General features: G+C 37.6%; 5 protein-coding genes and 1 long non-coding RNA gene across 9 annotated transcripts; 3 read left to right on the top strand and 3 right to left on the bottom strand.

The window, feature by feature from the left end:
• Nucleotides 1-16,379: 16,379 nt before the first annotated feature.
• On the bottom strand, nt 16,380-19,423 carry LOC131332524 (scarecrow-like protein 6). Its single transcript, XM_058366821.1, has one exon. It carries the CDS (start codon nt 18,849-18,851, stop codon nt 16,740-16,742), a length of 2,112 nt encoding a protein of 703 aa, XP_058222804.1. The 5' UTR covers nt 18,852-19,423; the 3' UTR covers nt 16,380-16,739.
• Nucleotides 19,424-31,223: 11,800 nt separating this feature from the next.
• LOC131334392 (autophagy-related protein 8f) lies at nt 31,224-37,675 on the top strand. 2 transcript variants are annotated; one of them, XM_058369375.1, is made up of 6 exons: nt 31,224-31,434; nt 31,835-31,874; nt 31,971-32,026; nt 35,591-35,643; nt 36,366-36,484; nt 37,292-37,675. In XM_058369375.1, exons 2-6 carry the CDS (start codon nt 31,838-31,840, stop codon nt 37,393-37,395), a joined length of 369 nt encoding a protein of 122 aa, XP_058225358.1. In that variant the 5' UTR covers nt 31,224-31,434; nt 31,835-31,837; the 3' UTR covers nt 37,396-37,675. The 2 variants fall into 2 exon arrangements, with proteins under 2 accessions (XP_058225358.1, XP_058225359.1); XM_058369376.1 differs by having other exon boundaries at nt 31,259-31,434; nt 31,812-31,874.
• A 5,116-nt stretch (nt 37,676-42,791) lies between these two features.
• LOC131331958 (root meristem growth factor 10) lies at nt 42,792-43,686 on the top strand. Its single transcript, XM_058365939.1, has 2 exons — nt 42,792-42,911; nt 43,393-43,686. Exons 1-2 carry the CDS (start codon nt 42,792-42,794, stop codon nt 43,684-43,686), a joined length of 414 nt encoding a protein of 137 aa, XP_058221922.1.
• A 1,960-nt stretch (nt 43,687-45,646) lies between these two features.
• On the bottom strand, nt 45,647-46,510 carry LOC131334390 (putative lipid-binding protein At4g00165). The gene has a single exon (XM_058369374.1). The coding sequence runs from the start codon at nt 46,225-46,227 to the stop codon at nt 45,847-45,849; it is 381 nt and encodes a 126-aa protein (XP_058225357.1). The 5' UTR covers nt 46,228-46,510; the 3' UTR covers nt 45,647-45,846.
• A 1,727-nt stretch (nt 46,511-48,237) lies between these two features.
• On the top strand, nt 48,238-55,335 carry LOC131334389 (flavin-containing monooxygenase FMO GS-OX2-like). Of its 3 annotated transcripts, XR_009202155.1 has the most exons (8): nt 48,246-48,853; nt 50,523-50,593; nt 50,665-50,805; nt 51,137-51,219; nt 51,316-51,451; nt 51,555-51,728; nt 52,122-52,391; nt 55,319-55,335. XR_009202155.1 is itself a non-coding variant. In XM_058369371.1 (7 exons), the coding sequence occupies exons 1-7, from the start codon at nt 48,328-48,330 to the stop codon at nt 52,272-52,274; spliced, it is 1,284 nt and encodes a 427-aa protein (XP_058225354.1). In that variant the 5' UTR covers nt 48,238-48,327; the 3' UTR covers nt 52,275-53,857. The 3 variants fall into 3 exon arrangements, 2 of the variants coding, with proteins under 2 accessions (XP_058225354.1, XP_058225356.1); XM_058369371.1 differs by lacking the exon at nt 55,319-55,335 and having other exon boundaries at nt 48,238-48,853; nt 52,122-53,857; XM_058369373.1 differs by lacking the exons at nt 51,137-51,219; nt 51,316-51,451; nt 55,319-55,335 and having other exon boundaries at nt 48,244-48,853; nt 52,122-53,857.
• On the bottom strand, nt 48,294-50,246 carry LOC131334391 (uncharacterized). The gene is made up of 2 exons (XR_009202156.1): nt 50,104-50,246; nt 48,294-49,880 (listed from the first exon to the last, which is right to left on the bottom strand). It is a non-coding gene; the product is annotated as an uncharacterized LOC131334391 (long non-coding RNA).
• Nucleotides 55,336-65,500: the final 10,165 nt, after the last annotated feature.

Here is a 65,500-nt window from a genome sequence, read left to right as displayed (position 1 = left end):
TTATAGTAATTATTAGTATACAAAATTCAAGAACCAATTATTATTAGTATGGAAGTTTTTTTTTTTAAAAAAGAAAACATATTATTAAAATTCTTGGGGAGTAGCTTGGATGGTTTATCGCATAAAATGTCAACCGAATCTATTTGGTGTCCATTCATTCATTTTTTTTTTTTTCATTTGACTTCCATTCATTCATTTTTTACTTGAGATTTTGCTTCGAATTATTCTTTTCTTGTTTCTTTTTCCGAGTCCAAACTTTAAGAGTAAAAGGAGAGAAATAATATATAGGATAAAAGTCTATCGATTGATCACTTTCATACTACCTAGCTATCACTTTCATTCAACGGTGGTTATTCAAAGTGAATTCACAACGTAAAGTTACAATTTTCAAGTTCTTCTAGCGGTCTAGATTATAGGCATTCCCTCTCAGTTTTTTTGTTTTTCTTGAAGATTATTATAGTATGGGATTTTTTTTAAAAAATAAAGAACTTCCGTTCGCATTCTTAACGAAGTTTTTGTATTTTTTGAAAGTTCTCAATTAGAATGGTTCAATTTAATTGGCAAAATAAATTTTAAATTACGCCTGAGAGTGCTTTGGAATTTTTATTTGAATCATGACACGATTTTTTTACATCAGCGAACGTGAGGGAGTAGATTATACTACTAACTTGGTATACATTATTGAAGAGAGAGAGACCATGAAGATCAATTTGGGTGTTTGGTGGTTACGCTCTTCATCCAATTGTGTTTGATTTTTGGAGTGATATTGTTAAAAAATAATTTCTCATAAATTTTCTAATTCTTGCGTAAAGGTTTATTTTTTATTGAACCGAAGAGGAGAGTCGAGAAGCGCGTAGTGGCCTGGCCGGTACACACATGAGGAGAGAGAGAGAGAGAGAGAGAGAGAGAGAGAGAGAGAGAGAGAGGGTGTTCTGCACAATGTTTGCTTTGTCTACTCGTCTATAGTAAAGGCAATGGACCAGACAAGACAGCTTCAAAAGTGAGGTCACAAAAACTCCCAAATATCACGTGGATTTGTTTCTTTAACCTCCTCTTGTCACCCTCACACTTCCTCCTGTATGTTACAGTACCCATGTTCATGTCTCCTAGCAGATCTGTATCTCCTAGGGCTACGTGATTTACGTACGGTCCTCTAGTTTCAAGATTTTTATATAAAGGTAAGAGACGAAAATACTATTCAGACATAATATGTTTGTTCGGTTTACGTTAATTTAATTTTGAGAGAGATTTTAAAATGTAATAAATGAAAAAAAATAGTTAGAAAAAATTTATTAAAAACTGTGTGCAAAAATTTTGAGTATTTCAAACGAACAAGCTCGAGCCTTACTTGCTATTATGCTTACACTTGTCAATTCCTTAAGACTTACTAGCCATGCGTGCGTGTTTTGCACCCCTTAAAAATCACACTTTGTTAATTGTGCCGCGCCCGTCACGAGTTGATTGTAATAATGATTTTTCTATTACACCTCTACGGTTGGGGTGAAAAAGCTTGTGAACTTGAATTTCGAGACTATAGATCGATCCAATATTAGAGGTCTACATTAATTATTATTAACCATAAAAAGAGACACATGATCACATCCTTCAAATGCATGGGAAACCCATATATACCACTTCCGGTCGCACGAGCCAATATTTGTGCTTTTAACAATTAAGAGACCATGGACAAAACAACGAGAAGAAGCCTTACAAAGCCTTAGTTGATATTTATGATGTAAACAAAACAAAAGGGGAAATGTGTGGGAAACATTAAACAAGCATGATAGAGACACGTTGGGTTGACCTTAATGAAACAAGTCTCATACAAAGGAAAAAGATGGAGATAAGAGAAGAAAAAAGGAGTTTGGGGATAGAAAGGAAGAGAAAAAAAGAAAGCAAGAAAACCATGCAAATGGAGGCTACCCAACTCATCCATGCAATGTCCTTGTGGAGCCAAATCTCCACTCAAATAGTGGAGAGAGAGAGAGAGAGAGAGAGAGAGAGAGAGAGAGAGAGAGAGAGAGAGAGGGGCAGGCTTGAGGTTGAAGGGAGGGGGGAGACCAATGAGGGGTGGTTGTGTGGTAAATGGGGGGCCTACGACAAGTGGGCTTTTTGACAAGAATGAGTGCTTGCTTTTAGGTTTTTAGTACTGAGAGGGAGAAAAATATATGCGAAGGAAGTAATCGCGTTGTTTTTAAGCTGACTATTGAGAAGTGGAAGCCAAAAGGAAAAAAATGGAAACAATGAAAGGAGAAACACACTCTAAAAAGGAAGAGTGGTACTTGGAGAAGATATGGTGGCCAAAGCATCTACAAAAGTTGAGAGAGAGAGAGAGAGAGAGAGAGAGAGAGAGAGAGAGAAGCAAATTACTAAAAGCTTGATGACAAGCCTAACTTTTGTTGCACACGCACACCCATGGTACCTCCCACACAACCCTCCACCTCACACTTCCTTTTTCCCTTTCCTTTTTCTTGTATGCCTCGGATGCTCGTTTGGGGTTTTGGCTTGAGCCTTGGCTCGTAGTGGTTCATTTTCTTATTGGTTTGCTGTTGGGTTGTAGAATGTTTTCTTATAATTAACGAGAGGTGCAGGGCAATTTATACGCACTCAACTAATCCCAAGACCCAATCTCATTGTCCACTAACGAGAGCCCCATCTAAATCGTAGAATTAATGTTAATGGATTAACATGCTTATAAGTGTTACAATTAATTTCAAAGTTTTACGTCAATGGATTCTATATTTCCTGATAGGTGAGACGGATTTAATCTAAGTTCCTCAATTCCAAGGGTAGTCTTCAGCTTCACATGTCTCACAAAGGATAAAGGTTACCATATCAAAAATCACAATCAAATCGAACAAATATTTTAGGGAGTAGGATATTTTAAGATTTCTGAAAAATCAAGCAAAATCTTCACCTTATCACTATTGGAGTGAGTTCAATTGCGAGGAAGTGAAACAAATAAACCGATAAGAAGCCCAATACACAAAGTGGGGCCTCCTGTTTGTGGACGATAAATCTGTAATCCTTCAAAATTAACTAAGACACTTGGTTATATAATAATAATAATAAAAAAGAAGATGCAGAAGAAGCTGAATACACATGAAACACATCAATTTGAACAATTCAGTTGGTGGGATCCCACTTGTTTCTTTTTGCTTTTTGGTAAATCACAACAAGATATTGGAATTTACCAAAGTGATTTTGGCTTTAGATGGGCTATTCAAACATATGTTATTATTAGTTATTGACCCAATCATGATCACCATGGGCCTTTACCCCAAGACATATCTTTCTATTTTGTATTCTTTGAACAAGGCAAAAAGCTGGCTAATAAAAATGGTCTGTACTTTCTCTTTAAATAGAAGAACTCAAATCCCTCACTCCCAGGAGGCTTCTCCATGACAAAAGTGCTTACCTCAATTCCTTAATGGAAAGTCGTTTATCATTATACTTTCCATGGAGGGTGAATTTTGAGAAACTTGAAAAAAAAGTGTGCCACTTTTTTATGGGCTTTCTATATCGAAGAAGATGCTCACTTGGTGCTCTTCCCCCCATCTCCCTCTCTGTCTCTAGAATCTGCTTTCACCCATTTGAGGTGACTAAAGGCAGCAATGGCTGGTCCAATATCAAATGATCAATCCCTTCAATCGTACGTGATTTTATAATTGATTTTCACACTTCTTTTTTTACATCTCTCTCTCTCTCTCTCCTTTTGTTTTCATTCGTGTAACTTTGCAACAAACTTTACTTATCAAAAAAAAAAAAAAACTTTGCAACAATGCACTTCTATGTAGGAAAAATTTAACAACTGAAAGGGTAATGCATTATGTGGTGATTAAAGATAAGAAATAGAGTGCGATTATAAATTAGAGGAGTGTCGCTAATCTAGTGATGTTATGAGAGTGAAAAAGACAGAAAGCTTCTTTTCCTACCATTTTTATTTGAATTTTCCCTAGATATAGAGTTTTTATAATGTTAGAGTTGGATTATATGTTTAGTGGTTTAAATTTTCGTTTTCTTTGGTGGTGATGAAAGTCTACATTGGTAGTGCTCTTGAGCTCAAGTGCTTAACCATGGTGCAACGACAGAAATAGAAAATTAAAGGATACTATTTATGTGGAGGGCAAGGTTCCAGGTCTTCTACTTAATTTTACCCTTGAAAATGACTCTTCATACTGCCTTTTTAAAGCACATTTTGTGGATGAAGAAATTCCCTTTGTTCCTATAGCCCACAAATATTGCTTTTGCAATCATGGAGGTAAAGTTAACCCAAAAAAATCATAGAGGTAAAAGAGTTTTTGCCAAACTCACCCTTCATTGAAATATCAAAAAAGGAAAAGATATGGCTTTGTTCCATAATATTTGCTACCTGTCAAATAATTTGGACAATTTGATATGCTAGTTGACTTAAAGGTAGCATTTGGCACCTCTTTCTCAACACGTTGGAGGATACTTTTTGAAGCAAATGCTTATGTGTTACCTCCAAATGGATCCAATTAACGTTCATAATGGAATATAATATGACGATTGATATAGAAAATGGATTTTCACACTCTTTTTTTTACTGCATGCACCACTTTTCTTGTCTTTAGTAGAATAATTGCATTGAAAAATTTCACTAGAAGACAAGAAATTGAGTGCATATATCTAAATGAAAAGTATGAAAAATTGAAAACGCCCTTAATATATAATTGATCATGTATTCAAACTTGAAAGTCTAGTTACTTAATAAGCATAAAATATTTGTACAATTTAGCTTGCTTATTAAGGAAAGCTTCACCACACACGAGGGAGGCGATAATAACTCTGAAGTTACTTAACATTTTAAAATAAGTTTGTGGTAAATGTTTTATACTAACCATTTTCAAACATATTTTTGATCCAAGGATATAATGGGACTTCTGCACAATTATAACCATTTTCAAATCTCCAACCAAACATATTTTTGATCCAAGGATATAATGAACCATTGCCAAATGTTTTATTTGTCTTTAGAAATAATGGACCTATTCTTATGATCACTAGAGAACGTGTTACATGTAAGGGTTTTTTTTTTTCCTCTCTCTCTCTCTAGTTCGATGGTCAGGGGTGCCTGGGTCAACTTATGCGCACGTCGACTATATCCCTCCTCGTCTATCCGGTCCGGTCAAAGGAAAGCTATCCATGCTGGGACTAAGAGATTTACAAGAGATTTCTCTTTTGCGGCCTAACTCCAAGAGATACCCAAGTTTCGAACTCAAGATGTCTGGATTTACAGCTCATCCCTGTTGTCACTCGAGCAGGGTTGTTTTAGGAAAGTTACTATCTCTAGAATACTGTTGCCACTATTTTTCTAGTTTGAAACTGGGACTCCAGAGTGATATCAATTCGGGGAAGAACCAAAAAGCAGAGCATTAGCTTTACAAAAAAGCCCTCCAATGCTTTGGACCATTTCCTGGGAACAGTTTTGGCCAAGTTTGGAAATTGGAATCCAGAAACTTTGACAATGGGGGTACACTGCAAGTGACCACATTTATGAAGAGCATGTAGCCATGAAAGTGCTATGAAAAACATCATCAAACTTCAGTAGGCGTTTGAAATAGTGATACAATTGAAGAAAGCTGGATACGAAGTGTTGATTCAATTATTTTCGAGGGAGGAGGAAAAAGAGAAAATCTAGTTTGTCAGATTCATGAGCTTTGTCTGAAATTCTTGTTCCAAATCTATATATATCTGTATCCAAAACGAATAATGTTAAATTTTGAGATACTAATTCAAATTAACGTGCTAATGGGTTACTTTGGGTTTGTATCGAAAGAGATTATTCAGCCCACCCAGGTGGACTTATCTACTGCCTTTGAGTGGATCCCGGCACCGTATGGTGGGATCCACGCATATATATGGTGAAGTACTACATAAAATTTGTTAAAGTACGTGGAGAGTGACATCTATATAGTTATCTAACTCGAGAAATATTCGTTCGAAACAAAATTCGAGAAATATTCGTTCGAAACAAAATTCGAGAAATAGAAGAAGGGTTGAAGTTAGCCCGCGACACTCATACAAACATTTATTCTCAAGAACCTCCATAAATCTGTTTTGTTTGGGGCTAAATTCTTTTCATGGTATCCAACTGATGATCTCCTGGGCTACCTTAATGATACAAACATTTACTTGTCAGGCCAACCAGTAAAATAATCATGTAAATTGTGACCACATAACATGGTCATATGTGTTCCCTAACAAATTAAATAAGTTATTCTCACAATCATACTATTGGTTTTCTAAAGCAAATGTGCTTCAAAGGAAAAGTGCTTGAGGGTCATTTGTGGTTATTTGATTCAATCGATTATCCATGAAATAGGGTTCAAGTATATTTGCAGGTTAAGGGAAAAAATGCAGGGTATAGATGTCCGATTAATTTTTTTTTTTTTGGATGATGATAAGCATCTTGATGTGATTTAAAAATGTGCGGTTTAGATTTTGAAATTATGGCCAATATAAGGATTGAAATGGGTGAACTCTCAATCAATAGTTTTCCAACCTATTTTTACTCTCTAACCCAGAGCTTCTCTCCCTAAGAAAGAAATCCTAACCGTTTTTCTCCTCCCTTCTCTTAGGGTTTTCACCACCCTAATGCGGCGTTGAGAGGGGAGGACTTTATCTTGGACGGGTGTTTTCCTTCCCCATGAGTGATTGGCCTTTTTTCTCCCTTTTAATAATCTCTCTTGGCCAATGAGGATCTTTTCTCTCCCCATCTTAAATTTGAGAGTTTCTTTGTGTTTTTTCTTCTTTTTCGTTTCTCTCGGCTTCTTCATCATCAAGGTGCTGCTTTGGTTTTTAGACAATGGTGGTGGTAATGGTCCTTCAGCGGCAATGGTGGTCCAATGACAAATCAAATCGGTTGGATCGGCTTCGCCATCGGTTGATCATATTTTGGGTTGCAAAAGATCTTGCCCTATGGTAGTGGAATTAGTTGTCATCGAAGATATGCATGTGTCGAGGAGCCGATCGGTTATGATTTGTGATTTTCTTTTCATTTGTAAATCGGTGAACGTAGTTAATCACACTTTGGCAAAACATTGTGTTTGCGAGGTTCTGGTATTCGTACTTGAAAAACTAGAACCCTGTTCGTTTTGGGATTTTAGATTTGGATTTGTACGTAATAAGTGTAGAGAGAAATAAAATAATGATTGAAAAAATAGGTAATGATTAGAGGGAGATAGAGAGAAAAATGAGGATACTGATTGAAGAGAAATACTCTCTCTATCTCAATTTGTTGCGCCTATTTTGACCTTCACGTAATTTAAGAAAAAATTATAATTACATTGACTTTATGTCAATTTTACCATTTTACCCCTTTGTAATTTATGATTTTTTGTCAACTTTCTTATCATGTCATTAATTTGCTCTACTTTCCTTTCAAATTAAATTCAAAATTTGAATTTAGGAGGGATGAATGAGGGATAATATGGTAATATGAACATCCAAAATCCAAAACTCCAAAACAAACGAGGCCTAGACCTCCCGATTGGTATTGGATCATCTATGATACGATAATCATGCTAGCTATTTGAGATATAATTTTCACACTCTCGTTTTTACAATTCACACACTCTCTCTCTCTCTCTCTCTCTCTGGTCTCTGTCCACATAAATTTACAATAATGCCCCTAGAGAGGTAAAAAAATGTCTCCAAGTAGTAGGAGTAGTACTATAGTGATCAAACGGTGAGGATTGAGAGATGCACTTTGATGAGGACAATTCACCGTGGAGGATGTGAAAGTTTTTGATTTAAGGAGGGACGTAGGTTTGGTTATTTATTAAAGTCCTGCCTGCCACACTTGTTGTTTGCGGTCAGACAGTGGGACCGTCCGCATCACTGTTTCATTTGGGTCCGTAAAATTTGGATGCAATTAACTCACTGTACTACAGTATCGTTCGATCATGTGGGTCGACTGTGTAGCGTACGAGCACTGCCCATTCCGAGCTGTTTCGTATTACTCCTATAAAAGATGGATGCCCGATCGGCCGTACAGGTGGAACATCCAACGACTGAGACAATTCACGTTTATTGTTGGTTGCGTCCTGCCGATGCTGTCGTTGTTTTAAGGATATCTCTTGTCGCTCTCATCTCACTGTTCCCCAACAAAGCACCGAATCACTACCAATCGTAGTAGTAATATCATAATGGAATTGATATTGAAAAAAAAAAAAAAATTTCTTTCGACACTTAAAAAACAAAAAAAGAAGTGTGAATAATAAAAAAATAGAGTGTGAATATCAATTCCCAATCAGAATTGGATGTTGTATAAATCTCTTTTATCGATATTTGATTGAATTGATTTTTTAATGGCAATTCTAAATATAATATTTTGAAAAAAATAAAAGACTCTGATATTTTTCAGAATCCGAGATGGGTCTCAAGGCAATTTGTGCACGCTGGTATAGGAACCAGTTGCTCGGACAGTTTATGTATAATCCGATGACATGCCTTTAGTCATGATCTCCATGTGTTTTGGGCAATTTGTGAAGGGATCGAAAAACTCTGCTAAGAGCTTTAAGGGCACTTGGGATTTTCTAAGTTGTCTTTATTTAAAAAATTACATTTTTTTATAATTTTTTAATTTTGCGTCAAATTTTTGTGAATTATTAGTTTGTCTTGACTGGTAGAATCGGAAAGTAAAAAAAAAAAAAATAGTTTTACCCAAATTCTTTTGAAAATATCCAGACTTTTAAGGCTTTATTTTGAATATCTTTTAACCTTTTCAATTCATCTCGACAAAAGACGAAACAACGTAGCAATAATTTTTTTAACTTATACGCAGAGTATGTACCCCTCCTTTGTATATGTACCGGATGCTGAGAGCAAAGCTGGTGTTGATTTCATATTGTCTCGACAAATGTATTTTGAGTTGTCTCTATTCGCCGCCAATGTCCGAGACTTCATCACCGGGACCTACATCACATCTGTTTCATATCACATCTCTAATTACTACGTTTTTATTTGATTATTGTGGAGAGGGTTTATCCAATTTAACAGTACCCTTTTCTAAAAATAGTAATTTGGTTCAAACACTCTGTAAAAGTAAATTTTTCTATACCCCTGTTTCGGTATAATTCCGATTGTATTTTTTTTCCCGACGAATTCTGGTTGTTAAATCAAGAGATCAAATATGATTGATCGGCAAGAAACACTGTGGAATGGATACAGAGAAATTTCGGTATAGAAGTATGAGGGGCTAATAACTATGGTTTAGGAGGTCAAGGGATAGCCTCCTCCATACTCTCATCCCTTCATTCGCTTTAAACTCTCATTTTCCTTGGAACCATCGATCACCGAATCACTCCTGTCGAAGTTTCTTCAGAGGAAATTATATATGGCTGTAAAGAATTGAGTTGATCCGATATTAACAAGCATGTAAACAAGTTGAAATTTTGTTCTTGGAAATGGAACGATTTAGGTGTAGGATTGAATATATGTTCGTTGTCAGTTTACGAAACAAAATGCCACTTGTTCGTCCGCCCAACAATATTCGACCAAGAAATGATTTTCTTGCAGACATGTTTTTCTTTGAAAGAACTATGAGATTCAAGTTTCGCTCATTGTTAACATGTTTGCAGCGGCTCATTGAATTAGAGTCCGGCAATCGGAGCACCAAGAATGTTTGTTAGGTAGTGAGATTATGACAATTGAACTTTAACAACTTCATTAAAAAAAAGTCATAAACAACATGGATTTTAACTATATTGATATCAATGTGTCACGGCCAACTCCATGTACATCAAAACTTTTATAATACTGATGACGAACATTTTTTTGATTCTCTTGTCGTATATATGAAGTAATTGTTTCATTGTCAATACGATCAAATATATCTCTTTCAATACACGTAGATAAAAGCAAACGTATCATTCGCTCTCTAGCTAGCGCCTTCAAATGTCGCAGTCAAAAAGAAATTATAATTGTCTCCCATAAAATTATTAGTGAGAGTATCGGGCATTCGTGGGATAGATTAGTCTAGTTGACCACCTAATGAGTAAGAAAAGAGTTCCATGATAGTAGCAGGGGAATGGTAGTATGCTAGGAAAGGCTATGAAGAGAAGACCACTTGACTGCCTAGTGTGAGTGATTGCTACCATCACCTAAATGCTATTTTTTAGCACTGATTGCTTGCACAGGTTCCTCCTCCGGAAGCTCGGGAATATCCTCCAATGAAGAAGCAAATTATGAGGGAGAGTAATAGTAGATGCGCGAATTCTTCATTGCATGCCGTTGGATTGTTTTTCTACTTTCTTTTCCAGATTCGGAGATGCTGATGAGCAAGTCGTCTCCCTGCAGAGCTACCGATTCGGCCGCTCATCTTAACACGGACGGTTCGGATCAAATCTGAACGCATACAAATCTGAACAGTCTATTGCTTGGTTAAGATCTGAGACGTTGATTGCCGAAATAAGCAGCTGAATCGGCTGTTCTGCACTGCTCTACTGGGGTTACATACCCCTATATTGTGTACTCAAAATTTTGATTATTTAATAAAAAAGGTTATAAGCGATAATTGCACAATAAGTGGTACTATAGTTAAACTGTATTTGGATTGACGAAGTGGATCCAAAGTATTAATTATTTTTAAAGGTTCAGTAATTAGACATTAAATTATTCTTTATTATTTTTCAGGGTTTTCAATTAATATATTATACCCAAAAAAAAAATTTACAGCAATTTTTGTCATAGTGTTAGTTTCATTTCCGGGCGAAAGTTTAATTTATGATACATATAGTAGTAAAATTGTTTATCTAGTGAAGGTAACCAATCTAGATAATAAAGGCCTTTTCTAGTGAAGGTAGCAAATCTGATGAAGTATAAAACATTGTGTGGACCCCAAAATCAGGAATTCGAGTCATCCTTGTGTAGAAGTATTTTTTTTTCGACGGTCAAGGGTGTCTGGACAAAATTTATGCGCACTTTAACTAATTTCGTCTCCAGTTCGGTCGAAAACAGGTCATCTAAGCTGAAAGTAGGGGATTCACAAAAAAATTACTTTTCTGCGGTCTTATTCTAAAAACCGAACCCTGATTAATTATGTGGGAGCTAACTCACCAACCATCTAGATTAATCCTTGGTGCTCTTGTGTAATAGTACTAGTATTATTATGCACAAAAGTTAAAATCAAGTTTTAATAATACCTTTGGATCGAAGCTGAAGGGTTAAAGTTCAAAGACATGTCAGTCTGTCACCATCCTCTGTTTTATTGTATATATTGCCCCACCATTCCGTCTTATTACCATAAAAACCAACAACGCTAAACAGAGGCTTAAGCAACTTGTAAATGTAAACTACTAGTACTAGTAAACCAAACCAATCGTATCGACATCACATGAAAACCATGAACGTATAATAATATTTAGTAATTTTATCAGCGTCACCAAAATAGGGTGGTATTATTGTATTGGAATTTTTTTTTTAATGGAGGAACAGCCCTACGATCAAGTTACTAAATGAACCGATCCGACTGTGTAATCCAAACCTTTAGAGGAACTAGCTCGGTCACACCAGTCACGACCAACCCCCCTCATCCCAACTTAATGTAAGGTACTCGCTCTATGAAAATTGAACCTCAAATCTTGAAAAGTACTCTCAAAGTTTGAGTATCTGTCCGAACCACTGGAACAACATCTGGGTGCATGTATTGGAGTATGTTATTTTATGGTTCCTGTCCTGACAACGATGTTAGTATTTTCTAAGTTTATTCACCCACCAAAGTTTGTCGTCATTATGGAATTAAGCTAAATTTGGGTTTCGAGAGTCTTTTTACTTTCCGAAGAGACGAGGCCGAGTCATTATGGACAACTTTTCTAGCAAATTAAAATGGTTACATTACATCATTTTTTTTTTCTTGGGTTCGATGATCAGAAGCGTCCGAACCAGCTTACACGCACCTCAACTAATTCCTTTCGAGTTCCGGTCAATAGCAGGCCATTCATGCCAGAACTGAAGAATTCACAAAAAATTACTACTTCTTTCTAGCGGCTTTACTCAAAAAATCGAACGTACCCTGATGAATTGTGTGGAAAGCACACCTACCAACCAACGAGACTAAGAGTTATGGTTACAACTTGGAGTACATGCATCATAAGAAAGCTACAAGTACTCCCCATAAAGTCATAAACTATGTCGTCAATATAATAGAATTCTGAAGAGGTCGTAAGTCGTAAGAGTCGAGCGGATTGTTACGTGAAATAGGCGTAGATGAAAACATACTAAACTTTAATAAATGTTTCGATATTTTTCCGGCCGATATCAAAAGATATTATTTTAATTGGATTCAAATATGATTAACTTCATTTTCACAGAGTGCTTTCATATGATGAGCTGAATTCGAGTATAAGTCAATCCAATTAACAAATTTCAAAGATATTGCCAAGTTTGGCTTGTTTACAACAATTTTTCTTTAACAATTACTCCATTTAGCGATTCCGGGGCTGTGTGGTGGCCACAAAGCGAATTATTCTTTCGCCTTTTACTAAAATAAAACAATTATTCAGCGATTCAGCGAGAACTCGAACTCTAATACTCCAGCGTTTAACCCGAAAAAGAAAAAAAACTACTTTCACTATGTTGTCTTATTTGCACAAGTAATTTCCATAACGCCACACAAATTTCGTTTTTCCCGAAAAAAGTTGACAAGTTTATTGTAGTACTAGCGGGTCAGATAACGGCACGCCCGGCCATCCAGACCGTTCGTCAAGCCCAGCCATGAAAAAGCCTAGGCGAACCGGACGGCCAACCCTCATAAGCGACCAAGCAGGTCACCCCGACTGGAGCCTCGTAGGCAGACCGAGGTGTCGGGTCGGATCTTTAAAGATCGCGCGCGTATGGTTGGGTCGAGGACACATCAGCGCCGAGTTGTTTGGTCCGGCCACGTGGCTCGGTCACATGTCCCCTGACAACGTGGCACTCGGTGATTGTCATGCATGACGTCAAACCCAAAAGCAGTTATTTTGTGATGTCATGGGTGGCACGAGCTATCTTGGAGGCCAAACCAAGTGACTCCCTACATAAGGTACAATATTAGACCCAAGAGAGGTACGCCGTCCTTACTCACTCTAGCTCCATACTTTCCTTCTTTCAACCAGGACGTACCTACCCGTCGGAGTGCCTTCTGGTCACCCCCAGCCGGCTAGGCAATAAGGTAGTTCCCTATTTTGTAGAACTAGGTTGGAAAGAATGAGCTCCATCCAGATCCAACCCGGAACATACAAGAGACAAGATCCAACTTGAACACCACCCCGAAATTATTATAAGGTGAACGAGAGAAAAATATAACCACCAAAAACAAGAAAGGGAGAAATTAAACTCTGGTCAAGCAGATTCAAGGACATGATCAAAGCATACTTTAGAATTGCTTATTTTCGAGGAACTTTTTTTTATAGAGACACCGACACATTATATCCTCAACCCACAATGAGGGACAAATATTTTGCTATGCTAGCTATAAATACCCAAAAACCAAAAGCAAAAAACCAAAGCGGTGAGGCTTAATCATGTCCAACTCCAACTTGCTTCCAATCTCACCACATTTTTATTATAAAACATTGCTTGCTCAACAGGGGCACTGGCATGTTATATCAAATGGGCAGTTATGACTTTGTTCTGCCCTTAATCGAGAGGGAGGGGACCAACTAAATAAAAAAGAGGTAGTCGAGTCCTTAAAACAACTGTTCACATTATTCTAATAGGAGCTTTCCTTTTTCTTCTATTTTTTTGGGCCATAAGAACACCATATGTTTTTTTTTTTAATAACCGGATGTTGAGCCAACTTGTGCATGCGCACCTCGACTGATTCCAAGATTTTGAAGTTATCAATCGGGTTAAAACCTCCAATGGTCTCAAAATATGGAATGTTTAGCCTCCGTACACTTCAAACATGTGACTTCATTTAGGACGAACACTTATTTGCTCATGCCCATTTGACTAAACTGGTTATAGGATTATAGGAACACCATATGTTAATGTTATAGACAAAGAAAAGATACAGCAAAGTTCTTAGTTTTAACCGATTACAAGTAAAAAGCAAAAAGAAAGCAAATAAAAGAACCATAACTAAAATTATTGGGTCCGGAGTGCCCCATGAATTTAGTTACATAATAACACTCCCTGAGACCGCTCTAAAAACAGACTTGGAGGTGCAATATCGAATGTCATAAAAGACTTAATTGAAACCCTCCCTAGCACTAATTGATTTTAAGAAAGATGGTGAAAAGCAGTCCGAATAAACTAACAGAGGTTAACCTAATATAATTTCGACACATAATTTTCATACAAAATGACATGGCGGTTTTTAGTCCTTTATTTATGGCTAAAACAACCAGAATTCAAATTGAAATTTCAGATCTAAAAACTTGACTTGAAACTCCAGCTCTATGTAAAACCGGGAATCCTGTAGTGCAAAAATTGAATACTGAGATGATTGTGGAGATGAACGACTCAGATTGTGCATTACAATCCTCTAGGCTGTAGTGCGTCCCCGTGTCCGCTCTATACCAATTTCCTTTACAATAATAACGTTGTTTCTATGACCCTAACAAAGTTTATGAAACCAACTCACTAGACTTTCCTTAAATAACACTAAAACGTACAAAATAATAGAGCACACCACCACACACACACGCTCTCGGCCCCCCAGTGTGGAAGTTTGCAACATGGCCTCAATGTTCAATTTCTAGGAAAACATAACGAAAAAACAAAGGGAGGAATTCCAAGGAGATGAACTTAAAGTAATCTTTCGGGGGGTCCAATGACAGTAGCCCCATGTGATTGGATTAGGAGAGGCACCCTATTTTTAACTAAAATAACGGCAAATTCAATGTACAAAAACAATGCAGGCAACGCATGCATAAATAAAAACAATATTAGCGTGACTATAATACAACCTACCCATAAAAAAAAACAACCATGGAAATCATAGCATAAGACACCCACCATAAATACTACTATATATAATTATTAATTATTATTAGTACTCCTAAAAAGTGTTCTTAACAAGCAACTGTGACGGTATGGATGTGCTAATTACTCCAGGAATTTAGGCCAACATCCGATCTTGACATTCTTGAGGGAATGGCATCTTAATCAAAATCAAGGACATTAGATGATTCCGGAAATGAACAATTAAAAGACAATAATATTGCGTCATTAACCATCGATCAGTTCATCTAACAAGTTAAGCTGTTAATTAGCTATAGAATATGATTATTATTTACCCAATACGCGTCATCGCGTGTATACAGTCAAGACTCGCAATCACAAGTGAGTTAAAAAAACGTCCAAATACTTTAATTACTGTATGCATGAGATAAGCGGTGAGAATTTCCTTGTGATACTATATTAGATCATTAACCATCAAATCATCTAAACTTTTAAAGCAAGTAGAAAGAGAGATTACGTTTATTACTTGTAGTCTCAACGGGCCACTAGTACTGCAAAATTAGGCAAGAATTTAGACTAATATTAAGCTCTCCAACAAGAAGCTATTTGACCTGTGAACTCTGGCAATTGCCAATCCAGACAAGTTCTTTCTTTCTCCTTCTCTACACCTCTATTTGTCATGGGCACACAAATTAACATTCTCATTTGACATTTTGCTAGAAACAAACATAAAAATACCTAATCTGGGGCTATAGAGCATTTCCAGTGGTGATGTAATGCCACCATTTGTGCTGGTAAGGCTACAAGAAAGAACTTCCATCCCATGGAAACCGAAGGGAAAGCCACCAAAACCAAGTTTCCGGCCAAAACATTCTACACATGTTTTTACAGTATCATCATAGGTTGGTTTTAACACCCGACAATTGCAAATGGTGAAGGATCATGTTTGCAGAAAGATAGATTGCACTGGTATTCTGCAGTCATTTACTACCAAGAGCGTGCTCGCACACAAGGCACAGTAATAGTAACTAGTAACTATGAAGACTACGTGACATGAATATTAATCTCGAGGTGAGGCCTTCAATTTAGAGATGCTTCCATAGGAATGGAATCACCATCTGAAACTGAAAAGTTCACGATTCATGAAATATTCAGCTCAGTGAAATATAACATGTAGCAGGAGAAACAACAGAGACAAATTCAGCATGAATACAACACGTAAAATCCCATACATCCACGCTTGATAAAAGAAGAAGACGAGGATTTCTGAAACAAGGATTGTTCACAGTTGTTGCTATAACTGTAAGTCGTGATTCCACATGTTGTGCAGAATCAACAAATTGGTAAATTTTAGTCATATAGGGAAGAAAAAACTGTTGTCAAAATATCTACTACTCCATACAACAGGATTATAGCACACAACTGTAGCTAAGAGATACCCAAAGCACATAATGAAGAGGCGTCAATCAAAAGGTTAAACTGTTCTTTTTCCCATTTCTGGTCTTACATTGTAGTCGAATACAATAGATAACCCCCATAATTAGAAATAACCGCCATTCGTTGCCACAACAGCACAAAAACACCGGTAGAGGGGACAACAACAACAACACCGAACATAACAGATGAAAGAAATAGAACTACACTACTAGACCATCCAGTTAATAAAACATCTGGTTCTTTCTTGATATGATCCTAAACCACAATGACAATTAGAATAGTGAAATCACAGCCATTAATATTCGAACGATCAGATACTATAGCAGTTAAAGTTAAGAAGCAACATCTCAAATCGGAATGATCGGGTGAATCCAATACCAAAATATCGATCCTCAACACCTCCACGCCGAAGCTGAGATGAGCTCCTTCCGCTGCCAGCACAAAACAAGTGAAGACTGCCTCTTCTCAACATGAAATCCTCTCACTGGAGTCTTCTTGACCAAACAATCAGCTTGTGATTCCGCGAAATTGCTGAACGTCAATGGAGAAAATCCAGATGACAGAAAAAGGGTCCTCCAATGAGCGGTCTTCTCAGGGGAACGGTATCGACCCATCACAATTTTTTCAACACAAGGTTGAAGCAAGTACCTCTCAATCTTTTGCAAGGCCTCCAAGTTCACATTCACAGCATCAAGTGACTCAAGCAGGTTTGAGTAAGACTGAAGGGCATGAATCACATGGTTTGGAAACGGGAGATCTGTTCGGTCACAACCTCTGTCCAAAGATACCACAATTTTGGGGGAAAGTTGCTTTATGAAGCGAAGGATCAAAGGGAGGGACAGTTGGCTATTCGAAAACGAAGCAATTGGGAGATTAACCGCAATTGCTTCGTTTTCAGACAGATGAAGAGGGAATTGTGACCAAGAAGCAGAGTGAAGGGAATCAAGGCTCAAGATTTCAAACTCGAATGGGATATTGATTTCACAAGCGAAGTGGTTGAGATTTTCCCTAGTGAGGCCTAGCTCAAGTTGGTCATGGGTTGAAGGGGAGGCAAATGCAGTGATCTTCAACGAAGGTGGTCCTCCGCCCCTCATGGCAAGCTCTTGCATAAGAGAAGCCCATTGCCCACCAAACCCGATATCGAAATCTATAACGTGAATTTGATCAGACCCATCTAAAGCCTCGAGGAGGGCTTGGTTGCAAGTGAAATTTGCAAACTGGAGGAGTGGTGAAATCTCGGAGAAAGACTTGTAAGCACCAATCTTCATTATCAGATTAAACGGCGACGGATTCGGCAAGTTGGGTGCCATATTGAGCAATTGAAGGAGGGATTCTTTGCAAAAGAAAGAAGCCCTAACGAAAGGCTTACCGATCGGAGAGAGGTGGTGATTGAGCCGCGCCAATATCCCTTGCGCGAGTACCGTGTTCCCTATCTGGATGAACTCCGCCGCCTTGAACAGCTGGTCGATTATCCCCTGTTGGTGTTGTCCCATCTCGTCGGCGACCGTCTTTGTTATGTTCCTCTGATGGAGGAATTGCAGGGAGAAATCTTGAGACTGTGGGACCAGGTCAAGGCCGCCGCCGCCGGGGTTGTGCCTTTTCGCCTGGGGTGGGAAGCTGTGTTCATTTTGGGTGTACGGAAATGGCAAGAAAAAGGCTGGGTTTTGTGTGGGGTGGTTGATTAAGAGATTTGGGTTGAAAATCTGGGGTTTCATATCTGGGCAGTCGAGGGGGTTGAAGGGGTTTGAAATGGGCCCAAGGGTGTTGGAAAATGGGGGGAAATTGTTGGGGTTTGAAGGGTTTGAGAGCTTGAAGTTTGGAGGGTTTGATGGGTTTGGGGCTAAACCAAGCTTGGAATGAGGAAATGTTGAAAAAGGAAGAGAGGAGTTGTTAATATGGCCGAAATTTCCAGATGGGTCTAGCCCAAACCCTTGATCTACGACGCCAAAGCCGCCGCCGTTGAAGTCGAACTCCGCCGAGGCCGGGGGAACAACGCCGCCGCCGCTCTGGAGCAACTTGTTCAGACCCATGGAGGGGTCCTCTACGTCTCCCATGATCCAGCGGTACATGGACTGCTCCTGCCCCGGCGACGCCTCCACGGAGTCCGACAGCATGCTCTCCCAGTCCTCCATCCCCACCACCAGCCCACATTTCTCCGGCCCGGGGCCGCCGCCGCCGCTTCCTAGTTCAACCCCCGCATTCGAGCTGGTGGTTTCTTGCCATTTCTGGGACGAGTTACCCGAGACCGCCGCCACCCCTGCCGTGTCGGTGGAACCACCACCACCACCGCTGCCGCTGCCGCCGACCAGGGTTGAAGTAGAAGTAGGAGGGCTTGGGCTGCCTATTGTATCCAGAACAGAGGTAGGCTCAAAACCCAGAAAGGAATTAACTTGCTTGTTCTCCTTCCACTGGTACAGCAATGGATTCGAAAATTGATTAGAGGAGGCCTCTGGTACAAGGTCTAGCAGAACCCCCTTCCCCTCAAAATCAAAGGGTAAGGGCATCCCTTCATCCAACAAAGACTCACAAACCCACAAGTTTTTTCCCCCTCTCTTTTTTCCTTCTCTCCCTCCAATTTAAAAAACCCAGCAAAAATAAGAGCACCACCCAAAAAAAAAAGGTTCTTTAAACAAAGAGAAAAGTAGATGTAAACAACTAAGAGAGGCTGAGAGGACAGGAGAAAGGCTCAGAAGAAAACAAATATGAAAGCTAGCAGATTGTAGGGGTAGGTCTGAGCTTTTTGGGCTGCAATCGAAGGTGCCGGCCTGGAATAGCTGGTTGGAAGCATCTAAAAATCAAGAAACCCAGAGGAGGAAACTGCTAATATTGTTTTCAAACATACACAATGGGAGATGCATGTATATGTATGGATGTAGCTTGTTTCTGCTCTGATTGAGGGGTTTGGCTATAGTTGTGGGTTATGGCTGCTCTTCTCTTCTCCTCCTTTCCTTGTAGCACTCTGTCTTCCTTCTGTTTTCTGCCATGGATGCGTGCAACATAAAAAAGTGGTAAAGTGCCACCCCATCCCCTCTCTCTCTCTCTACTCTCCTCTCTCCCCTTCTCTCTCTATCTTTTTTTATTTACTTCTATTTATTTAGTTTGTTTATTTTGTATCACTAACCTCCGGCAGAGACGTCGTTTTCACAAGTCACAAATAGGAGCATACACGGTTAAACGAACTCGAATTTGAGTTTGTGTCCATTGGTTAAAATCTATTTAAAATTAACTTGTTACAATATACGTAAAATCTATTTAAAATTAACTTGTTACTATATATACGTAGTACTCCAGTAAATAAGTTGAATTTAATATTCTTTTGTAAAGATTTTGGAAATTTTGCTTAAACAAGTTATTACTACTATGGTACGACTTCCGTGGCACATTGCTCCGGAACATCTTTTTTTAAAATAAAAACTTATTTTATATTTTTAAATTAAAAAATAATATAAATAAAAATTAATTTTTTAATTTTTTTAAACCGTTCAAAAGATCTCAATGAGATCTATCAAACAAAATATAAATTGTTAGGAAAATTATTTGTGTAATTTCAAGCTTAAAATTACCTTCTTAAAAAATAAATGCTTATTTTGAGTTCAAGAACGAGCCTAAATGTCTACTTTTTTTTACTTTTTAAGTGTTTTAATTTGGTCATTTTGAAAAACCCCTCAACTAAAGTCGTATAAAAATACATTTTCACCCCTAATTGGAAGTGAATAAGTGAATTTTTTAAAAGTTAAACTTTTCAAAGCGTAATGATTATGCCTCATTGCCGATCAAAAATATTTATTTTATATATATATGTATGTATTTAAAATTTTCAAACTTGTTATGACTTGATTAAAATTCATTTTAAATTAACTTGCCTAATGAACACGCCAAAATTTACTCTCTCTTAAATCCACTTAAAAAAAACATGTAATTTTAAAAATAAAAATATATGTGTGCATAATTTCTTAAATTACTTCTCATGTCATCTCATATCGTTTCACAATGAACTACTACAATTTTGAGACATAGGAATTATTAACCCCTTCTTTAGTCTTTAAATAAGTTGTTTCCTCTATTGCGGATAAAAAAAAATTTGTTTTCGCTATTTGAACTTAGTTAATGTATAAGAAGAAAATAACCTGTCTCAAAATCTGTATATTTCTTGACTTAAGAAAGTTTAATTTAGGCCTTGTACCACTGAGTTTTTTGGAATTTTTTCTTATTTTGTTTTTACTCAATTTTTTTTTTTTGCATTAATTAGTTTTGTGCCTAATTGATTCATCTCGTCAAGACAAATCGGAAAAGTAAAAATTATAAGTTTTATCAAAATATTGTAAAAATATCCAAGATAAAGATCAAAAAGCCAACTTTGGGGTTTTATCTTGAGTATTTTCAAAAATATTTCGGTAAAAGTAAAAATAATTACTTTTTCGGTTTTCCCTTCGAGACGAATCAACAATTCACAAAAGTTAGCCGCAAAACCATGGAACGCAAAAACAAAATTTTGAATAAAGAACAAGAAAAGCCTTTTAACAAAGGAAAACTTGGCTTTAGTCTTGAGTGCAATCTTCAACCGCCAAGACAAAAAAAATTTGAGGACAACACTATTTATACCGTAGATCTTTTCCTCTTTTCATTTTTATGAGAGATGCTACATATACCACACCAAATCACTACACCATCCACTATATTTTTTGTGGAGTCCACTCAAAATTTCAAAAAAAATACAAAAAAATATCCAAAAATTTTAAAACAATGTTTTATGAGGCCCTGTAAAAAATTAGCTCCAACGGATATCTGTAAATATTATTTCTGGGTACGTATGTCCGAAACTGCGAAGTTGAGCATTTTCGCTCTCATAAACGTAGAAATAATACTTATATATATCCGTTAGAGCTGAATTTTTACAGGGCCCCCTAAAATATTATTTTAAAATTTATGAATATTTTTCTGTATTTTTTGTAAGACCCAAAATAAGCTCCATAAAAAATATAATGGATGATATAGTGCTTTAGTGTAGTGTACTTAGACTTATTGCATTTTTATTCCCCACTCTAAAATGTCTTGTTAATTTCTGTGGCTTGTTTTGCAATATGCATCCCTTCGTTATCTTCCCCCCTCCACTACCACTAGGGTTTCCCATCACTCGCTTCATTCCCACGCCACCACGCAGCGCGTGTACGTACGAACCCTCCCCCTTCTGATGGAAAGAGACACCCTTCTGTCAATTGCCCTTGGTTTCCCAACCTACCCTCCCGCCTTTCCATTATTGACCGCGACACGTAGGGGCAATTCCGGTAAACAGCTACTGATGTCCTGTCCTGGTTTTTTCGATTTCGAAGCTGAATCTGATTAGACAAGAGATAAATGAGCGAGGCTCCGGCTGGCGTGGGTTTCGAGAAAACGAGAAAGGGGTTTGGACGGACGAGATATTTTGGGATGTGTGGCTGCGATTCAAAGTTGACGTCGACCATCTGATTTGGGTTCTCCAACCGTACAAAACCCTTTTTACCGCCAGACCAGAGATAGAAGGCGTAAAAACAGTCGAGGGCCCACCAAGCCCGGGTTTGCCTTTCCTTTTAGGGCTTGGGTTTGTATTTGGGCCGAAGGATCAGATTGGGCTAAAACTTGAGGGTCCGAGTGAAGCCCGGACAAATGATGCCCTCTGTATTAACAAATGTTAGGGTAGGTTTTTACACCCAAAAAAGAAAAAGAAAAAGAAAAAGAAAAAAGGTTGGTAGGTTCAACAATCAATATACTAGTACAACTTAAGCTTTGGACACTAATAAACTAGTAATAGTACAGCTTAAGCTTTCAACGCTTGTAATAATCAATGAACAAGGGTTTTGTACGAAATTTTTTTTAGGAATAATAAATGGAAAGAGATACGAGTAGATGAGAGTAGTAAGAGGAGATAAAGATTTTTGAAACTGCGCGGAGGGGTGGGGGGGGGGGGGGGGGGGGGGGGGGGGGGGGGGGGGGGGGGGGGGGGGGGGGGTGGGGTTTCAAACCCAAATATGAACACAGTAAAGGACATGTACGTCCTTTAAGAATAACGAAAATATCGATAGTAACGGCTCCAATATTTTTTCTCCCATGATTTTGATGTATTTGGCGGTGTCAAACTTAGAACCTATAAACCAAATATTGACGTGGTTGTCGAACTTTTAGGCTCTGTTTGGAATATATGGAAAAGAAAAGAAAGGAAAAGAAAAAGGGAGGAAAATAGAAGGGAAAAATTACTATTCACTGAACTTAAAATTTTTGTTTTCTTCTTTCTTTCTCTCCCAACCAAACAATGGAAGGGAAATTTTTTAAATTTTATTTTATTTTTCTTTATTTTCCATAAGTTCCAAACAGAACCTTAAGTTTTCCGTCCATATAATTTGAAATTAAAGCATGAAATCTAATGAATAATAGGAGTATTCTAAATCAAAAAAAAAAATCTAGCCACTTTCTGTTTATACTTGACAAAGGCAAAATATTTATACACATTAAAGCATTTAATTATTCTTAACCCATTATGTGATATTCATTTTGTTTTTAAAGTTCGGGGGCTGATACAATACATTACGATCATTGAAAATGTATTTTTATACTATATGTACAGAGCACTTTTAGCATGGTAGCGGTGGCCCGTCCCCCCAACCCGGCCGTATGCATACCTCCATTGATCGATTCTTGGTCAGATTGTTTCAGAGGTAGGACAATCTAACCAAAGGTTGTGACAAGATGTTCAAATGTTTCATGTTAATATTGGAATGGAAGATGCTTGGCTGCATGTCCCTATAGAACGGTGTAGAGCGGCCGATCCGATTATACGTTATGTTGTAATTAACGACGGAATTTGGGAGATGAGGATGGTCATCCGTATAACATTGGGCATGCAGTAAGTATTGCCGCCCCTGAATGTATGTATTGTAGGCCATTAAAATCTCTTGTTTTGAATTAATTGTATTCACTGCATTATATTATTATATGTATGTAAAAGTTTCAAAACTCTATTTGATGTACTAGTAGTAATAGTGTTGCTGATCAATGAAAAATTCCAAACAAAAGAAAAAGAAATTAGTATATCTCTCTAGAATTTTAACTCTGAGAATTTGGCGTGTGTCGGTTGCTCTCTTGGTCTTCGGCTTTCTCCCTTTGGTTTGCTCTTTTGAGTTTTCGGTTTGTTCTCTCAGCTTTAGGTTGTTTTGGTTAATAGGATTATTTTAGCGGGTTCTTGTTTTTTTGTTGCAGTGTATATGGGATTGGTTCTCGGGTGGTGTATGCCGGTTTGCCTGTGATCCTCCGTTGAATCTTTGTAATCCGTTTCAAAGATTAATAAAATCTTTTTTTTTGCTGTTACAAAGACCAAAAAAAACATATGAGATAATGAAAGGCATGCAGATAGTAGGGTATTAATCGAAAATGATATACGTATTGACCGAGGGGAGAGAAATCGTACCGATGGCCGTCGGCAGGCCGGCTCCGGCCACTAGACGGCCCATCCGAGCCGTCCAAAAATTCTAAAAAAAAACCCGATGGGGCCTTAGCGGGAATCAACAGCATCCGAGGAGTGCAAGGTGTTTGATCTGAGCACCCCTTTTCGTGTATATATGTATATACGTGTATATTGTATATACGTATATATACACGAAAAAAAGGTGCTCGGATCAAGCACCCTACACACCTCGGATGCCGTTGATTCCCGCGAAGGCCTATCGGTTTTTTTTAAAATTTTTTTTGGACGGCTCGGATCAACCGTCCGATGGCCGGAAACGACCCGTCAGCGGCCATCGGTACGATTTCCCTCCCCTCCCCATCGGTACATATAGCATTACTCGATATTAATTAGTCCAAGTTCGTAGGCTTATAGTATATATATCAAATGGCACTGAATCTAATCAGATAGTAAAATTAAGCAGCTATTAACGTGTCTCCCCCTCTCTTGCGCATGCAAATACAGTACTCATATATACTATGCTTTCAAGTCTTTTTGTACAGTACTACAAATTATTGACAGCAATGCAGCATGGGTATATCATGATCATCTTTAAATGCTTATATTAATTAGGGCTGTTGTTTATTTTGTTCTATCGTGCATCCAAGCTCCGAGATATCATTCATTCCTAGGAGTACTGTTCAATGTACGTGATGATGCAACCGTCCCACCTTCCAATTTCATTGAGTTCATTAATTTTTCATGTCAGTGTTTGTGTTCGTCCACAGCCTTCTAGCACGACGACACTTTTTTACTTTTTTCACATGGAAATGTGAGAGTTCGATTCTCAATAGGAGCCCGTGTGTTTGGTGTGGTGGTTGATACCGTTTAAGCTTGTTTCACCTGTATACCGCTTAGCGGTACCACTTCTCCATCCTTTTAAGAGTAAGCTAATTAGACATCTATCAAGTGACTAAAAAAAGAAGCTTGCTTTAGGTTAAGGGCATTTCCAACCCTTGTATCACGGACTTTCTATCCATCGCTGTTATTTCTCATGCAATAAACAGTTGAACAACTCTGTCTTTACGTACCACATGCTCTCTCTTTTGGGTCATAAACGAACTAGCATAGATTAAGCAATACGAATAAGTCTGGTATATTTAATCCCTACAAAGTCTCGTTGAAATTGAACGTACCACATGCTTTGAGTATTACTTCTAGACAATATACTGGAAGAACGATCATATATCAGCCAAAAATATACCACCCACAATTATCATATTATATCAAATCCCAAAAGGTTTTCGTTGACTCTACTTAATGGGGCACGAATTTCATATGTCTGATTTAGTAGGATACAGAAACTCGCTTATAATAAAATGTTACTCCTGTTCTAAATATGATATGTCTTTTATTTTAACCCAAAAATAAAAGGACTCAATTGAGACTTTTACAACTTAGGTTAGGTCTGGGCTGAATAATAATAATAATAATTTAGGAAAAGTGTGATTTGGATTTGTGAGGGACAAGACTATAATAGTTTGTCCCCCCTTCCCATGTGAAGGATACCAACAACTCTTTTCTTCTATCAAAGTGTAAAGTGAATCCAACTCAAATCCTCATTACGTGCCTCCCTCTTCTTCTATTTAGTTTTATCTCATTCATAATTTTCCTATTCTTTAACACACTCTCTCTCTCTCTCTCTCTCTCTCTCTCTCTCTCTCTCTCTCTTTCCCTTGTTCTTTTTTTTTTTTTTATGGGAATGAGGTCCTTTTCGGTTCATTATTTTGGACTAGACCGTCCTGTCCGACTCTTTGTGGGTTTTTTTGGGCGCACGTCAACGATCCGAACTGTTCATATTTTAGAATTTGCCGTGAACTCGTATTAAGTCAAAAATCAGATTGATCGGGCACCTTATGATATAATTTTGAAACATTTATCTCAAAGCAAAAAAAAAAGATTGCAGCACCGACACCGAATCAGTTTCAACTTTATTCATTTATGTCAAGACAAATGTGTTTCGAAATCATACCAAATAATATTCAATCAATTTGATTTTCAACAAATAAAACATATATGAACAATTTAAATTATTGACGTGAACCCGAAAATGGTCACAAAAGGGTTAGATTGGACAGTCCAATCCAAAATAACGAACAGAAGATCTTCTCCCTCCTTTTTTATTGGTCGATAGAAAGGATGACAACATGTTCTTTTCTCAGTTTTCAAGGCACCCTACTGCTCAAGCAATACAAATATTGTACAAACACAAAAAGTAAGGCTCCATTCTTGTTAACTTTTTTTGTCTCATGTTTTTATTCGTTTTTCTTAATTTTTTTTGTTAAATTTGCGTTATTTTCTTTGGATTTATTATTATCTCGACGAAAGGAGTCTAAAAAATAAAAAAATAATGACCAAAAGCAAAAAGAGGTTCACTAAAAATATATGAAAAAATACTACCAAATAGCTATCTTTTTCCTTCTTATTTTCATCATCGGTCTACATTTTTATATTTTTCGGATTTCTCTTGTCAAGGCAAATGAGTAACTCCAAAAATTACGAAGAAAAGCTAAACAAGGAGTTACAAAAAAATAAAAATTAATATATTGCAAAAAAAATTAGGCAAAAAAGTCCAAAAAGAGTACCTACCAAGGGAGCCACTCCCTAATTTAGTTTTTTTCTTTGGACAAGGCAGTTTCTACTTTCTACTCTACTCCTAAATGTCTATAGTTTTCCATTTTACTCTTAGGCTCCGTTTGTTTGGGCGTAAAATATTTTTCGGTCTTTTTTCTTCTTCTTTTTTTTGTCGAAAGTGCTATATTTTATGAATTATTTTCATCATCGGTCTACATTTTTATATTTTTCGGATTTCTCTCGTCAAGGCAAATGAGTAACTCCAAAAATTACGAAGAAAAGCCAAACAAGGAGTTACAAAAAAAATTAAAATTAATATATCGCAAAAAAAATTAGACAAAAAAGTCCAAAAGAGTACCTACCAAGGGAGTCACTCCCTAATTTAGTTTTTTTCTTTGGACAAGGCAGTTTCTACTTTCTATTCTACTCCTAAATGACTATAGTTTTCCATTTTACTCTTAGGCTCCGTTTGTTTGGGCGTAAAATATTTTTCGGTAAAATGTTTTACCTATTTTTTGGTGTTTGATTGTGTAAAAAATTAGGAAAATATTTTACATGTAAAACATTTTCCATCAATTGGATTAAAATAACTTACCCTTAAATTTTTTATAAGTTATTTTCTGAAATAAACCCGATGCATTCTACTGTAATTCTCATTGTTCAGTTTTCTCGATCATCAGTCATGACACCACCCCCCCCCCCCCACCCCCCCCCCCCCCCCCCCCCCCCCCCCACACACACACACACACACACACCACACACACAAGCACACGCACACTATTTTGTTGATTTCTGAAAAATATTTTCAAGTGCCAACCAAACACCAAAAAATAAAAGTTTGAAGTTTGTTTTCTGAAAAAATATTTTACATGAAAAATGTTGTAAAACATTTTACATCGAAACAAACGGAGCCTTAGTTTATGTTTTCCCAAACACCGAAAAATAAAAGTTTGAAGTTTGTTTTCTGAAAAAATATTTTACATGAAAAATGTTGTAAAACATTTTACATCGAAACAAACGGAGCCTTAGTTTATGTTTTTTTAAACTAGTTCTCTCTTTGCCTCTCTCCATTCTTCTTGACTTTTTCTTTAAGAACTTTTTTCGGTATTTTTCTTTTTTCGTACTTCTTTGTTTAGCTTTTCATCGTAATTTTAGGATTAATCATTCGTTTCGGCAAGAAGAATCTAAAAAGTAAAAATGTGAACAAACGTTAAAAAAGTTCATATAAAGATGATACTTTAGACAGAAAAAATAGTCGTTTGTATTTTTTCTTATTTAATGAACTTTTATTTTGCTTTTGTTCATAAATTTATATTTTTTAGACTCCTCTAGATAGATGATTAATCAAAAAACTATCAAGCAAATCTAACAAAAATTTTAAAAAGACAAAAAAAAAAAACTCAAAACGAAAACGAAAACGACAAAACATTATGAAGAATGGATCTCCCTCTTCATTCATTCATTCATTCATCCCCCGCCACTACATGATGGTACATTTTCAGAATTCGTGTTTTCATTAATTAGTTGTATTCTTTAATTTATGTAACATTTTATGTGATTTGGAAATTTTTTTTTAATAAACTAACTGGGATTCATCAAACAAAGATTTACATTGCATATATAAAGTACATACAAATGATAAACATAACAAAGTTTTCATCGAGGTCAGCATAGAGTTACGAACAATTAAATTAGAACAGAGAGAGTAGCTATTCCACTTTCTCCTTATTAAGCACTATTTGTCGTCTCTCTAATTTCTTAAAAATTTCTGCTAATCACTCTCCTCCTATATATCCCTTGACCACCAATTACATTGTTTTCATCCACCGTCATCTTCACTAATTAGCAAAGATTTTGTTTAATTTGAACAAAAATCCTGATTAAGACACATAAATATTCTCAAACCGCAGAAAATTTCTGTTTTTTTTTTTTTTTTAATTTTATTTGGGTATTGAGGCCCATGATTAATTAGTAAACAGACACGTCAAACTCAACGATATTTTTATCAATTCATGATCACCTTTCCAGGATATGCAAAAGCCATTTTCTTGGTTTGTTTAATTTTTAATTAAGATTGGGAAAGAAGCAATGATTGTCAAGTTCATGTACCTAATTAAATGATAAGTACTATAGCCTTCCATTGGCTCACATGGATTATGGAAGGACAATGCATAGATTAATTATAATTAGGTCAAATTAAAACCTTGTGACGCGGTGGCAGTGGCATTTAGATCAAGGGAGATCGATAATTCAGTCACAACTACATCAAATTAAAAAATATCGAGGAATTTATTTTATGATCGGTTTTATACGTAGACCGATACAAAGTTTCTACTCGTATAATTTAGGCGGCTCTAGCTTTTAACTACCCCTTCTCTACTAATTTCTAGTTTGAATGTATGTATGAAGTGGATTTAGAGACAAATGAGAATACGCGTAATTAAGCGGGTTAGATTATCACTGTAATTTTGAAGGTATTGTATTTTGTCTCCGGTTGTTGTGGTGGGCCGAATCCGAACATAGCCTCGGAGCGGACCCCAGCAACCATGAGGGTGTATCGGGCTAGCCACGTTAGGCCAAACTCAGTGCGTTACAAGATGGAATAAAGTCGAACGGAGGAGGAGGATCGAGCCGAAGGGTCCTCCGGTTTGAGTCGCTTAGTAAGAGACCCGTACCCGGGAGTCGGATTGGTCTGTCGGGTCGGCTGGGTACCCAATGACGGTTTGACCTGAGGTGTGGTCCCCATTGGGAATACCCCTCCAGTGGGTTCTAGAAGTGTCTACGGGCTTCCGAAGTTAGGGCGGACGTATGCAAGATGTCATTGAGCTTAAGGCGGTATATGGTGACATCACAGGGACGTGTTGGGCATACCTTGGCTTGGGAGCAAGTACCCCTGTCCTATAAATAGGAGAAGAGAGCCCAAGAGTAAGGTATGTTCTTACACCCACCTAAAGTACTCTCTCTCTTTAGAATACTAACTTGACTATCAGAGGGGCAAAGGGTGGACCACTACCTTTCGCCTTGGTGCAGGTTACGAGGAGGAGCACGGAGAGAGGTGATCCGGAGGAGCTAGCGGAAACCACCACACCACAGTTGTCGATACCTTAACTTATGTAATACATCCGGCCTATCTCGTTCCAAGAAGGTTTGAAGTGATCGAGTTGACAAGCTTGATTTGTGGTTACGAGTTTTGGTATCGATCGCATCTCGATAGGCTGCTAATCGCAGACCAAAAATAATTCTCTTAGGGTGCAACTAGAAATTAAGGATAATTTTCTCGAAGGGGAGTTGAGATGCATTTTGAAGATCAGTTGATCGGTTCAGCCTTCAAGTTTTCAAATGAACAAATATAGAGTGCATCAATTTTATGTTTTCCTGGAAAGGTCTTTATGATGATTTTTTGATGTATTTTTTTACCAAAACGCCAGGACTAAAGAAGCCCGTAAGAACCTAAAAATGAAGGAAAACTGGTTTAAAAAGGATAGTAAAAAATTGAATCAAACGAACACTTCCAATTATTATTATATGAGAAAACGAACACTTATATTTTGAAAAAATGGCATTTCATCAAAATGGAAGTACATGTATGGTACACCGTCACCTCCGTCAGGAAGACATGCGTGCACAAGTAGCGAAAAAACGTACAAAAAAAAAACTTAGTTCAGGTCCAAATGTCAATGAGATGAATGCACAAGTAGCGAAAAACGTCCACAAAACGTAGTTCGGGCCCAAATGTGAATGGTCTCAGCCCAATCTGAAGAGATCTGAGCCCTAGTCCTCCATTTGGGGTGAATTGTTCTGAGAGTATTTGGGCTTTTTTATACATAAACTTGGGCTTTTGTAGACGGGCCGTAACAACTGCCCAAACTAAAGAGGTGACAAATTCCAGGGTGCAATATGCATATTTTACGGTCCCTTTGGATGGTGGAGTTTCACGGAAAAAGAAAAAGAAAAGATATGAAATTCCTTGTGAAATCACTCAGTGAGATTGTCTCAAGTATTTTGGTAAATGAAGAAAAAAGTACAAAAAATAGTTTTTTTTGATTGGGTTTTCCCTTTCGGTGAGAAAGGACTTCACTTTCTTAGCGGTAAATTGTTGTTGAAAACAAGATTATATTTCGGTAACTACATGTCGAAAATATGTTCAACTTTCGGTAAACAACTGCCGAACATGCATTTTCGGTAAACATCTGTTGAAAAAAATATTATATTTCGGTAATTGGATGTTGAAAATATATCTCAATTTCGGTAACTAACTGTCGAGTATAATTGAAAATTTTTAATGGGCTATGGGAGTAAATAGAGGGCTGCGAATAGCAGCGCCCCTTTCTTATCTTATCATTTCTTACCATTTAAAGGGGTTGGGTTTGTTTGGGAGCTGTGGAAAATAAAGGAACAAAAAGGAAAAATAAGAAATTTTCTCTCCCCTTGTTTGGTTTAAAAAGAAAGTGAGAGAAAAATCAAAATCAAAAATTGAGAATAACACTTGTAAATCTTCATTTTCTTCTTAATATATTATTTTCCTTTTCTTTTCACAAGTTCCAAACGGACGCTAAGAGGCTAGGGGCTAAGGCCCCGTTCCAGAAAGCCAAATAAGTACTTATTTTTTAAGAAGGCAATTTCAAACTCAAAAATAATGAGCTCATTAAAATCTAAAAATATGCAATATGGATCTTGTCAATGAGATCTTTAATACGGTGCAAAAAAATTGAAAATTTATTTTTCATTCATATTATTTTTAAGTTTAAAAATATAAAATAAATATTTATTTTTTAAGAAGGTCTAAGTTGTATTTTCCCCATTCGGTGACAAGATTCCGTGTCGTGTACGAAGTATGTCTCTTTTTAGAGAGAGAGAGAGAGAGAGAGAGAGAGAGAGAGCATTCATTATTTGGGATTATTTGGTGTCAATAATAATCCAACCGAACGCCTTCCTTTTTCAACTTTTTCTCAAGAAAACAGAAAGGGGGACAAATTCTTGAAGGGTACAGAGGAACTCTTTGAGCGATTTCCCAACAGTTCGTCAAAAATCGATCTTTGGTAGGTCCGCCTATCCTTCTAGTAAATTTTAAGATTTTCCGTTTATTTTTCGTAATCACAGTTGACTAATTTTAAGTCTTCAATATCCGTCAATCTTGGCGTTTTTTTTATTTAATACTTCAATCGTTTTCTTTCTTACCAATCCTTTTACTTCCCAAATCAAACTCTGTCGTTTCTGATGATATTAATATCGTTATTGTCTCCCTTCTCAATTTGGGTTCTTTTGAATTCTCTCGCTTTCTGGGTTTGAGGGGTTCTCGTCGATTTGAGTTTAGTTAACTGTATTCGATTCACGATTGTTTTATTGCAAAGCGAAATTTAGTATTGAAAGAAGAGGATGATCTGCTAACTAGACCCTATTATAATTGCCATTGAAGTTTTTCCTCTCCTTTTTGTGCAGAAAATGACTAAGAGCTATTTCAAGCAAGAACATGACTTTGGTATGTACTGATTTTACCAATTATCCTACCCCACAATGTTTTTAAGTATTTGCCATTGTAATGGTGCTTATTGGTAATATTGCGTGCAATTTTCAGCAAAGAGGCATGCTGAGGCTGCAAGAATTAGGGAGAAGTATCCAGACAGAATTCCGGTAAGAAAACGTGCGGAATCTATTTTCTGTTCGTGTGATCTTTAATGCATGATGGATTAACTTGTTTACGTTATTGTTTGGGATTCTCCTTGAGTGCTGGCATTCTGCGCGTCTGATTGTAGGTTTTTTGTTGTATTGACTTTTGAGTACTCATTTAGTGTCTCCAAAGTAATTTTGAGGTGTTATTTTGCCACTCTTTATGATGACATAATTTACATTCCTTGGCTTGGACATAAGATGGCTACCACGCTCGCACAAATTTTAAAATTTTAGTAGTGAAGTGCCTTGTGTTTCATCATATGTTTCTGTGTTGCTTTTGTATGAAGTTCGCACTAGATCACCCATCCCTGCATTGTTGTATGCTGAGCACACTTAAGTATGAAGTTCCAAAAGGCTTTGGCGCCCTCACAGCTTTAAAAGGCCTTGTACAAGGTAGAGTCATTATCTATTATATGTAATGATGAACTTTGCATTCACCAAGGGATGTTGGACTTGTAACCACGCATCTGAACGTCTACAAGGACACTCTATTGGCTTCTTAGCTAGTACTATAGCTAGGCTAGGGCATTGAGGACTTATCAACATCTCTTGGGTAATTCGCAACTAAGGGTGCATTGGGGCAACATTAATTTGAGGATTGTTGCTAAGGTGGAGATTGTTGAATTTGTGGGTGAGGTGACTCCACCCTCTCAATTACTTGCAATCACTTCAACACAGCTTTAAAAGGCCTTATACTAGGTAGGGTCATCGTCTATTATATCTAATGATGAACTTTGCATTCACCAAGGGATGTTGGACTTGTAACCACGCATCTGAACGTCTACAAGGACTCTCTATTGGCTTCATAGCTAGTTCTATAGCTAGGCTGGGGCATTGAGGACTTGATCAACATCTCTTGGGTAATTCGCAACTAAGGGCGCATTGGGGCAACATTAATTTGAGGATTGTTGCTAAGGTGGAGATTGTTGAATTTGTGGGTGAGGTGACTCCACCCTCTCAATTACTTGCTCTCACTTCAACAAATGTCAAGGAGACTCTAGAGACAGAGTCTTCTGTTTCAGCCGTTTCTCTTCTTGAGGCAATCTTCTTAGCCGCCTCGTATTGTAGTCTGTTTAACTTTGAAGCGTGAATAGGGAAGTAGGGTTGATCTTTGGTCAATAAATTTAGCCTTTGGCTCTTGGATTTGGATGAAACGCAGAGAGAGCATAAATTTAGTGAGTTTGTTTTGTGTGAGTATAGTGTTTGTAATCCTCCGCAGATAATGCGAATCCGCTGCTCCTGATGGATTTACCTGGATTTGGGAAACCGCGTAAATTTTACATTTGTGTATGTTCGGTTTTACGTTCCTAGGACATTACAAATGGCATCGGAGCAGTTCGTGCCTAAGAGTAGGCTTAGGTGTCAATGTTAGGAGGCTGGGAAGATTGCATGAGAAAGAGAAACTACTAAAATAGGAGACTCTGACTCCAGGATATTTGCTGAAGTGAGAGCTGAGTAATTGAGAGGGTGGAGCCACTTCACCCACAAAGTCAACAATCTCCATCTTGGCGACAATCCTTGAATCAACGCTGCCGCAATGCACACGTGGCCTCATAGCTGGTGCTGGGGTGTCAGAATCATCACCACTTTAGGAACACATGTCCTCGTGTGTGCAGTCGAGATTCCTTCCGCATTTCTGATTGGTATAGGCTTTGATACCATTTGCAATTACCCGCTCCTACCTTATACGATGTTGACCTATTCGGAAGTTGATGGGGTTTGGGTGGCCAAAGCGGACAATACTGTATAAGGCGGGATCGGATCATTACAGTCTTATTGTCGAGCTTAAGTGAAAGTCTGTTTTGTTTTGTCCTTTTCCAGTTCCAGGAGAGTTGCCATGGGCCTTGGAGCCCCATTGATATTTTCCAAGATAGAAAAAAGGAGATATAGACATAGAGTCGTAGATCCTAACCAAATAATTGGGGGATGTTCTATAGACACAACAACATAATCATAAGTCAAAGTGAATCTAGTGGTAATAATTACCGGTAGAATAATGGAAGGGATGTTCTGCTTCTCATTCCTACTTTTGAAATTTCCTCCACAAGGTAATCTGTATGGGCTTAGTTCGAACAGCCCATTTGCGAGACTCAATATTTGACCAGACATTTTTGTGGGAAATGTTGGTCATTCCCAAGTGGCACTAAATAACTTCGCGGTATAGATGTACAGTGCGTTGGAGTTTGAGCTCGTGATCACTGGTCTAACATTCGCAACCAGGACCTGGGTTTGTAATATAGGTTTGCAAAAGTCTTCATTTTGCTTCTGTTCCTCATAGGATAGAAAGTTTGTATCATACTCATGCATACAGTTGAGTCAGTGAGTTTCCCGAACTAGTGCAAAAAGGTGTGTGATTTGCAGGCCGGATTAAATTTGGTTCCTGTTCTATTTATGCCTTTGTAGCTGTAGTCACGACTCTTGCTCTAGCGATATAGGCCTACCTTCCTTTTGTTGGTTTCTCCAACTCAGAGGCTTATTTTGGCCGTAGTGCTCTTTAGTCTAAAAACCACTCGGTTTTCAGGAGTCATCAGCACATGACGCAACACAACCTTTAAAAGTGAATTTTGCCCTCAAATGTCTTATAACAAGTCTGCCTGCTATGCAGGTACTTGGTAAGCATATGACTATGTTTGGCTTTGGATTCACTGGCATGCAGTCGTGGGACATATTTATGCTGCCAAGCCTGTTATACGTGTAATTGGTTTTTGTATATATGCTTGGATGTAGCTGTGGTCAGTGGCGTAGCCAAGAATTAACGATAGTGGGGGCACTTTTTAAACACACTTCAAAAAATAATCATAATTAGCAACACCAAAATAATAAAAGAATGCTTGTGCTAAAAATAATTAAAAAAAAAAAAGCCAACACATTTACTTAGGAAGGTAGTAATTTCATAAACTATCAAAACAAATCAATTGTTTGAATTGTCTCAACAGACCAAGTCTAATAGCAGTTAGATACATAATAACTAAAATGTTAATATTCAGCAATCTTGATCCAATCAGGAAAAATGTGCTTTTCTTTTCAAATTTTATGCTTAAACCTCTAATTTCGTCACGCGTTGTGAGTTCTATCGACAAAGACAAGATTACTTTCAAAATTGTGAATAATTAATGAAGCATAATCCATATAACCCATGGTTTAGCCACTTACAAATTTGGACATTATGTATTGAGGAGTTTCAAATGGTGAGTGGTGACTCTCTTTTTATTCATTAAACATCTCACTTCGCAAGTGTAGTGGAATTATTGTAATATTGGAAACAAAAAGTTGAGAATGAAATATATACAAAATGCATTAAAGTGATTAAACAAAGAACAATTTAAGAAGCCAATTACAGGAAAAAATACAAAATCTGGAAAGGGAAAAAAAAAAAAAAAAGAGTATCCAGTGGGGGCGCGTGCGCCCGCTCGTCCTCAAGTGGCTGTGGTACATATTTAGGTGCCAATTCATTGATGATTTCTAGCATCTTTATTCTTTTAGTTACGAAAGAAGTCCTTTGAACATCATTGGCTATTAATGCAGGTGATTGTGGAGAAGGCTGAGAGAAGTGATATTCCTAATATCGACAAGAAAAAGTGAGTGAAGTTTTCATCCACTGATTATTGTCCTGGTTATCAAATTGATATGGTATTAGCTCGTTCTTTTGGAAGTACTTGTCATTTATTGTTTGGTTTTACTATGTCAACTGTAGCTACTTATGGTGAATGACTAGTTACTTGGCATTGAATTCTGCTAACCTTTTAGATTCTAATTACCTGGAACTATATAACGGCATGGATCAGCATGGCGTGAAATGCATGCCCATATTCTTTAAATATGAGTTGAAAATAGCCATTTCAGATGTTTTCGTTTCTCTTTTCCATCATAAATTCATGCACAAAGGCTATAGATGGAATTTAAATAGTGAAAAATAAAAGGGAGGAAATAACCAGTGTAAAAAATTGTATACATGGGTTTGGTCTTGACCAAGTAAACGAAACCTCGAGTAAAGAATGAAATCTTTACCTCATGGTTTTCTTTTCAGGAATTTCCCCCCGTTTTTGTGTGTGCATGTGGTTTGACTAACTTGCAACGTCAAGGCTCAGTTTCATGCAATATCTTTTAGTTGCTCCATTAATCAATTGACTCAATTTGAACATTTGTATACCACGTTATTTACGTACACCAGAAGAAGATTGATCAAAATGCGGAAAATCAGCTAGTGATATCCACTTTGCAGAAGCTAATGCTTTTATTACCATTTGTTTGCTTAAAAGTATTGTTAGTATTTCCACTGACTTTGACAAGGTAATTGCAGATATCTTGTTCCGGCTGACCTGACAGTGGGACAATTTGTGTATGTTATCCGGAAGAGAATTAAACTCAGTGCTGAGAAAGCTATCTTCATATTTGTGGACAATGTCCTTCCTCCTACAGGTATCTCCATTGCAAGTTCACTTGCATTATTCGGAATTCAAATTGATTCTCCTTCCATCGCAAACGGCATTAGGGCTAGTCCTCTATAATCATCTTATTTCCCTTAGTTTCGAATTTATCTAAAATTACTCTTTCTTTCCGAGTGTTGCTACAGGGACCGAATTGGGGGGACCGAATTCGGACCGACGGCCGCCGGCGGGCCGTCTCCGGCCACCGGACGGCCGATCCGAGCCGTCCAAAAATTCTAAAAAAAAAAACCGAGGGGCCCCACGCGGGAATCAACGTCATCCGAGGTGTGTAGGGTGCTTGATCGGAGCACCCCTTTTCGTGTGTATATGTATAATATACATATACACACGAAAAGGGGTGCTCCGATCAAGCACCCTACACACCTCGGATGACGTTGATTCCCGCGTGGGGCCCCTCGGTTTTTTTTTTTAGAATTTTTGGACGGCTCGGATCGGCCGTCCGGTGGCCGGAGACGGCCCGCCGGCGGCCGTCGGTCCGAATTCGGTCCCCCAATTCGGTCCCTGTAGCATTTTTGTTTCTTTCCTGAGTAAACTAATCTAAATTCTTATGGGAAGGCATCGTGCTTAGATATTGACAGTCGATCTACGTTAGGCAAAATCCTTGAATGCTACCATTGGAATCAAATTTCAATGCTACTTTGGAGTCACTAAATTTGGGTCTCAGTTTGCTCGTGCTATCTCTATGCCATCGAGATATTTGGAATTCAGTCTATCCCAACATTTTTGTGATCAGACGTTAATCGAATACCTAATTAAATATGCTTTTCTGATATCACAGGTGCGATAATGTCTACCATCTATGATGAGAAGAAGGATGAAGATGGATTTCTTTATGTTACTTACAGTGGGGAAAACACATTTGGGCTCCATATTCTTCACTAGCACATGATATCATTTTCATCTCCTTTGTGTTGGATTTCTGAATCATGACATACGTTTAAAACTTCAGCAGTGGTAAATGTACTGGCCGCGTTCTGTACATAAATCTCCTTCGAAAACTGGTATAGTGCATGACTAACGAATCCCTTTCGTGCAAAATAAATTTGGGTAGATGGCTTGACAATTTCATTAGATGTCCCGAATTCTTATTTGTGGCACCACGTGCTAAGGACGTGTTTGAAATGAAATTATATCTCATAAATAGTACGATTTTTCGATCTTATTTGTGGCGCCATTGTACAGTGTCAATCGCAAAACATTTCTGAATTAAGTTTGTGGGTGCTTTGACTTCTTATTACAGCATCCGTAGTGGAATAACCAAAACTCAAATGTTGCAAAGATTAACAATATTTGTTCAAAAAAGTGCTCACATTGGAATAATCAAATTTAGCAACTTCTTAGTTCTTAGCAACTAATCAAGCTTTGGCACTTGGATAATCAGAACCAGACAATATTAGGTGTTTTTTTTTTTTTCGGTAGACGTAGACCAGATGGTAGAATTTATTAGTCATCATCATCGTTTTGTGGAAAAACACTTCAATATAATGTACTAGACAATATGGTATCGTTAAAAAGAAAGAGAATTAAAGTAACGGCTATTTTGTTTACTTCAAATGGAAGTATAAAAGTCAACGAAATACATGATTTAGATGGTTTCCCCCTTTCTTTTGCTTGGAAAAGTGCCTCTAAAGGGATCTGAAAAACATCTGCATCTCACTAAATCTGACCGGCTCCCGGGGTTCGTGGGTGGTGGTCACCCCTGTTTTGTTTATGTCTGAGAAAACAAATGTCATGGTTGGAATGTTGAAATGGGTGCTGAGGACGCACCCATCTTTGTTTCACTGGGGGCCTGTGCTTCAGAAACGGTGTTCATCCCTAGTTTAAAATTTTGATCTAACTATATTTTACCTGTAAAACTCGACGAGTCGAACATTCGGGTAAAAATCAAGTTGGTTGGACATCGACAATAGTGTACTTTAATCACTACTATTGATGTTCGATGAACTTAATTTTTGGACTCGACAAATTCATTTTCAATCACGTTATAGCCCCTTTCACCTTTGTGTGTGTGTGTGTGGAGTTTCTTGCATCAATTATTGTACTTTGACAACTTAATTAATAGTAATAACTTCCATAATCTAATTTCATGTATTTCTGATTAATGAAACGGGCTGAGAATAAATTTACGGGTGAAATCCCAATGCCAATCCTTACTAGGATCACCCTCCTCCAAACTTTTGGCCTCCGAGGTTTCTTCACTAACTCTATAATACTAGTATTAATCAAAGGAGAGAGAGAGAGAGAGAGAGAGAGAGAGAGAGAGAGAGAGAGAGAAGAACATATATACTACCTTCCCTAAACAAAGGTACAGTGTCTCTGCCTGGCTAATAGTACTACTAACTCTTAGAAAATCGAAAAAAAGTGTTAACAACTCGTTAAAAAGCCAAGGCTTTGGGGATTCGCAAGTGTTGTTCCAAGAAAGAAAACAGGACCAACGTAGAGACAACGCTGTCGAGGAGAACGAGATTAATGCTCTACTTTAACGTGGCAATTGCACGAGTGACTATGTATCTTATGTAGTATAACCAAATTCCTTCTTTCGTTTTTTTCTGTCAAAATCCCGAGGCCGGCCGCCTCGGAACCCCACTGCTGTGTTCCGCCATCGTCGATCGATGCTGCTCTAACCAAAACATTAATTCTCCCACCTCATCAACCACTACTTATATTTTTTCGTGTTTGATAACTGAAGTGTCCGGACAGTTTAATTACGCTCATTTCAAACTATTTTCGGGAATCAATTCCACCGTTCAGTTGCATGGTTCTCAATTAAAGCCAGAGTTATTTTCTACATGAGTTGGGTTCAAAGAAATTGATAGCACATGAAATTTTTTGAATCTGATACCTTAAGAGAGAGCAAACCCCTAAGCTCATGCCCTCACCGTTTGGCCAACCTATTGGGATTAACTACGTACCGACATGATGGACTGAAATCCGAACAAACTCCAAAATCGAACGTCCGAATCAATGCGCTGGGGACCATATCTAAGAATGTCACTGGTTAATTGCATGTTTAACGAGTTGCGTTTGATAGCCGAATTACATGTATTAATGAACTAGCTAGTAGTATTTTTATTATATATGTTTAAGAAAGAGATTTCATGATCAGCTCGGGATTATTGAACTAGGAGTATTATTTTCAAGAAACATTTCATGATCAACTAGTATTATACCACACAAACAAAGGATGTGGTCTTTTTCTAATATTTATTTTTTTATAATTGGATATCCGGAATCAGCTTACGCCTCAATTAATTCCGGGACTCTGAAATTAACGACTGGGCAAATCTCCAGTGACCAATCTAATGCAATACTCTAAGTCTAGTCCTCTGAAATATTGCAGATTTATCCTGCTACAACACATACAAACTACCAAGGATGTAATCTCTGTGTTGCGGAATTGCACCAACCAATGCACACACACATACAAAGGATGGAATTTTTGTGTGCAAGTATTTGTGGTTGTAGCACTATTAATGTTAGATATCAGAGGTGTTGCCTCCGACCGCTCGCTGTGAACCCTGCCCAATACCCCACAACCTTAACATCGATATTACCGTCAAAATCACAAATCAAGACCGAATCAGTCTTCACAAATTCAAGAACTTGTCCTAGTTATCTACTGGTAGTAAATTACTTATTGAATACTTTAATTTAGAATAAAAATTAAAAAAATAATATATATAAATATGTTTTTTTAAGATTTGAAAATGTACGATGTAGGAGACATTTAAAGTATAAAATCTCGAAGAGAGTTGCCAAGTGAAACTTCATCCACGTGGAGTATCGGGCCACATGGGTTTGTGGCAGCTGGCACGTTGACCGGTATTGGCGGTAGGAACAACCACCCTTGTCCCTTGCTACAAGAACAAGAAGAAATAGTTCACCTCGATCTGCCTCCTTGTAGTGAGATTAACCAGTGCCCGTACAGTGCTCCGGACCTCTTTTCCACCACAATACCAACACATTAAGCTGAGATTTACACTCTTGTCTTAGGCCCTCAATGAAATTATGTAGTAAAAATAAGCTTGGGACATCACGTGACAGTGCCACAAGGCCGATTAAATAATTTTCCATCCTTGTGCCTCTCTCTCTCTTCCGGGGCATGTCTTCTTTTTTCGGTCTCATGATCCCCCAATGCTAGCTTTTGCATGCATGGAGCCAATGCCTTGTTAATCACGTACCATTTTTGAATTAAAGGAAGCTAGTGGATCAATGAATGGAAGCGATGAGTTTGATTAATTATATACGATCATCACGCGAAGTATTAGCGAAAAAGTGTTTCAGCCTTTCTACATTGGGATTGCTAAGTATCCACATTGTCGTTTATGGTTAATAAAATCTCCCGACCTAAAGAAGGGTAGTAAACTAAGTTTTTTTTTTTTTGGGGGGGGGGGGGGGGGGGGTGGGGGGGTGGGGGCAATGGGACCATGTGAAAAAGTTATGGGATCGAAAGACATTGAATTATTGTTTATGTATTATAGTAGTAGTAGTAGATGTAGAAGACACATTTATTACTCCTCCGTTTCATTTTTATTGTTTATTATTCTGTTTGTCTTTTTTATATCTTTTGTCTATATCTTATAGTGTGGATCTTGAAAAATATGCAAATATGAATCTTGTTTGATAGATCTCGATTAGTTCTATGATACAAAGTTTTCAAAATTACGAAAAATATTATAGATTGAAAAATATAAGCAATTCAAAAATGGACAATGAAAATTGAACGGAGGGAGTATGTGTTTTATGTAGGCCTGCTATGATAATAAGGCTTTACAAAGTTGAATTGTTTTATTAAATATGCTACGAAAATCGTTTCTAATTTAACACCATTCTTCTTTAAGAAAAATAACGATTGGGTGCAACTAGTCTCTAATGCGCTAATGGTAAGATTGAAATTAATTGGGCTCTCCTCAAGTTGGCTGTGGGCCGAATTGGACTTTCAGAATTAGGCGAGATATCCGTAAGCTGGTCTGGAGTGAGTTGTCAAAAAATGAGAGAGACTAAAATTGTAATTCCGCAATAAAACGATATTGTTGTGTATGTTCCATTTCTTCATTCTTTTCAAAATACTCATATGTAAGGTGGTCAATGGTCGCGGATCAAAAAAAAAAAGGTGGTCAATGGTCATGTTCAGGAAATCGGCCTTTTCCATCTACCTAAAAAGGCTACTTAATTACTTTTTGCCATTAATTTAAAATAATCGTAGTAACTGGTAACTTTATTGAAGGTAATAAGGTGGGGCGCGCAAAAGCCAAAAAAAAAAAAAAAAAAGGAGCCATGCAATCCTTAAAAAATTCCATGCAAAGACAAATGGACAGGCTCTTGCTTTCTTGCTTAAGCTTGTTCTTTCTACTCTCTCATTAGTTAGTTATGTTCCATAGGAAGACTTTTTTCTATTGGCTGCTAACATTTTGTTTTGAATTTAAACCGCTAGATGACCAGGAAACGAATTATATATATATTGCTAAAAGCTCCAACATCTTGACCATGTCTATTTCGGGATTTTAGATTTTGGATAACGAATGGAGAGATATAGATAAAGAAATGAGAATAATAATTCAGAAAAAATTTATTGAAGACCGTGCGCAGAAAAAAAAAACATTGAGACTTGAATCCCAAAACGAACATGGTCCTTGAGTTTGGTCGGGTGTGTATGCATGAGAGTTGAAATGACAATTAATTAAAGGGCTTACTCTGAAGAGGTTGCAAAGGCAAATTCCATCAAAACCAAAATTTTCAAACTTTGGGGCAATTGCAAATTTTTCAAACTTTGGAGTTATTGGAAATTCATCCTAACCTTAACTTTAGATCGTCTTAAAATTAGCCAAGATACTCACAAGCTGACCCGACACACGACTATGGGAAAAAAAAAATCCATCTTCAGATTGACTTACTTTCCATCAAATATCTTTCTTATGGTCTCTCTTCTTCATCATAATCTCCTCTCTCTCTCTCTCTCTCTCTCTCTCTCTCTCTCCATATATTTAAACTTACTTCTCTTTCCATTGCGGAATTGAAAAGTGAAAGGAAAGGGACAGAAGGGAATGCCACCCACATCTTCACTTCCCTACCTCCTCCTCATCCCTCATACAACTGCATGTTCTTTCGAAAAGAACACATTCACTCCTTCAAATCTCTGAACGTAGTTCTTGCTTCTCTAGCTTGATATTGGTATAACCATCACCCATACCACTATCACATGTACTGTCCCCAACCATAAGAGAAAAAGAGAGCTTCTGTCATAGATATCTCTTCGAACCCCTTCATATTTGCTTGACATGTCTGTCGTATCTTCCCTATTTCTGTTTCTTCTGTGTGTTTCTTTCCATTCATGTTACGGGCGACATCTTGCTGCGATTGGGAAGGAGCCGGAAACAAAATCCCTCCTTCCATTCGAGGTACTTGGTACTCCTTTTCTTTTTCCTCTTGATGTTCTTCTTCTTCTTAAGCTTTTCGTGAACCGATAAAACAATTTGACAAAAGCATAACACTAGTTTTCCAAAACTTTTATTTGAAAATCTTAGCTGGACACAGTTTCATGCCTGAAATTTCATATCAATTTGATGGGACTCTCTTTTGATTGTTTTCTTAAGTTCTTCGAGAATCGTTGAAAAGATTGATATAAGAAAACATTGGCTTTACAAAACATTTACATGGTAATCGTTACTAGAATGCCAGAACATTTGCATATCAAAATTTCATGTCAATCTGACGGGACTTCGTTTTGAAGTGACTGTATGATCAAAGACTTACCATATCATTCTTTATAGATTGTCCGTCCAGTTGAGGCATTTGAGTAGCTACTGTAAACATTTGATAAATTTACTGAGATCGATATAAGCCTTCCAATAATCATTCTTGGGGTCATATATTATGCAGAATGATGAGACGACGAGTACTCCTGGAGCGGGCGATGGAGAGGGAATGGTGAATCAAATTAGCAGGGTTGAGAAAGATGATGATCACAAGCCTTTGAAGGCCACCAGGAAGATGAAAGGCCAAGGAGAAGGCATGGAAAAGATCTCATCAGGTGCTGTAAAAACTGATCCGTCCAAACCTTCAAATGTATCTTGGCATGTACCCCACAAGGAAAGGGGTGAGGAGCAGCAACCTGGGTTTAACTTGGACTATGACTATGCACCCCCAAGGACTCACCCTCCGGTTCACAATTGAGATTTTGGCCCTTCTGATCTTCTCCTTCTCGCCTTCTTTTGAACCCCTAGAGGATTACCCGGCCAGTTATAAGCTCTGACATTAACTAGGCAGTGTTTTAGATAATTGGTTTGTGGAGTGATTTATGGAGTGAAAGGAAAAGAAACTCGATCTATTTCATTGTTTCCTCTATCATTTTCCATTTCCTTTATAAATCTGTCCACAGATCTGTAACCCGAACGGAAACTTGCGAAGTTTTGGGAAGGAAAATCCAATGCTTCGGGAAGTATATAGTAGAGCCACTTATTCTATAGGGAGATCGTTTGATCGCTGCTGCTTTCAGACGATCGTGAGGTCTGATCGTTTGATCACTGCTGCCTTCAAACGATCACAACAAAAGACGGCTAGATGTACATGGGGTTTTTTTGAGATAATTCAATTGCGTTGCCTCTCACCTTTTTAATGTACACCAGATTTTGTATGGGGAGATTTTGATTCTGAGAATTAGTACGTGTACGTGTTCTTTACTTCTGTTGCCTCATGCCCTTCGGCCAGTCTCCTGAATTCCTCATAGCCTATCATTGACATATTGAATTTAGCCCAGTGACATGTTTGGCCATGCGTTGCATAGTCTCGTGACAAGCACATGTCGGGTGATGTACTCTTTCCTAGCCCGGTGACAAGCACTTCTCATTCCATGTCTTTTCTGGCGACGTGTTAAGATCATGTCGTGTCATGTCTTTCCTAGCTTGCCTTGTTTCCCGTTAACAAGCCAAATTAAGTTATATGTATGTGTGTGATGTGTTTTAGAGTGTGGAAACTGAGAGGAACACACTTATACATAGATACACGTACATACATACATACATACATATATATATATATATATATAGAGAGAGAGAGAGAGAGAGAGAGAGAGAGAGAGAGAGAGAGAGAGAGAGCTAATTTCTGTTTTTATAATTTACATTTCTTGTGGATGAAATTCAGTTTGAGTGTTTCTCTCTTGAGTTTTGAGATCAGTCTTTGTGTTAGGGCATGCATGCATGACTAGCTAGCTAGAGGCCAACCGGTGATCAAGGTATAAGACTTAGAGTCGTACCATCTTAATTTGTTTTTAGATTCGAAATTTCATACGTGCTATCAACTTTTGTGAGGTCCGACTTTAAATTGTCTTCAATAGTAGACTGTTGGGATTGACCCTTCAAGAATTAGTCAATACATACGTAAGTTGGTTCGGACAGTACCATAAGTAATCCGAAAGGCTAGCTACAAGCACATGATGCTTGGAGGTGCTCGCATATTCAGGTGTCGTTGCATATAGAAGCGAAACTATATGGAAGATTATTATTATTATCTGGCCATCTTTGAATTGACCAGCATTTCAAGGGTGTTTCCACTAGTAATGAATTAATTAAGTATAGAAATAATTCAACTTAAATTTATAATCCCAATATGAGTCAAACAAACATCCCAAATTCGAATCCCGAGCTACGGTGACAATCCAATTGAACATGACACTTCCCCATGTAATAAAAAAAAAGAAGGAATGAAGACCACTTTATGATGAAGTTGCAAGGCACTAGTACTAATGTACAATCACAGCTGACAAAAAAATGGATTAACAAATTAAAGTGTTCCAGGAAATAACAATTCCACTATCTGCGGAAATCAAGATCTCTCCACCGTAGACCCATTGAAAGAAGAAAAATATCAGTATGGACAATGACAAAAATGCGTAGATTCGGACACAGATGTGTCTGGAATCATTTGATTACGTAATTGTTTATGGGCCATACATCGTCGTGTAAAATTTATGTGCAATTGTCTGATTCTTTGCGTCTCTGTTTGTGTATGTAACGTCGTTCTCTGATAAAAGAAATTAAAGTCGAAGTTTCATATGATTGTTTCGATTTTGAGAGCCACTATAAGTTTGTCTGATTGTTAATCTTAAAGCCAAAAAATCAGTTGACATGCATGCAAGTTAGCCTGAATACCTGATTATTCAAAACTTACATAATCACTCACAATTACTATCATTTTAGTACATCGGAAAGTGATTAAGGAGCACCCTCAATCTTGCTTTTCCCCTTTGACCACACATCAAGACTACAATCCTGTCATTCACCAACACATGAACAAAGTACAAACACAAAGTGCGTGCGCACGCTCGCACACCCATTCCTAAGCACATACAAAGCCTTCTGGAACCTTCTTTCCACACCCATTGACGACCAGACTCAGGGCAATGGGAACTTCAACATTGACAGCACCCAACACATTGGCCTTAATTGCAGTGCACAAACACAGTGCAGCCTCGAGCTCAGCCAAGCCTTCCACCAATGCACAGCATTTGGGGCTGGGTTTGGCCCCGATTACTTCAGTCACCAGTCCCAGCCACTCACCACAAACACCAAACTTCAGAGTATCTTTCGGGCATTTTTCCGCCGGTTTCGGGGCCGAGGGAGGACACGGGACTCCATTGGAGGAGACATTGCTGAAGAAGGAGATGAAGATAAGGTTCAATAAAATGAGAAGGGCTGCGGCTGCCTTAGAGCGTGCCATTGTTTTTTTTTTTTTTTCCCCGGTGTGGCACTAATTATCAGTTGGTATTTATAGAAAGAAAAATACTACTAGTGCTTTGTGGACCTCTGTGAATGTTAAGTCCCCCATCGGATTTAAATAGAATAAAGGCTAATTGGGTCTTAGCATAACATTGGACAATTCATCACTCGGAAGCTTTTAAGCACGAGTCTGAGTTCATTCTGTTTATATTAGGCCAAATGGTGATAAAGCGTGGACTCCGCAGTTACCTTCCAATTAACGGTGGCATTTGAGGATGCAATGACGGATCAATCATCATGGAAAATTTCAAAATGTCATATATAACACTTTGTTTTTTCTAGCCGATATCACAAGAATATCATAGGACATAGTACCCTGAGATAGAAACAATAGAAAATTTCTGCAACCCAAGTTAAAGGGAAGGCGTTATCCTTAAAATCTACACAGAATGGATGTACGTAATTGATAACATTATTCGCAAGCTAACTACCCTAATGATTCTAAAATAGAGCATTCATTACCTAACAAAAACACTAATAGTATGAAGTTAGGCCAGTGCCCAATGTTGGGCCATTGATAAGGTTGAAGTTTTTTTGATAAGGTTGAAGTTGGATAGTAGCAAATTGGTGATTGTCATTAGCTGGAAATCTAACATATTGTCCATGAGCCACACGAAGTATACAGTGGCTGCAGATAGAGATAGGCCCGGCCAGACCAGCCCTTCGACAGTAAATAATATCTACTACTACCATTTTTGTCTTTGTTTTCACCCCATGGGTAGGGCTGTAAATAAACTGAGCCGTTCGTGAACTGTTCGAGGCTCGACTCGGTAAAGGCTCGTTCGAGTTCGATTCGTCTACTAAATGAACCAAACCTGGACCTCAATTTTAGGCTCGTTTCATAAATGAGCCGAACATGAACGCAACAGTATTCGGCTTGATTAGGCTCGCGAACCTGAAGTATATGTGTATCATGGGGATTTTATAAAGTTATATAGTAAAAATTTTAAAACTTGTACAAGTCTAAACGTTTACAATTACTAGAAATTTACTTATGTATATGTTTTATCTTTTTATATGTATATGAACATATTTATGTACATAATGAAAATTTTATTTGCAGTTTTAGACCTGTATAAGAACATACAAATATGATATTATTGAATCGTTAAGGCTTGTAAACAAGCTCGAGTTCGACCCAAACCTGGGCAAGCTCGGTTCGAGTTTGGCTCGTCATAATTTTTATTGAGTTCGGCTTGAGCTCGAGTTCGCTAAAAAACTTAACGAACGAATCTGAGTATTCTAATATTCGGCTCGATTTGGCTCGTTTACAGCCCTACTCATGGGAGAAGTCAGTAGCTAATTAGTTAATTCTTTCAAATTTGGCGTCTTTTGGAGGTTACCCAAATCGGGGCTGGAGTAGATCCCTACATTGCAAGAAAGTTGTAGAAAAATGAACCACATACTATTAGGAAAAGAAACTTTTGGTAAAAGTCACATAAATCAGACGTCAGAGATGCTATGCGCACAGACCCAATAATGCACAGATTAGGTCTGTGCGCATGTTTAAGTCCAGAGTTCTGCTAACAGCAGAGACAATTCGCAGAGAATCACGCAAAGACAAACGCGTTTGGCTTTATTTCGGGTCCCAAAAAAATTTAGAAAAATATCCATAAATTTTTGAATATTATTTTATGGGGCCCTATAAAAAATCAGCTCCAGTGGATATCAGTAAATATTATTTTTTGATTCGTAGGGGCGAAACTGCACAGTTCACCCTTACGAATCAAAAAGTAATACTTACCGATATCCACTGGAGCTGATTTTTTACAGGGCCTCATAAAATAATATTCAAAAATTTATGGATATTTTTCTAGATTTTTTTGGGACCCGAAATGAGGCCAAACGCGTTTGTCTCTGCATGATTCTCTACGAATTGTATCTGCTCATAGTTTTTTTGTTAAATCTATAACTACAAATATATAGTACTAGTTATACACGCATACGAAGAAGTGCCAAAAATTTGACAGCTAGCCTGCCTATTCTGGTTTGGCGAATATGCAATGTATAAAGACAAAAGTTGGAAAAGTTGGAAAACACAATGGAAATCTCTCTGAAGGTGGCAATAATTGGGGCCGGGGTATCAGGCCTAGTCACAGCCCGTGAGCTACTCAGAGAAGGCCACCGAGTCGTGGTCTATGAAAAATCAAACCAACCTGGTGGAACATGGGTCTACGATCCGCGTGTCGAGTCCGATCCATTGGGCCTCGACCCGAAACGGGAGATCGTCGACAGCAGCCTCTACTCCTCTCTCCGAACCAACTTGCCCAGACACCTCATGGGTCTCTCGGACTACTCGTTTACCGATCGGGTTTACGGGGATCCGAGGAATTTCCCCGGACACGAGGAGGTGCTCAAGTTCGTGAAGGATTTCGCGAGGGAATTCGGACTCACTGAGTTGATCCGGTTCGAGACCGAAGTCGTCCGAGTTGAGAGGTTCGACTCGGGGGATGATGATGAGTGGGTTGTTGAGTCGAGAACGAGTGGGGCGAGTGGCGAGGAGGAGTTTCAGGCTGTGGTGGTTTGTACTGGACATTACGCTGAGACAGTAGTTGCAAATCTTCCAGGTACAATCCCTCGATCACAAAATCTGGGCTAATGGCAGCCTGTTTTCTTTTGGTTTTCCTTTTTTCAAATTTTTGCATTTTAATTTTCTTTACTAGCAAACTCAAAACGAAATCAAGGCCAAAACTTATGCAGATGTGGGAAGATAATGTTATGTTTGGTTCCTTTTTGAAAAAATTTTGGGTTTGGTTTCTTGGGTAATGATCGGAGAGAAATTAGGCTAATGATTGGAAATAAGGGTAATGAGTAGAAAGAGATAGAGAAAAAAATGAGAATAATAATTGGAGAGATAAGAGAAAAATGAAAATAATGATTGAAAGTAGGGGAAATGAATGTTTTTTGAGTTGAATTTTTTTTTTTTGAAGTTGGAATCCAAACAAGGGATTAACATTGTCATCAGAGACGGATCTAGGAGAGGGCTATTGGGGTCAAGGCGCCCCGTTGTTTCATGATTTTTTTGGGGGGACAATTTGTCATCAAGGATACTAGTGGTGAGCCCGTTCTATGCACGGGAATTTGTTCCAAGAACTGGCCATGTTTGTTTTAGGATTTTGGATTTTGGGTAATGAGTGAGAGAGATAGAGAAAAAAATGAGAGTAATAATTGATAAAAAAAAATTTATGGGGACCATGCACAGGGAGAAAGTCCGAAGTCCAAAATCCCGAAATGAACATGGTTTGTATCCTTAAAAAAATTTCTCGCGAAACTCTTGCCATTGAGTTGGCTGTTGGCACGTTATATTCTCATCGGATTCTTTCGTTCTTTTCAAAATAGTCCACCAGCTAGCTCAGCTATTTACTGGTATTAAAATGTTACTCCGCTAGTCTTGATTCGTCTTACAAGTGGTTGGGTGAGTTAAGGACTGGGTGAAATAGGCGTTTGTTGTTGGTGCATGGTGTCTATTTGTGTCCTCCTCCCACCAAAAAACAGAGCAAAGATTGTGGTATGTCAATTAGACCTAGTGTGATGTAGAGCAAAGATTGTTCTTTGTTTACTTATTTGTCTTCTTAGTAGAGCTATCAATTAGACCTAGTGGAGTGCAATTTTATTCACCCTCCTTAAAAGAGGGTGGACATTATCGTCCCTCTTATTGGTTCTTCTTATTGGTTGAAATGGTGTAGGTCTCACCCGTGCAATACACTTTTTGATAAGCATGACACTACTTCATTGTGGGATCCACACCATTTCAACTAATAGGAAGGAGGGTAATGTTCACCCTCTTAAGTGGAGGGTGAACAAAACTCGACTCGACCTAGTGTGATTTTGGGCTTAAGTTCAGTAACTTAAGTGTAATGTAGAACGTGGTATGTATAAAACAAGACATACACCCTCAGTGAGGGTCCCTCACCATCGTCAATAACGCATTCAATAGGAGTCCTATCCTTAATATATTTGTTGGTTACAATGTAAGTTTGCATGACAAAAAAAATGTTGTGTTCTCTGCCGCGTGACCAAGATTGTGTCCCCGTTTTTTGAGAATTGCCATGTTCCATATTTGGTCTGTGTCTGTATTTGTGCTACATAGTGACGCAATTGTTTGGGCATCTGAGGAATATTTAAACATTAACATAATCAGAAGGGCATTCAATCTTTCAATTAATGTTAGCTTTGTGTTTCAAATTGTTTTCCATTCAAGTAGTTTCTTTTGCTTCCATTTTTCCATCCATGCAGGAATAGAGCAATGGCCTGGAAAGCAACTGCATAGCCACAATTATCGTGTTCCCGACCCCTTTCAAAATCAAGTAGGTTTACATTTTTCACCATTTTCCTTGTTTTCTTCCCCTTTAATTTTTAAAATTTTTCATTTTTGAAGGTTGTAGTGATAATTGGAAGTGGACCTAGTGCTATTGATATTTCTAGAGAGATTGCAAGTGTTGCCAAACAAGTTCATCTTTCATCCAGATCCCCAAATGTAAAAGTTTCAAATTTCGACAACACATGGCAGCATTCGGAGGTAAGTACGAGGAATTTCCTTCTTACCTATGCTACACAGACTGTTCATCGCCGAATAGGCAAGCCGCATTTGTCATTGTTGAGTGTTCTTCGGTTGTTTTTTATCCCAGGATGTATTACGGAGTTATCAGTGTTTATTTCGGATGCTTTGTCCCTCTTATGTCTTATTGTCATGTATCTCCGTAATTTGATCAACCTCTTGGATCTTCTTATTAAAGACAATGGCAGCGATCTTTTTGTGAAAAGCACATGGCTTATGGTTTTGGTCATAGCTTAACTTCACCTATGTAAAGCACATGGCTTTGATCATTCAATATTTCAATGTCTTGCAGATTTACCATGTCTATGAAGATGGTACAATAGAATTTCAAGACGGATCGAGAGTTTATGCAGATGTAATTATACATTGTACTGGGTACAATATATAATGAAGAACTTCGTTAAATATTCAGCTTAATTTTATTTCTCGAAGCATATGCTTATATCATGATATACGTATTACATTGTACAGGTATAAATACAGTTTTCCATTTCTTAGAACAAACGGGATTGTAGGTATCGACGACAACCGTGTTGGGCCGTTGTACAAGCATGTTTTCCCCCCACAACTCAGTCCTCGGCTCTCTTTCGTGGGAATTCCCTATTGGGTTGGTTGTTGTTTTTGACAATTGTTGTTAATTTGTAAAAACAGAGAGAAACTTGGTACGCCATTTACTGGAGAATGTGATCTTTATATTATTTGTTCAACAGGTTATCATTTTTGCAGCAATAGAGTTGCAATCCAAGTGGGTGGCGCGTGTTTTATCTGGTAAGGCAATTTTACCGTCGGAAAAGGAAATGTTGGTCGACGTTGAGGAACACTACAGGGATACGGCGGACCGGGGTGTTCCCAAGCACCATACCCATAAAGTTCACCCTCATGAGGTTTTGTGTCCTTTCTTGCAGTTGCTTTCATTATCTTAGTTTTCTCTGTCTGCTAGGAAAAATTAATCACGGAATCTTATAGTAGCATAACCACATGGTTGCAATTATAGGATTATTCAAATCGTTTCAAGAATGGTCTGCATATTAAGATCCAGATCTGCGAAATGAAAAACAAATTATAGTTTATCAAAGTGGTGTCGTGATGGGTCCAACGGGACCTCAAACTGAATAACAAATTATAGTTTATCAAAGTGGTGTTGTGACGGGTCCAAAGGCCTAAATACATTGGACAACAACAAAAACAATGTAACACGAGCTAGCTACAAACGCGACTTTATGTTCATACATGTTAACTATGAGGAGTAGTAACATATTCTACTATGTTATTTGCAGTTTGAGTACCTGGACATGATCGCGGATTTGGCAGGGGTTCCACCAGTGGCAGAGCGAATTAAAGAGATTCAAAAGCATTTTTTTGCACTTGTGCTTAGCAGTGGACCAGATACAAAACGATATAGGGATGAATGGGATCCCAACGATATCTAGTGTGCGCAAAAGGCATGCCATCCGTGCCCACAAAAGATTTTCCATTCCTCTCTATTGCTTTACGTTTCATTTGTATTTCTTTCTTCATCTACCCAGAAATAAATTTGATAGTTGGAGGTGGGAATTAGCAAAATAAATCTAAGATTTGGAGGAGTGGGAAGACTATGATATATTGTGGGGGGGAAACTGTAATAATTAACTTGAAGAAGATGAGAAGAAGAAGTAGAAGAATAAGATGAAATATATATGAACTAGTGCTTACCCGTGCCTACGGCACTACCCACCGTGATTGGAATTGATTTGTACCCTGCCGCTAGATTCGAACCATGAGCAAAAGCTAGTGAGGGGCGAGTAGGTCTTGATTGTGGAGAGCTTGAAAGGCGGGTCAATGTCGTCGTGAGTGGTGGAGGACGGTGAAGGAGAAAAGGGCGCATGAGAAGAAGAGAGATGGTCTGGGTGAGGTAGTGTTTGTGTGGGATCAAAGAGAGAAGGAGAACTTTCTGAAGTAGGGTTTCAAATTTGAAAGTGGGTGTAATTTTGATCCGTGGCAATTATGTAATTAAACGAAAGAGGCTGGACAATTTAATAGAAGGGAAATTTCACCTCAACCATTGGATCAATTCAATCTCAACCATTGCAACAACTTGTCTCTACACCATTGTGTTTTATAATAGAGATTTGGCTTTGTTTCAAGTCTTGGTTTGAATGGCAGAAAGCAATCCGCATATTCTAATTATTTTTAATATTTTTAATTGTTCATTTGTTAAAAGACTATGATCGATAATAAATTTGAATTATTAATTATCAAGATGCAACTATTTGCATGATTTGAGTGCAAATAAACTTTTCTTTTTATTATAATAAAATAATATTGGGTATTATTCCCTGATGTTTCTTGAGATGGTGGGTATATGAGTTGACTCTTGGAGAAGGGGCTAGACCCCTTGTGCAATCAGCCAAGGAGAAGAAGCTTGGGGAAAACGAAACCAACCTTGAATTGAACCCATTCTCAAAGTTCATGGCCAACGAAAACAATTTAAATAGGCTGCATCTTATATTCCCTTACTTCCCATCCCACTCATCTCTCTCTCTCTCTCTCTCATCTTGGTCCAATCCTTCGGTAATTCAGATTCAACATCAAAATTCCTGAAATGGGTATTATCGGAAGCACGTTCACGTTTATGTTGGGCACAATCGCTGGAGTCTGTATTGCTCAGAGACTAGAACAACGTGCCCATTACCACAAGACTCATGGACACTGGCCTTGTCATGGCCATGCCCGTATAAGAGCGACACCGCAAAAGCCACCAAACCAGGAGGGCCAAGTCGGCGAGTAATTTCTTTGCTTATGGGGTTATCTATATAATAGCTTAAGAAGTTGACGAATGTACTACTTTTCTGCTGAATTGAAGTTATTAATAAGCTGCGTATGTCTGTCGTAGGGTTGCTCTGTTTTTTTCATGAATTAGTGTGCTTTTGCTATCAATAAAACTGTGTTTTTCCCTGTATTTAGTGTGCTTTTCCAGCTGAATTAAAGTGATTAATAATACTTCTTTAATTCTACCAGTGGTGGTGGAAATAAATGGGATGTGATTATGTATTCGTGAAATAAATTGGGTCTTGCCATGATTGAAAGAAAAAAGACACGGCTTCCTCCTTTTTTTTTTTTGGTCATACGTTAGAAGAATACACCGTATAAAAGTCCCAACCGAAGGAGTCTATCTATGACATATACAGTACAAAGTTTTCGAGGGGTTGCGGCACAACCGTTGAGATAATGTTGGAAAATTGAAATAGAAAAATCAAATTGAATGTTGCACCGATTAGGGATTGGGGTAAAGAGGGGCCATAGGGCAAGCCGAGCTGTTTGGTTGGAGAACAGCTTTGATAGACCAAAGTAATTGAACCGATCAAAGCCGAGCTGTTTGGTTCTATCGAATAAATCGAACCCTTTGATAGGCCAACGTAAATAGAATAGAACAATGTTAATTTTCTGGTGTGTGTTCTTCCTAGATTCAAATTGATTCAAACCTTGCCAATTAAGTTTCCAATCCCTTCATGTTCCTCGGCATACTGCTTTCATTCAACATCTATGTCTGGGCTCACAAACCTCATGCATGGAGTACTTCTTTTCATTGAATTGGTCCTCATTGATCCACCAGTACGCGAAATAGATAGGGTCCATGTCAGAATCTAAATGGGTGCCCCCTTGCTATTGTTATTATACATATGTTGCTCATTTTGCTGGCAATGGGAAGTGGTGCTGTAGAAGAGGTGTTTGCGAAAGATCATTTTGATAGATTTTTAGATTCTAATTTCTAAAAATCAGGTTAGAATATATGTCAATAAATTTCTAAAAACTAATTTCTAGAATCTACAAATTCTGAGAATCTGAAAAGGAAAAAAAAAAGTTTCAAAATTTCAAAGTTGGGTTTGCGTAGATTTTGGAATTCTACAACACAAATTTTCCAAAAACAAACAAAATTCCTATTATCTCGCAGCTGCAAACAAACATGTTTCTCAACTTCTACAAAAATCCGGAATAAAAAATCTGCAGCAGAATTTAGAACTAAAATCTAAAATCTGTATTCACAGCTACGGCAAACATGCCTAATATAACAATTTTCAAGGTTTCAGAAGAATATCATAAAAATATTGGTCAGGGGCTTGTTTTCAGCCCCAGAATATGATTGCCTGCTTTAGGTGGATATACTTTTTTGGGGGGGTAATGAACGGTGCAACTAAGATTTCGAATTATGTATAATAATATACTACCGCTATCCCATGCAACTAGGAAATGAACGGTGCAAGTAAGATTACGAATTATGTGTGATATACTACCTCTATATATGGCCCTTCATCCCATGCAGCTAGCTCCATGGGATCCCAACGATGTCTAGTGTGCGCAAAAGCCATGCCCAGAATGGATTTTCCATTGCTCTTTATTGCTTTACGTTTCATTTGTATTTCCTTGTTAGTTCCTATTCCAAGAATAGCATGCGTTTAAGAATTCGCCTACAGAGAATTCAATTTTATGGTTGGAGGTGTGAATTAGCAAAACAATTCTAAGATAGGGGGGATGGGAAAACGATGTAATATGACGAACCAATATTACATAAAAGTTTGACGAAAAATTAACCGATGCGAAAAAAATATGAATTAGGACAAATAGAAAAGACAAGTACTACAACTTGTAACATTGCGGAAACATGCCTAACTTGAAGAAGAGAAGAAGAATAGGATGTAATATAATACTGTATATTGGTAGGTATGTTTTTTGATATCGGTCGCTTTCTCACAATACATCATATTTAATTCAAACAATAAGTTCTACTACTCCGTGGAACACAATCTTATTAGACTCCAAAAGCTTTAAACCATTCCCTCGTGGGAATCGGATCTTCTCCGGTTCAAGTTTTGAACTAAAGAAAACAGTCCAATTCTAAACAACACATTGAGAAATCTCAAATATTTTCAATTTGCTCGTAAACTTGTCTCACGAAGAATATCAACAATAAATCTAAATCATTGATTGTCATAACGGAAGATTTGGATCTGGACAGTCTCCTCCCATCGGAAACCGATCCAAAATCTCTCTCTAATGCAATCGGACAGGGGACCTGTGGTCCAAATTCATATACCCCCAGAGTCTTGCCCAAAAAAAGTTACTATCCCAGAGGTGCAGTGTTGGCCTTTTTAAGGTTACAAAAAATAATACTACCTCCGTTCCAATTTAATTGTTATTTTTGAAAGTTCGTATTACTTTTCAATTGATTATATCTTGTAATTTATAATGTTTTAGGTGATTTTGAAAACATTGTATTATAGAACAAATCAAAATTTATCAAACAAGATCCACATTAGATATAAAATTCATTACCAATTTAAAGATATAACTAGTTTTTTTTAATCCGGTTAGAATAGAACTGAGATAAGTAAATTGGGACGGAATGAGTAATAATAATACAGCGAGACGCAAACGTTGTCGTTAAAATTGTACGAGCTAAACACAATGGGGAGAGGAGAGGAGAGCCCTGTTTGGAAAACAGAGTCCTGTTGTGAGGGCAGGAGGACAAGACGACTCCTGCGCAGAGAGAAAAGACATGGCTGGGGGGAGGGGAATTGGGAAACCCCCAAATATTAGTACCTGACACGCGGCAGACACCCAGTAAAATACAGTAAATGCCAAGCACCCGTCGTTCGTCACCCTCAGGTGGGTGATACTGTAAATAACTGTATTATACTGTACCAGTAGTGAAATAGTGATGATGCTCGTGCCATGTTTCCATGTTCTGATTAGTTGGCAAAGTTTGAGATTTTGTCTCATTTCCAGTCTTGATTTTACCAGTACTTCAACCAAGATTGAGTTCAATTTTGTTCACCTTTCTTGAAAGAGAGTGGACATTATTACTTTATCTCTTATTAGTTAAAATGGTATAGTTTTCACTCTTCCAATACACTTTTTGATAAATATTAGGGAAAATTTCAAAAAAAAACCCTGAACTTTCTGACAATTCGCAAAAAAACACCTGAACTTTCACTATTAACAAAAAAACACCTAAACTTAGCATTCCGTTAACAATTAGACCCCTGCCGTCCAATTCCGTTAGTTGGTAACGGATGGAGCTAACGGAAGGCGTTAACTTTTTTTTTTTTTTTTACTTTTTACATTCAAAAATTACTTTTAACTCATTCTTTTTTTATTGGTAAATAAATATGCAATAAAGTTCTTTTTTTCTTATTATTTATCGAAAATTACTTTAACCCTATTTTTTATTTTCAAATTTTACCTTTCCCCCCTCTCTCTCTCCCCCTTTTTTTTTTTATTAGAATCGACTCCACACCACCAATTAACCCCACAACCAACTGCCTAAGCCTTAGCCACAATTTCAAAAATTCAAAAGAAAAGGTTTCAAAGAGGAGGTTAAAAGAACTTTTGAATTTCTGAAATTGTGGCTAAGGCTTAGGCGGTTGGTTGTGGGGTTAATTGGTGGTGTAGAGTCGATTCTAATAAGAAAAAAAAGGGGAGAGAGAGAGGGGGGAAAGGTAAAATTTGAAAATAAAAAATAGGGTTAAAGTAATTTTCGATAAATAATAAAAAAAAAAGAACTTTATTGCATATTTATTTATCAATAAAAAAAGAAAGAGTTAAAAGTAATTTTTGAATGTAAAAAATAAAAAAAGAAGAAGTTAACGCCTTCCGTTAGCTCCATCCGTTACGAACTAACGGAATTGGACAGCATGGGTCTAATTGTTAACGGAATGCTAAGTTTAGGTGTTTTTTTGTTAATAGTGAAAGTTCAAGTGTTTTTTTGCGAGTTGTCAGAAAGTTCAGGGTTTTTTTTTGAAATTTTTCCTAAATATTATGCTACTTTGTGGTGGGATCCACATTATTTCAACCAATAGGAAGAAGGATAATGTTCACACTTACTCTTAAGTGGAGGGTGAACAAAACTCAACTCGCCAAGATTTCATCATTCTGCTTCGTACCAGAAAATCGTTTTTCATTAGGCTCCGTTTGTTTCAGCGTAAAATGTTTTTCTGTAAAATACTTTTTTCATTTTCCGGTGTTTGGTTTAACGAAGTAGGAGTAAAATGTTTTACTTGTGAAAGATTTTTCTGTAAGTTGTTTTCCGTTCAAATCCCTGTCCCTCGAGCAAGCCAACCATACCTTATCCCTTGGCAACAAAAATCAGCCAATAATCTCTAGTTCGTTTCCCACTTCTCTCTCTCTCTCTCTCTCTCTCTCTCTCCAATTCTTCTCCCTAGCACCTTTGGATTGAAATTCTCACACAAAAAGAGAAAAAACAAAGAGAAAAGTGACAAAAATAGAGTTTGAAGGTTAATTTACTCTATTATTTGTTCATGTGCCAATCAAATACTGAAAAACAAAAGTTTGAAGTTTATTTTCTAAGAAAATATTTTATATCAAAACAAACGGAGCCTAAGGCAGAAAGACCCAATTTCACTAAAGAACACTCGATACATGAAACATGATGCTATTAAAAGCTAGTTGAGAAATCTTGAAGTGCTAGTATGATTTGTGAAGGGTGATTTACTCACGCTCACAATAATTCGATGAAAACTTGCGAATCGCGGGCCTAGTCTTTTGCATACGATCGTCTACGATTCTACGAATGTCGACGGTACTGCAAATTGTAAAATTGTCATCATCCCACTAATCTTCAGGGCTTTTTATAGGTAGCTAGGCTAGCTACATGTTAGAGTGGAAGCAGGGAAGAATGGGGTGGTGATAGAAATGGTTTGAACAGTATATATATATGCTCCCCGTCCTCATGGTAGGAGTCAATGGTAACGTATTTCCCCTACTGGGGGAACATGTCGGATACTATCTGATGAAAATATCAGAGTGTATTTACCCAAAAACACAGTTCAGAATGAATAAAGCAATGCCAGTTAAATGCTACTCATACCAACCAAATCTATGAAATATAAATGTCTTCTCCGGAGAGATTGGGCCTCGTTTCGGTTCACCTTTTTTTTCTAAAAGTTTATTTTTTTTAATTTTTAAATTCAAATATAATAAAAATAAAAAATAATTTTTTGATTTTTTTTTTTGCACCGTAAAAAAGATCTCAATGAGATCTATCAAACAAGATCCATATTGGTAGAAAAATTATTTACGTGAACACATAATTTTTGAACTTAAAATTATTATTATTTTCAAAAAATACTTTTTCCAGAAACCAGAACATCTTATTCACTACTCTTGGCCCACCAGCTATTTTACTTAAGGGCCCGATTGGATTGGATACAAGGGAAGGGGATGAGTTATGCAAAGGATGAAGAGGTGGGATCCACTCTTATCCTTTGTTTGGGAAGCCTTTGGACAAAGGAGGGGGATGAATTATGGGGGGAATGAGTTATCCCGGCGAAGAGGTCACCTTGTTTAGTTCACATTTTAATCCATCTCATTTTTCTCTCTATACGTTTCTTAATACCTTTTTCTCTCTCCACTCATCGTTAAATCTGAAAAAATTATTCAATGCCTTGAAGTACCGCAACGTGATACTTCGTACTCTTTCGCGATACATTTGTGGGCTTGGATCCTGTCAAGTGTTGTAGGAACCAGTTTGTGGCTATGATTCACCCACCAAATATACTACTAAATCAAGGGCTGGGATGATCCTAGCCCAATTTCTCCTACAAACTTCTGCCATCTACCTCTGCTTCTCTCTCTCTCTCTCAATTTTTTCCTGAGAGTTCATTACATCAAAAATAACTTTCAAAAATGCAAACCAAACAAGTTGTTATTATTTTTAGATGGTCTTCGACCTATCCATAATTAATAAGGGCAAATGAGACCCTCCTCATCTCCCTCCCCATCTTTTTTAACTACAACACAACCTTATCCTGCACTCAATCGAGTCCTAAGTTTCCAAAATTATCATTCTCACTCAACACAATTTAAATACTAGCTAGACTATTTGGTTGGATAAACTATTTGCCTTGACCATCTAATACTATGTTCATTGGGCACACACGTAGACTATTTAATCCCGAAAACTAAATAGTCTCTTTGTAGCATGACTATTTTTGACCATTTCCAACCATGCCCATAATTAGTATACCCAATTATCCCTCCCCACTCCCAAACTTGGATATTAAAAGCAACTTCGAAGGTAAGCAAGTTAATAGATCACCTTTTTCCCTTGCATAATCCACCAAATTTTATTCGCTCATAAAAAAATAATCTCTCATTCTTATCCTTTTCTTAAGCACTTTTCTTATGTTCTCCTCAAAATGAGTCCGGTAGAAAACACTTTACGTAAATCTATAAAAAAACAAAGATGGACCAATAAAAAAGGACTTTGGAGGTTTCTTTTCCTTTTTCAGATTTTTGTTTGGCATATCAATAACTTCATTCTTATTTTCGTTTGACAAAAAAAATAAAAATTAACTTCGTTCTCGAAGTGAGAAGTGGGAAGGACAAGAAAAGCATCACAAGGTTTGGGGCTGCCTGGTCAACAGAATTGCCATGTAAACAAAGCTTGAATTATGAAGGGGACAGACGAAGCACATTTAATGGTGTTGTACAGATAAATTCGAGGATATGAGTAAATCAGTCTGAAAGGAACAATTCCATAATGTGATTAAAAAAAATTACAACAATTTACCTTGGAATAACAAGAAATGGAGGATTTGATTTCAAACACAATGGAAAATTACGACCCATTAATAAGAGGTGTTTCTTTGGAGAGTACAAATTAAGTAGTGGGATATATTCCGCGAGAATAATCACAATGCAAATAATAAATCTGCCATCGCTCCCCCTTACAGCTTTAGGTTTCAACTTTTTCCCTTTTTATGATGATGGGTAGAAGTAGTACTATTTACAAACCAGGAGTATTTCCTACAGTAGAAACAGTTGTGTTTCTTAGCAATGCTTGTAGAGGGATGCCACAGTGGGGGTCCGATCTCCTCCTATGCCGAGCAGTCTGTCAGTGGAGGCTCATCAAGTCAATATAGGGATGATGATTATGGACTGGAAGTCTAGAACTACATACTCTATATAGTTGTTCAAAATCAAAAATTTACTACTACAAAATTACAAATACAGTGAAAATGGATGACAAGTATATTTCCGTTTGACCAAAAATAAAAAGAAAATGGATGGCAAGTAATAATAATAATAATAATAATAACTAATTAATTTGGTTCAAGATAAGTGAAAAGCGAGCTGATTATTGACAGAGGAATTAATTTTTTAACAGATTATATGAAGTGTGTGTAAGCTGGCTCGGATATTCAAAATTATCAAAAAATAAGGAAGCAGTTCCTCTCCGGTAATGGGAGAGGAGATTACTACCCTGTTCTGCCGTTTTCAGGCTTATACCAAGCTCACATTGATGATCGAAATCGTACATTATGTAGATTTTGTCGAGTACTTCAGCCATGCGGAAGTTGGTTTTGATCAGATGTCGTTCGATGATGGCTGATCGAAAGAATTTACCAATACCAATTTGACTAAAGAAGAGTACAACGTGCGAATAGTTTGTAAGATTTACACAAAACATGCTATATTGTTTTTCTAGGTTAGTCTGCCTTATTAACCACGGATAAATTATGGGCCAGTTCAAAAACTGCCCCTTAATTCCTATTAAAGAGTATGATCCATTTTTATTTACTTCAGTGCAAGTCTAAGGGCTTGTTTGATAACCTAAATTCAGCACTTAATACTGAATCAATTAAGTAATAAGTGATTCAGTAGGTTTGATAACAACATTTCATATTACTTAACAAATTAAGTACCACTTAAAATATAGGCTAAAAAGTTGAAAAAAATTAAGTAGCTTTGAGCTACTTAATTCTGGCTGAATTTTTTTGTACTTACATTCAACCGTCACACCACCACCACAACCACTTCCACCAACACCTCCACCACTCCACCACCACTCCTTCTCCACCACATCACCACCACCACCACCACTCCCTCCACTACCACCACCACCACCACATCACCACCACCACTTCCTCCACTACCACCACCACCACCAGCTCCACCACCACCACATCACCACCACCAGCTCCACCACCATCACAACTCCACCACAACCACCACCACTACCATCACTACACCACCACCACCACCACCACTCCTACCACCACCACCACCGCTCCACCACTCCACCACCATCACCACCACCGCCACTTCCCCACCACTACCATCACTACACCACCACCACCACTCCACCACCACCACATCACCACCACCACTCCACCACTACCATCATTACACCACCACACACCACCGCTCCTACCACCACCTCCACCACTCCACCACCGCCACCACTCCACCACCACTACCATCATTACACCACCACCACCACTCCACCACCACCACTACCAGCACTCCTACTACCTCCACCACTCCCCCACCACCACTCCACCACCATTACCAAAAGTATATTGTGACCGTTAGTAAATTAAGATAGAATTGGAACAAAATTAATTCATCATTTTTTTTAATTCAGTACTTAATATATTTATCAAACAGCTTTTCAGCTTAAAAATTTCAGCATTCAGTTTCCAGTACTTAATTTTTCAGCTTTCAGCTTTCAGTTTTCAGTTTTATCAAACAGCCCCTAAGTAAAAAAAGTGAAGGTCTCTCCTTGATAGTGCATTTTTAAATTGAACTAAAGTTCCTAGAAATATGGGCCAATTACTTGGACTGGCCCATAATTTATCCAATAACCACGGCTTGCACCATGGGGAAAACTGGAAAGGGTCTCACTTATGGTTTGAGGCTCGAAGTACTCGTCTACATTTTGAGGTATTTTATAGACGGAGTGATAATGCCACGGCTTTAAATGTTGCTGCCACGACAATAAATGTGATATGCTTTGCTTTGACTGCATGCCCCCTTTCAATTACAATTACTATTTCATCTCCTATAATGAACACCATGACGCGCTCTCTCTCTCTCTCTCTCTCTCTCTCTCTCCACCAATTCCCTTTAGAGTATACAAGCAGCCAATGTAACCATTCCATTTGATTTGGTTCGATTTCGGTTTCTGAAAACTTGCCGATCTTGTCATTTTTCAATCCCTGCGCCAATAAAGGCAGGCAGCTGGTCTTATTGATCTCCAGAGTTAACAACGACGGGATCATAAACTACTAGTACTATCGATCGACACATTCGTCCTTGTTATACGATTACCACCGTGTTATTTTCGTGATAGCTTATTATAAATTGTGAGAGTACGCTACTCAAAAATCGACAAAAGAAATAAGCATTCATCATTTAAGGAGATGGAATGAGGCAAAAATGGGCAATCAATAATGTTTTGCTTATGTTGTGCCATGACAAAAACGCAATTTGGATTTTAACACGACGAGGGAAAAAAAAAACAAATAGGATTTTTTCGACTACAACAACAATTTTGATTTTAACACGCAGAGAAATTTCATGTTTTGTTTTTTTAGTAGGCCCCCGTTTTCACTAAGGTTTTTATGTTTTAAGTACTTCTTTCCGTTTTACAAGACATTTCATTCTCTCGCAATATATCTCTTAATTAGCGGAATGGGCCTAAAAGTTAATACTCCACTAATTTAACATAACCAGATTCCTTTACTGGGAAGAGGCTCTTTGTTTAGTTCGTCAATTCGACATTAATATATATGATGCACTCAAATTAACAATCATGTCCGGTAAATCCCCCATAAGACAGAAGTCGTCGTCGTTTTCAATGAGAATTGATTAAGGGGATGTGAAGAAGTATGATTTATATAAAGAGAAAAATGATGGCATCCGAGTGATCACCAATATGACCACGACGATGGTTAGATTACAGCCATAGGCGTATAAAATGCTAATCATAAAGAAATACGAATTTGGACGAATGAGCATGAGAAAGTAAACAAGTGTTCGTCTTCTGTAATGTTGGATGGATGTTCGAATCTCATGGAGGCCAAACATTTTATACATTGAAGTCACGGTAGGGTACGCCAGGACGTTAATTTCAGGGCTCCGGAACCAGTTGAGGTGTGCGCAACCTGACCCTGATATCCGGTTATTAAAAAACAAAAACATACAAAATACGACACAGTATATAACACGAGCAATTATTTATTAGACGTCGAAAACCTAATTAATTGTCACAAATGGGTATAACAGTTTCCCGTAAACATTAGTCTAATCTAATCATTAAAAAATAGTGAGGCATTCCCTTCCCAAAAACAATAATGAAGAGGCCGGCCTTGGGGAAGGAAAACAAATCAGCTGGTAATTGGGAACATAACATTGCTTTTGTATTTTGTCAATATTCTGTTCTAGGGAAGAAAAAGGAAAAGAAAATCGATGAGGCCGAAAAATCGGTGGAGAAAATTAATCTGATTTGTTTTATGTGGAGTATTGGTCTGGTTCAGTTTTAGTCTGATTTTGATTTTGAAAAAAAAATAAAACTGAATTAATTGGTTTCAGGATTAGCCAAAAATTCAGACCAGACCAAATTGATTTCACCCAATCTTTAGGTCCCGTTCCAGAAATCTTCTTAAAAAATAAACACTTTATTTCATATTTTCAAACTCAAAAATAATATAAATGAAAAATAAATTTTTAATATTTTTTGCACCGTATTAAAGATCTTGATGAGATCTATTAAACAAGATCCATATTGATAAGAAAATTATTTACGTAAACACATTATTTTTGAGCTTGAAATTACCTTCTTAAAAAATAAATATTTATTTTACGTTCCGAAACGGAGCTCGGTCGATTTGCATGTCTAGGATTTCCATCAGTTTTTCGTGGGTCCTATTGTCAAATATACGAACGTACGCTCGAGCCACCGTAGATCCGTAGGACCGTAACCATTGACTATAACTATAAGAAAAGAAATTGCTTTCACACCCAATACTTCTATAAATTGTCATTCTTCCCTTCTACTTTTTGACAGTTTTGTGATCTGGCTCCGGTTTTAAAATAAAACTAGACGGTCATATTTTGATCTTTTGGGTCCTATATTTCGAACACACACATTGATCTTTAGCATGGTTATAAAATACTCAACAAACTCGGCAAAATATTTAAATCATCAATGAGTCCAAAATGGGGGTCAATTGATCAAAACTGGACAAGTCCAACATATATGTAAAAAACAAATCATAAAAGGAGTCTGCTCCCTTCTTACGTACGTATACCTTCCAAGCCGCGAGAGAAGATCGGTCAAAGTGGTCATTCATTCTATTGTCTGTTTATATTGTTTAAAAAATAAATAGATAAATTTCTTTGGGAGAGGTTGAATTGCTAATTTGTTTATCAAAAGAAAATTAAGAATTTCTCTATTGAATCACAAAATAAACAATATTGTAGATGCCAAATAATTTTAGTGATTTCTTGTTACAAAGGTTCCTAAATTATTTACAAAGCATAAATCAATAAACAGCCGAGCATTGCCAACTCTAGGAGTGACTTGCACCACTCGCAGTAAGATAGTTAAATAACTGATCGAAGTGGAGGGCTGACGATCATATAATCCCTTTGATTTTTCAGTAATAACAAGGGTAATTGATTTTTGCGCTCCATTGCCTTATCAATGCATTCAAAAATTTGTCAGGGATGACAATCATATAATCCTTTTGATTTTTCAGTAATGAACCAACTGAGACCAGCTCAGTTGACCAGAACTTACACCTCATTAGAAGGCCAGGAGTTCGAGTCTCCCACCTGCGTGCGAGTGTTCTTCCCTTAGAGGCTTTTCATT

The sequence above is a fragment of the Rhododendron vialii genome, chromosome 7a (assembly GCF_030253575.1).
Source record: "Rhododendron vialii isolate Sample 1 chromosome 7a, ASM3025357v1".
Taxonomy (NCBI): Eukaryota; Viridiplantae; Streptophyta; class Magnoliopsida; order Ericales; family Ericaceae; genus Rhododendron; species Rhododendron vialii.
This window is presented reverse-complemented; position numbering and strand designations above follow the sequence as displayed.

Coding starts and splice junctions, on each gene's coding strand:
- LOC131332524 (XM_058366821.1), bottom strand. CDS start 18,851: ATGCCCTTACCCTTTGATTTTGAGGGGAAGGGGGTTCTGCTAGACCTT.
- LOC131334392 (XM_058369375.1), top strand. CDS start 31,838: ATGACTAAGAGCTATTTCAAGCAAGAACATGACTTTG. Junction 31,875..31,970: donor CAAGCAAGAACATGACTTTG/GTATGTACTGAT, acceptor TGCAATTTTCAG/CAAAGAGGCATGCTGAGGCT. Junction 36,485..37,291: donor CAATGTCCTTCCTCCTACAG/GTATCTCCATTG, acceptor CTGATATCACAG/GTGCGATAATGTCTACCATC.
- LOC131331958 (XM_058365939.1), top strand. CDS start 42,792: ATGTCTGTCGTATCTTCCCTATTTCTGTTTCTTCTGTGTGTTTCTTTC. Junction 42,912..43,392: donor AATCCCTCCTTCCATTCGAG/GTACTTGGTACT, acceptor TATATTATGCAG/AATGATGAGACGACGAGTAC.
- LOC131334390 (XM_058369374.1), bottom strand. CDS start 46,227: ATGGCACGCTCTAAGGCAGCCGCAGCCCTTCTCATTTTATTGAACCTT.
- LOC131334389 (XM_058369371.1), top strand. CDS start 48,328: ATGGAAATCTCTCTGAAGGTGGCAATAATTGGGGCCGGGGTATCAGGC. Junction 50,594..50,664: donor CCGACCCCTTTCAAAATCAA/GTAGGTTTACAT, acceptor TCATTTTTGAAG/GTTGTAGTGATAATTGGAAG. Junction 51,452..51,554: donor TCGTGGGAATTCCCTATTGG/GTTGGTTGTTGT, acceptor TTTGTTCAACAG/GTTATCATTTTTGCAGCAAT.